Source organism: Petaurus breviceps, unplaced genomic scaffold (assembly GCF_028583685.1).
Source record: "Petaurus breviceps papuanus isolate PSGF00001 unplaced genomic scaffold, PetGlider_PUasm1.0 37, whole genome shotgun sequence".
Lineage (NCBI taxonomy): Eukaryota > Metazoa > Chordata > Mammalia > Diprotodontia > Petauridae > Petaurus > Petaurus breviceps.
The window spans coordinates 93,029,685-93,094,086 of record NW_027186296.1 but is presented as its reverse complement, the minus strand read 5'-3'; the positions used below and the strand labels follow the sequence as shown (position 1 = coordinate 93,094,086).

General features: G+C 36.4%; 1 protein-coding gene across 2 annotated transcripts; it reads right to left on the bottom strand.

Moving 5' to 3' along the window:
• Nucleotides 1–17,474: 17,474 nt before the first annotated feature.
• Nucleotides 17,475–40,091, bottom strand: LOC138168662 (pancreatic triacylglycerol lipase-like). Of its 2 annotated transcripts, XM_069097568.1 has the most exons (13): nt 40,046–40,091; nt 37,100–37,258; nt 36,928–36,951; nt 36,310–36,410; nt 29,588–29,722; nt 28,258–28,369; nt 26,388–26,507; nt 26,170–26,289; nt 25,326–25,444; nt 23,173–23,302; nt 20,871–20,979; nt 20,145–20,309; nt 17,475–17,538 (listed from the first exon to the last, which is right to left on the bottom strand). In XM_069097568.1, the coding sequence occupies exons 1-13, from the start codon at nt 40,089–40,091 to the stop codon at nt 17,475–17,477; spliced, it is 1,404 nt and encodes a 467-aa protein (XP_068953669.1). The 2 variants fall into 2 exon arrangements, with proteins under 2 accessions (XP_068953669.1, XP_068953670.1); XM_069097569.1 differs by lacking the exon at nt 36,928–36,951 and having other exon boundaries at nt 36,310–36,435; nt 37,104–37,258.
• Between the last annotated feature and the right edge of the window lie 24,311 nt (nt 40,092–64,402).

The window sequence follows — 64,402 nt, the reverse complement described above, 5'->3', positions numbered from 1 at the left end:
ATATTTGTAATCTCTATAGGCATTGTGAATATGGCATTGCTGATACAGGTATTCAATATGGAAAACAATGCATCCTTATTTCAACCTTACAGTTTTTTAGGGGCCCCATTTATCCCTACAATTCTAGTGGGTCAAGATTCATATAAGAAATTTTTTTGCATAGCCATTGTTATAGTAACTTTATAACTACGTGATGACAATTTACCAGCTTACATGATTTTTTTTAAGCAATTGGAGTTAAGTAACTTGCTCAAGGTTACATGGCCAGATGTTTCTGGGTGGGTGCTAAGTGTCTGAGCTCGGAATCGATCTCCAGGTCATCCCTACACTGGAGCCGGTGCTCTTACTCGCTGTGCTACCTGGCCCCCCCTTAAATGATTTTTCTACAACTTGCTGAAAACACTCTCAAGAAATATTCAAACAATTAAAAGATTAAACTTCCTTCTCATTAACCTAGTATTAAAACTTAATAATTTTAAGAGTTGGAAATTACTTTGACTTGATACTAACTGACTTTCTAGAATACAAACAATAATATGAAAGAAACCATGCATGAGAGAAAGGAATTGGATAATAATAGAAAAGGTGTATATGTAATAGACCTCCACAATGAGATGTAAGGATGATGCTTAAATAGAATTCAACCAAATTTTAGAAAAGTAGAAGGGAGGTATCATCTGGAAGGCAAGTGTTAGAGGAGAATTTTGAAAATACTCAATTTGGAAATGACTTTATAAATATAAAATATTGCTATGTATATAATATCACTTTATTTATAGTTGTTTCCTACAACAAAACAACTACTTTAAATATCTCTGTATGGATCAATAATTTGTCCTCTTTATTCCTTGGTCACAGAAATCTAATAGTGATAATGCTGAGGCAACAGGTTTGCAGAGTTTTGTGACTTTAGAAATATAGTCCTAAACTGCTCCAAAGTGGCTAGACAGGTATCTAAAAGATGGAATTCAAATCCTAAACAAAACTTTCGGAAAAGTTTCCACTTATTGTATTAATTTATAAACCACATAAGTAGATCTTCATGGAGAAGTGGTCCATAGCTGCTGGGGCAGTGATATTTTCTGAAGTATCTCTAGAAAGTCAGTAATGTTACCTTAAAATTCTGATGTAAACTTTAAGGGACATTAGTAAAGAAAATGTATATTTTGTGTTTCTCAGTGTTTGTGTGTGTGTGTGTGTGTGTGTGTGTGTGTGTGTGTGGTATGACATTCTTTTTTTTATAATCGAGTAGGTATTATTTGGTAAAACACTATTTACAACTAATAACTATTAAATGGCTTGGAACAAAGTCACTCACACATGCATGCACAAACATACATACAAAACAAAAAATTTAAAAATACTTTCTTTGTTTACATATCCCACTAAAAATTCATATTCATTATGCTGATTTTGAATTTTTTTCTCTATTAGGGAGGCAATCAGAAGGGAGAAAAAAAATGAATTCCATCCGTTGAAAAGAAATTTTAATTAAAAAAACACCAAAATTGTGGTTTTTCATTGTTTTAATTGAAATTATAGAGGGATAGAATTTCAGAATTAGAAGAGATCCTGGAAGTCACATAGTTCATCCTATACCTGACCAAGAACCCCCTCTAGACAGTCAATCAATTTATTAATAAGAATTTTTTGAGCTCCTCTTTTATGCCAAATGCTAAAATAGGTGCTAGAGATATAAGATAAAGCAAAGTAGTTGGCACAGAAGATAGAACATTGGGGCTTAATCTGGGAAGACTGAAGTTCAAATCCTGGCCTAGACTCTATCTGTGTCCTTGGGCATGTCACATTACCTATATCTGCCTCCATTTCTAGAGAGTTGTAAAAACTCTGTTATAAAACAGTTGTAAAATGAACATAATAATATCTACCTCCTTGCTGTGAGGATCATGTGAGAAACCATTTGTAAATGGCTTAACACAGTATGTGGTATAAAGCAAATGCTTAATAATTGTCCATTTCATTCCTTCCTCCCACATTTTTTTCCATGAAATACAAACGTGGTCATATATGCATATATACAAAAACAGATACAGGAACTTTTTAATCATGAATGCACTGGCAACTGGAAGTATTAGGAAACATCTCATATTGGAGTTATTACTTGAATTGAATCTTCAATGAAACTAAAGGTTCTAAAAGGAAGATATGGGATAAAATATAAAGGCTGGACTTTCATTCCAGGTGTGGAGGACACAGAGTACAAGGTCATGGAGATGAAGGATTCAGTGCTGTCTATGAAAAACAATAAGAGGTCAGCATGGCTGACCCTTAAAGTTTGTGAAGGGGAGTTATGTACGTCATATGTTCGATGTGTAAATTTGTTTATATAATAATGATCACATGTCAAATGCTGGAAAATTAATTAGTGACCACAGGATGAAGAGTTTTGAATGAGAAACTGAAGGGTTTACACATGAATACCATTCAGAAGAATTTCGGTTTTTTATTAGAGGTAATAGGGAGCCATTAGAGTTTATGAAATGGGAGAATGATCTGGTCAGATCTGTGCTTTAAGTAACTCATTTAGCTGCTATGTGACTGATTAGAGATCAGAGAAATGAAGTAGATAGCCCAATTAAAAACTTATTGCAATATCCAGGAAAGAGTTGATAAGGGATCATACTAATGTGCTAGCTATAAAAGTGATGATTAGAGACACCTAGGAAAGATGTTGAAGAGGTTAAAAGAGCAAGAGGTGGCAACTGATTGGATATATAGGGTAAAAGAAGTTGAGGGATCTAAGATGACTCTGAGGTTGTGAACCTGGGAAGGATTATGGTTCCATTTTCAATAAGAGAAATGTTAATAAGAGGTGTGGGTTTATAAGAAATAAAGAAATGATGTTTTAAAATTAATTATTTATTTTTAGTTTTCATCATTCACTTTCAAAAGATTTTGAGTTCTAAATTATCTCCCCTTCCCTCTTTTCCCTCCTCCCCAAAATGGTGTAAATCTGTAAAAGGCTCTATGTAGGCATTTACATTCAACATACTTTCATATTAGTCAAGTTGCAAAGAAGAATTATAATAAAATGGGAGAAACCACCAAAAAGCTGATACCAAAAAAAGTGAGAGAGAGAATGCAAATATTATGTCTTGATCTGCATCCAGACTCCAAAGTTCTGTTTCTGGTCATGGATAGCATTTTTTATAATGAGCCTTTTGATGTGTCTTAGATATTTGCATTACTGAGACCTAAGTCGACCAAAGATAGTCATAACACAATGTTGTTGTTACTGTGTACAGTGTTCTCCTGGTTTTGCTTACTTCATTCAGCATCAGTTCATGTAAGTCTTTCCAGGTTTTTCCAGAGTCTGCCTGCACATCATTTCTTATGGAGCATTAATATTCCATTAAAATCATATATCACAACTTGTTCAAACATTGCTCAATTGAGGGACATCCCCTCAATTCCAATTCTTGGCCAACACAAAAAGAACTGCTATAAATATTTTTGTACACATGGGTCCTTTTCCTACTTTTATAATCTTTTTGGGATATAGACCTATAAGTGGTATTGCTTAATGAAATTATTGTTCTTAATTATTGAGGATTATGTGCCAGTCATTATGATAAATTCTGGGGATGGAAAAAATATAAAACAAGATGGTCCTTGTCTTCAAGGAGCTAACATTCTAATGGAGGAAGAAGATACATGTAAGGTAGTGTTGGTGGATAGGGAAACATTTTTCTTCTCTTTTTAAAAACTTTTATTTATTTATTTATTTATTTTTCCACTCTTTTATATTTTTAGTTTACATCATTCATTTCCACAAGATTTTGAGTTTCAAATTTTATCCCCATTTTCCCCACCCACCACCCAAAGCAGTGATCCCACTGAATATCCCTTCCCCCAATCTGCTCTCTCCCATATCTTCCCCTATGCCCACTCCAACTTTCCAGTAGGGCACAGTGGATCTCTATGCCCCAGTGCCTGTATATCTCATTTCCAAGTTACATGTAAAATAATATATATATATATATATGTATATATATATATATATTTAAACATTTGATTTTAAAACTTTTGATTCCAGATTCTTTCCCTTCCTCCCTCGTCATCCAACCTCACTGGGAAGATTAGCAATTCAATATAGGTTGTACATGTGTAGCTATGCAAAACATTTCCATAGTGAAAATTTCATATTGTGAATGACTAACTACATTACACTTCATCCTATCCCACCCCCACTTGTTCTATTCTCTACTTTGATCCTGTCCCTTTTCAAAAGTAGGTGCTTCCAACTTCCCTCCCCCACAGCCTACCCTCCCTTACATTATCCCCCCTTTTTTCCCCTTCCCCTCTACTCTCCTGTAGGGTGAGATACCATATTTAGTGTGTATGTTATTCCCTCCCTAAGCCAAATTCAATGAGAATAAGCTGACTCATTCCCTTTTGCCTTCCTGTTCTTCCCCTCCATTGTAACAATTTTTCTTTGCCTCTCTACATGAGATAACTTACCCTAGTCTCTCTCTCCCCATCTCCTCTCATTATATTCCTCTCTCACTTATTAATTTCACCTTTTAAGTATCATCCCTTCCTATTCAATTGGTCCTGTGCCCTATATCTATGTATACTTGTAGACATATATAAACACACTCACATATGTATTCATATGTCCATGTACCCTCCTATGTAGACATATATGTATGTATACGTATATGCATAGATGTGTATATATTTAATATATATGTATATATATACATTTCTATTCCCTTCAACTATTCTCATACTGAGAAAAGTTTCATAGGTAGGAATAGAGCATGTCTAAAGTCCCTTTTTACTTTAAATTGTAGAAGAAACCCAGTGTCTTTCAACTGGTTTACCCTTTCAGTCATTCTAGTAGTAGGGCACAATTAGTTGAGGCTGTGCTCTGCATAGAAATTCAGCCAATTTAGAAAGATAGGAAAGGTCTTTAAAATTAACCTTATCTTCACATAACCCTCAGCTTTGCTCTAATTCTAAAGATGTAGGCAAAGGCATATTTTTAAATAAGCCAAGCATTTTGGAGTTGTATTTGCAGACAAGTCAATATTGACACAAGTGTAAACTTTCAGAGAGATCTGGCAGACTTGCATCACCAAAGGAAAGTTAAGGGCACTTGCCATCTGTGGCTCTGGATAATCAAAACGTCAACATAGCATGCCAAGTGCAGTCTAAACGTGTTATAACCTTCAGATAGCCTCACCTGTCCTCATTCAGATTGAGTTCATTTCTCCACAATTTGTGCACAAATTAGCCAGGATTGACATTGACTGTCATAGGAGTATGAAGGGGACAGAAACTATCATGGATGGAGAAAACACACTCATTATCAAGTGCCACAGTCTGAGATTGCTTCAAACATAGCAAGGTCAAAATCCAGTCAATTGCAAGGAAGGAAATTGTGTCCTAAGCAGGAGAACTGAGGACAGCCCATGAACAGACACAGAAATGTACATGGATATGGGAGGGTGAGGTGTAAGAAGAGACCAAAACTTATGTCTATAAAAGTGGCCACCAACAATTTCCTTTAATGAATTCTGTAAAAAGGGGGAGCGAAAATGCAATGAAGAATAAAGTCAGTCAGTCATCGAGCATTTCTTAAGGACCTACTATGTGCATTGGGGATACAAAAAAGGCACAAGATGATTTGTACTCTCAAGTGGATCATAGTCTAATGAGAGAGAGGGCATGCATACAGCTACGTAAAGACAAAATATATCCTGGACAAGCTGGAGAGAAAGAAAAGGAGAGAGGTATTAGCTTTAAAGGGAGTTGTCAAAGCCTTCACAATCAGAACTGTACTTGTACCGTAAGGTTATATCTCATCTTCCCTTTTCTCCCCTTTCTCTCTTTTTCCCTCTTCTCCTCTATCCCTGTCCACAGAGAGGTTATTATACCCATACCTGTGGTGCTCTGCCTAAGGGAATATAAATTTTGTTCACTGAAATCTTGTATATCTTGGGTTTTACAGACTAGATGTATTTCTTAAGAGCCGTGCCTTCAGTTCAAATGACTCTGGCTCTCATTGTTCATACAACTATGACTTCCAGCCCAAGCCTCACCTGTTCATTCTTTGGGCCCTCATGGCTCAGAGTGAATGGGAATAGCAAAGTTTTCTATTTTGGCCAGAAGACCTAAGGTCCTTCCCCTCCCAGATTGATTATTTTTGATTAGGTAAAAGAGGCCATTCTTTACCCCCTTTGTTACCTAGACTTAATCACTGAATGGGTATTTCCTCAGTCAAACTGAGACCTGGGAAAGACCTTGGCATTAAAAGGCCAAGGTCTCCCACTGCATCCAGGGGTCATCTCCAGTCATCCTGATCGATATCATTTTTTTTGAATTTTTTTTCAAATTCTTTATTAACTTCTGGTTTACATCATTCATTTCCACCAGATTTTGAGTTACAAATTTTCTCCCCTTTTTACCCCTACACACCACCCAAAATAGCAGACCCACTGGATATCCCCTCCTCCAATCTGCTCTCTCCCATATCTTCTCCCATACCCTCCCCGACTTTTACAGTAGGGCATGGTGGATCTCAATGCCCCAGTGCCTGTATATATTATTTTCTGATTACATGTAAAATAGGATTAATAATAGTATATATATATATATATATGTATGTATATATTTAAACATTTGATTTTAAAACTTTGAATTCCAGATTCATTCCCTTCCTTCCTTGTCACCAACCCTTACTAGGAAGATAAGCAATGCAGTATAGGTTGTACATGTGTAGCTATGCAAAACATTACCATAGTAGATATATTGTAAAAGATTGACTATATTTCCCCCCTCCTATCCCACCTCCCACTTGTTCTATTCTCTACTTTAATCCCGTCCCTTTTCAAAAGTGGGTGCTTCCAACTTCCCTCCCCCCAAGCCTGCCCTTAATTCCATCATTCCCCCTCTCCTCCCCTTCCTCCCTACTCTCCTGTAGGGTGAGATGGCCTATTTAGTGTGTATGCTATTCCCTCTCTGAGTCAAATTCAGTGAGAATAAGGTTGACCCATTCCCTTTTGCCTTCCTGTTCTTCCCCTCCATTGTTACAATTTTCCCTTGCCTCTTCTATATGAGATAGTTTACCCTATTCTGTCTCTCCCCATCTCTTCTCATTATATTCCTCTCTCACCTCTTAATTTCACCTTTTACATATCATCCTTTCCTATTAAATTTGTAATGTGCTCTCTATCTATGTATACCTGCAAATATATATATATATATATAAACACATTCATATATGTATTCATCCGCCCATACACACTCCTATATAGACATATATATATACATATATATATATTTCTATTCCCTTCAACTATTTTCATTTGAGAAAAGTTTAATCAGATAAAATTATCATTTTTCCATGTAGAAATGTAAATAGTTGAAATTTGTTAAGTTCCTTATGATTTCTTTTCCCTTCTCATGCTTCTCTTGCTTCTTGTATGTGAATGTCAAATTTTCTATTCAACTCCAGTTTTTTCATCAAGAATACTTGAAAGTCATCTATTCCACTGAATATTTTCCCCTGAAACATGATACTCAGTTTTGCTGGATAGGTGATTCTTGGTTTTAATCCCAGCTCCTTTGACATGTGGAATATCATATTCCAAGCCCTTTGATCCCTCAGTTTAGGAGCTGCCAGATCCTGTGTTATCCTGATTGTGTTTCCCCAATATTAAAATTGTTTCTTCCTGGCTGCTTGTAATATTCTCTCCTTGATCTGGGAATTTTGGAACCTGGCTATAATATTCCTAGTAGTTTTCTTTAACCTGTCCTCCCTTTCAACTCCCTTTCTCTAATATTTTTCCCTTCCTTGTTGTGTGTATATCCATATTCTTACCTCTTTCAACCATCTTCAAACAGAGAGAGGTTCAGGCATTGCCTGCCATTTTTGCTTCCACTGTAAAAGCTCTTCTTTGTGTGCCTCCTTTATGTGAGATAATATCCCCCATTCTACTATTCCTTTCCAACATCTCCTATTACATGCCTCTTTTCACTTCTTTATTTGGGGGGGGGGGTGGAGATTATCTCAATGTATTCAACTTACATCCTTGCCCTCTGTCTATGTTAGACTGATTCTAACTGTTCTGAAGATGATAAACCTCTTAGGAATTACATGTATCCCCTTCCCATATAGGAATATAAACAGTTTTGTCTTTAGTCTCTTTTATGTTTTCTCTTTCGTGTTCACCTTTGTATGCTTTTCTTGGGTCTTGTGTTTGACTATCAAATTTTCTATTCAGGGGTGGCTAAGTGGTGCAGTGAATAGAGCACTGGTCTTGGAGTCAGGAGTACCTGGGTTCATATCCAGCCTCAGATACTTAATACTTACTAGCCATGTGACCTTGGGCAAGTCAATTCATTCCAATTGCCCTGCCTTACCCCCTCCAAAAAGAAAAAAAAAATTATTCAGCTCTGGTCTTTTCATCAAAAATGCTTGAAAATCCTCTATTTCATTAAATATTTATTTTCCCTGAAGTATTAGACTCAGTTTTGCTGTATCAGTTATTCTTGGTTGTAATCCTAGTGCATTTGTCTTCTAGAATATTTTATTCTAAACCCTCTAATCCTCTCATGTGGAAGCAGCTACATCCTGTGTGAGCCTTACTGTGGCTTCACAATATTAGAGTTGTTTCTTTTGGGTGGTTTATAACATTTTCTCCTTAACCTATGAGCTCTGGAATTTGGCTATAACATTCCTAGAAGTTTTCAATTTGGGAATCTCTTTCAGGAGGTTACGAGTGGGTTCTTTCAATCTCTCTTTTATCTTCTGGATCTAGGATATTGGTGCCCTTTTCCTTGGAATTACTTGAACTTTGGTGTCTCACTTCTTTCTCTAATTATGGCTTTCAGGGTGACTAATAATTCTTAAATTATCTCTCTTTTATTTCTTTTCAGGTCATTTTTTTTCTGATGCAATAAGTCACATTTCAAATGTTTCCATTCTTTACTTTTGTTTCATTGTTACTTGATGTTTCCTGATACTTCCCATGGACAAATTCTAATTTTAAGGCAATATTTTCTTCATTTTATGGACACAGGGGGTATGATACCCTTATCTGTGGTGCATCTTTTATGCATCTATTCTTGTCCAGCATTGTTTTTTCCCCCAGAAACATTTTCCTGCATGATTTTTTGTGCCACTTTTACAATTAGGCTAATTCTGTTTTTCATGGTGGTTTTATTTTTAGATTTTTTTTTGCTGTGCTTCTTTTACTAAGCTGTTACTTTTCTTTTCATAATTTTTTTGCATAATTCTTATTTCTTTTTCCAATTTTTCCTCCACCATTCTTATTGCTTTATCTCTTCCATGAATTCTTGCTGGTCTCCTTTCCAGGTAGCATTTTTCTTTATTAATTTGACTGTAGGAATTTTCAAATTGTTATCTTCTGACTTTGTGTCTTGGTCTTTCTTGCTACTGTAATATTTACATATTACAGTAATAAAATATAAAAATTCCCTTTTTGTTGTTATTGTTTGCTCATTTTTCTAATATATTTCTTCTTCTTGCACTTTATTTTAAACTTGGGCTCTGCTTATCTGGGCATGGGAAGGTACTATGTCAAGCTTCAGGTTTTCAGGTTTTTGTTGCTACTATTTTCAGAGCTATTTTGGGGAATCTGCAAGTTTTCAGTGCTTCCAAGGTGGTGTGATGCAGGGAAAGGTGTGGTCATGTCTCTCCTGGTCTGCACTCTGTTCTTTACCTAGGATGGACCCTGATCACATTCAGACTCAAGTGATTTGTCCAAATCCCTTGCCGCCTTTGCTTTGAGATGTCCCAAAACTGCTACTACCATTTCTCACAGCCTGCTACTGGTGCTACTGTCACATTCCTAAACAGCTCCCACCCCATTGTCACAGACCTCTCATGCTCACCACCTAAATTGTCTCAGACTGGAAAATTGTCTCATCCTGACCTTTTTGTTGGCTCTGCTGCTTCAAAATGTTATTTGGGGCATAATCTTACAGTTGTTTGGAGGGGAATGTTGAGAGACTTTGGCTAGGTGGTTACCTTTAATCTGTCATTTTAATTCTACCTAAAGCTGTGGTTTTGTTTCTGCTTTGGCTACACTCATTCATTCAACTTCTTTTTCTTTGTTTAGCTTTTCTAGAGCTATGTCCATTAATAACAGTGAAGATGGACTACCTTACAATATCTCTGAACTTACTCTGAATTTAGGAAGATAAAAAGACAGGGGAAATATGATGAGTTAAGTTTGGATACACTGAGTTTAAGTTTTCTGTGGGACATTCAGTTCAATAGGTACTTGGTGATATGAGAGTGGAGGTAAGGAGAGAAGTTAGGTGTGTATAAGTAGATCTGAGAATCACATGCGTGGAAAAAATCCTGGATTCATGGGAGCTAATGAAATCACCAAGCAAAATAATATAGATATAAAAAGAAGAAAGCCTAGGACAAGGCCTTGGGGGTAGAAATATTTAACTGGCATGGCCTCCAAGAAGCTATATAGCAAATGAGACAAAAAAGGAGAAGAAGCAAGAGAGAGCAGTTTCACAAAAAAAAAAAAAAACCCTTAGATAGAAGAGAGCACCAGGAAGAAGAGATTGAGTGACAGTATCAAACTTCCAGAGATTTAAAGAAGGACAATGACTGAGAACAGGTTGGGGATTCTTGGTTGCTTCTTTGTCCTCCAGAATATCACATTCCAAGCCTGTGATCCTTTAATGTAAAAGTTGCTAAATCTTATATTATCCTGACAGAGGAAGCAATATTTTCTCCATGAACTTGGAGCTCTGGAATTTGGGCATAATATTGCTGGGAGTTTTCATTTTGGGATCTCTTTCAGGAGGTTATCAGTGAATTCTTGCAAATTTTGTCATTGGGTACTAGAATATCAGGTCAGTTTTCCTTCATAAATTTTTGAAAGATGATGCCTATGCTGTTTTTTTTTTTCATAGCTTTCAGGTAGTCCAATATTTTTTAAATGATCTCTCCTGAATCTATTTTTAAGGTCAGTTATTTTTCAATGAGATATTTCATATTGTCTTTTATTTTTTCATTCTTTTGTTTTTTTTCTTGATTTCTCATGAAGTCACTAACTTCCATTTACTCAATTCTAATTTTCAAGGAATTATTTTCTTCAGTGAGCTTCTGTACCTCCTTTCCCATTTGACCAATGCTTATTTTTAACGAGTTATTTTTTTCTTCTGGGAATTTTTGTGGCTCTTTTTCCATTTTCCATTTCTGCTTTTTAAGGCATTCATCTTCTCCTTGAATTATTGTATCTTTTTTTTTTACCATCTGGCCTAGTCTATTTTTTGAGATGTTATTTTCTTCAGTATTTTATTTTGTCACCTTTACCAATTGGTTGACACTTTTTTTCCCCTTATTTTCTTGCATCACTCTTAATTATCTTCCCAATTTTTTCTCTATTTCTCTTAACTGATTTTCAAAATCCTTATTGAGCTCTTTCATGGACTGAGACCAATTCATTTAGTTCTTGCAGTCTTTGGGTATAGGAGCTTTGAATTTGTTAACTTCTTCTGAATATGTTTTGATGTTCTTTGTCACTATAGTAACTTATCATGGTCAGATTTTCTTTCTGTTTTTTCTTCATTCACCCTGCCTATTATTTGACTTTCAATTACTTGTTAAAGTAAAGCCCTGTTTCCAGGGTGGAGGGTGCACTGTCCCAATCTTCAGAGCTTTGTGCAGTTATTTTCAGAGATACTTCTAGGGACTTCCAAGATGGTATGATGTAAGTAGAGGTGTGTTTCTCACTCTCCTGGCCTTTACTCTAGTCTTTACTCTAGTCAAGCACTCTTTTCTGCTCCAGAAATGTGAGGAGGGTTCCCACTCCACTGTGGCCACGAAGGCTAGTGTGGCCATGAAGGCATCCCCTCAATTTCTAATCCTCCTCTCCCTGTGACTGCTACCCAGGATCAGAGTATGGGAAAAGCTGCAGAGTCCTGCCTCCAGTTCCAGCAAAGAGACCCCTGTAATTCCCTTCTGATTAGTTGTTCCACTCCTTTATCATCTGTGAGCTGAGAGCTCTGGAGGTAACTGCTGAAGCTACTGGTTTATTGGCTGCCAAGGTCTGTTCCTAGTTTGCTATGGCCAGGACTTTGTTGGCACAGCCTACACTGTACTACACTCCTCTCTCACCCTGGTGCAAAAAACACTTCCCACAAACCTTCCAAGTTTTCATGGTCTAGAAAATTGTTTTACTCCATCCTTTCATCTGCAGCTCCAGATTTCTTCACATTCATTATTTAATGGTATTTAGTGGGGTTTGAGGGAGAACTCAGTTAAGTCCATAACTTTACTCTGCCATTTTGGATCTGCATCCAAGAATCAATGTTATAAAAAGCTAAACCTTCTGACTGATGACTGTTTATATTCCAAAAGTGGAGTATTCTGTTTTTACTTGTTCATCATTTGTTCATTTAGATGAATTTTCACATTATTATTTTTACTGAGTATCCTTGGACAATATGTTTAGCATTCAGTATTTCAAAACTCAGTGGTTGACCTACTTTGAAGTCTTTAGAAAGTTCAAGGCATTGGGTGTTTTATAATTGCATATGTAAAGGAAGTAGTCAAAGCCAAATTAATCTTTTACTGATTAAACTATTAGAAGTTTGACAAAGTGAAAAATGTATTCTGGAATTTGGGGCAAAGCTCTTAACTATGTCTCAAATAGCAGTAATTTGGTAAAATTAGGTTATTATCAAGAGCTTCCCAATAGGATTGATAAGGAATGCTGGCAACCAACACTTAAAACATCACAATAGTGATAGATGAAGTCCACAGACTTGACTGATTAGCTAAAGGGAAAACAGGCATTGTCATAACAATCTCCAAGAATGCAATGAATGCCAATCACTGTGCTAAATGCTAGGGATACAACTAATTAAAAAGAAAGACAGTCCTTGCTCGCAAGGAGCTTACATTCTAATAGGGGAGGGAGACAATAAACAGAAGAGAGGCAAGAAAGTGGTTGTGGGGATTCTAGAGCTTACTGGCTACCATGGCATCTTGTTCTCTCAAGTGGAAACAAGACAGATACAAAGTTGGATGATGCCAAAGTTAAGTTTCTGCCTTCTATAAAGGAAGGCATTGGGAGAAGTTTGGTACTCTTCCATCCAGTCTTCCAACCAGAGGGGAGAAAGAATTTGAACTACATTGTCTCCTGTTCTTTTTTGGTTCCATTCTTAAGATCATCTTGTGTCTATTCTGCTTGCAAAGTTTGGCAACATTCTTTCTTATAAGACACTTCTTAATGAAACAATTTAAACCGGTGGTCCTAACATAGCCCCAAATTAGTGACCATACCTTTTAAAAAAAGTCCCATTTAAGTCATGTAAAAGAAGAAAATGAACTAAAGGAAAAAAATAAAGTGAAAACAGAATGTTTCTCTCAGCATTCAGACTCCATCAGTTCTATCTCTGGATGTGGATACAATTTCCTGTCATGAATCTTTTGGTTTTATCTTATATCATTGCATTGCTGAGAAAACCTCAGTTAATCATAGTTGATCATTGCACAATGTTCTATTGCTGAATAAAATATTCTCCTTGTTCTGCTTATTTCACTTTGCTTCAGTGTATATGTCTTTCCAGATTTTTTTTCTGAAATTTGTGTCATTTCTTACTGCATACTTGTATTTCATTACATGCATATACCACAACATGTTCAACCATTCCTCAGTTGATTGGCATCCCCTCAATTTCTAATTCTTTGCCACTACAAAAGGAGCTGCTATAAATATTTTTGTATGTATGAGTCCTTTTTGCCTTTTTTATGATCTCTTTGGAATATAGACCTAGCAGAGGTATTGCTGGATCAACAATGACTGATCAGTGCATAATTCCACCAATAGTGTATTTGTGTCCAATTTTCCCACATGCCTGCCAACATTTATCATTTTACTTTTCTGTCATATTAGCCAATCTGATAGGTGTGAAGTGGCACCTCAGAGTTGTTTTAATTTGCATGTCTCTAATCGATAGTGATTTAGAATAATTATTCTTATGAATATAAAGAACATTAATTTCTTTGAAAACTACCTGTTTATATCCTCTGACCATTTATCAGTTGGGAAATGACTTGTATTCCTATGACCTTGTCTCAGTTTTCTATGTGTTTTAGAAATGATGCCATTGTCAGAGACAGTTGCTATAAAAATTATTCCCCAATGTTTTGCTTTCCTTCTAATCTTGGTTGCATTGGTGATGCAATAAAATTATCATTTTTACATCTTGTAATGTTTTTATCTCTTGTTTGGTAAGAAATTCCTCCCTTCTCCATGTTATGGCAGGTAAACTATACCTTATTCTCCTAATTTGCTTATGAATTTAGATCCTTCATGTCTAAATCCCTTAGCCATTTTGCCCTTGTTTTGGTATACAGAGTAAGGTGTTGATCTATAACTATTTTCTGCCATAATGTTGTCCAGTTTGTCCAGCAGTTTTTGTCAAATAGTGAGTTCTTCTCCCAGAAGCTTCGGTCTTTAGGCTTATTAAACACTAAGTTATTATGGTATTTTGCTACTGTGTTTTATGCACCTAATCTTCATCACTGATCCACCACTATTTCTTAGCCATTACCAGATCGTTTTGAAAATTGCTGCTTGATAATATATTTTAAGATCTGTTATGGCTGTCATTTTCATATTTTTTACATTAATTCTCTTGACAGTTTTGGCCTTTTATTCTTCCAGATGACATTGTTATTATTTTTCCTACCTCTATAAAACAAGTTTCTGGTAGTTTGATTGGTTTGACACTGAATAAGTAAATTAATTTAGGTTGAATTATCATTTTTATTGTATTGGCTCAGTCTACACATTAGCAAATGATATTTTTCAAATTGTTTATATATAACTGTATTTGTGTGAAAAGTCTTTTGTAATTTTGTTTATATTGTTCCTGGGTTTGTCTTGGTAGGTAGACTCCCAAATATTTTATGTAGTCTAGAGTTATTTTACGTGAAATTTCTTTTGTTATTTCCTGCTGCTGGATTTTGTTGCTAATATACAGAAATGCTAATGATATTGTAACTTTGCAAAAGTCAATAGGGGCTCATCTTAATAAGAAGGGTTGGCCCTTTTTCTACATGTTAGTAAATGGAATCTGCCCTAATTCCAGGGAAATTTTTTAACTGAAGCTTTTAAAGCAATGAATCAATATTTTTTTAACAAGAATATTTTATAAAGATCAAAAATAGAGTTCAAAACTGTTGAGGGCCAACTCCAGTTAGGCAGGTAGAAGCAGCCAGCTTCTTGCAGCTCCTCCCAGGCCAACTAGATGCTGGCTCACCACTCTCCATGACATGCAGGGAACAGAGCACCCTGAATTCTTACTTACCCTGATAGTAGTAACACAGAGGGAACTAAGTACAAAGGAGTGCACAGCCTGTTCAGTGTGAAATAGGAACACCAGATAAACTATAGACATGATAGCCTTCAAGGTTTGCCTGACATCATGGAACTAAACAAAGCAGTAATGGAAAACACAGTGACCAATAATTACCTTCTTTGTCTCGTTGTTCAATAAAACCTTCCTTATTGTATTAATAAATGGAGTTCTATCCTGAATGCTTGCCTGGCCTGGTTTATCTCATGTCTTAGATCACACTTGATGATCATATCAAGTGGCCCCATGGCACAAAACAAGTTAGGCCAAATTTTTTAAATATGGTTAACAAAAATTAAAATAATTAAATTGCATTAATACTTCTTTGTGTTCAAAGTACTTAACTTATCTTAACAAAATGATTTCTTTATTAAAAGTTGTGTTTTAACTTGTCTGGAGTTTGTCTTAATCCTCTTTATTTAGGCAGGTTTTCTTTGTGCCTATGAATATGTCTTAAAGTTCCACTTGCAGGTGAACTGACCCAATTCAAGTGTGCTGAATTTTACATGTGATATATTAACATATGCATGTAAGTCTGCATGCATGCATATATATGTATATGCATATGTATATGTGAAGGAGTTGTGCCATGTGATGGGGATACAAAGAAATGTGAAAATACGATCTCTGACTTCAAAAGGGCTCACAATAAAATGGGGGAAACCACATTCAAATAACTTTGTATGTATAAGATATATAGAGTATAAATGGAATATTATCATAAAAGGAAAGAACTAGGAGTGTGTGGGGATGAGGTGAACTGGAAAAAGTTTTTCATGGGAAATGGGTTTTGATATAAGTCTTAAAAGAAACTAGGAGGCGATGGCTGGGTTGCACAGTGGCTAGAGCACCAGCCCTGGAGTCAGGAGGACCTGAGTTCAGATGTGACCTCACACACTTAACACACGCTATCCATGTGACCATGGGCAAGTTACTTAACCCCAATTGCCCTGCCCTCCCCCCTCCAAAAAAAGAAAAAGAAAGAAATTAGGAAAGCTAGGAGTCAGAGATGAAGAGGACAAACAATCCAGGTATGAAGGATAGCTATAATTTAGACAAAGTGCAATAAAGCCATGTATAAACATTTTCCTTTGGGTATTAAACATAGCACTTTGGGACCCATCAATTAAAAATTATTGTTTAATTAGCTCATTTGTTAATTAATGAAAGTATGAAAATTAAAACATTCTATCAAATTCTATGCAATAGCATTATTTGGACTTTTCTTAACACTTGATATCTGGAAATTAAGTCTTTATGTGAAAATGAGAAGTAGAAGCAGGTAGGTGCATATTAATGTGTGTGTGTGTGTGTGTGTGTGTCTGTGTGGGTGTATGTATAGAATTTAACCCATCATCAATATATTTGAAAATGCCATCCCTGACACTCAACCACTGGGATAACCATCTAATATGTCCTTATTAAGTTCTTATTTCCTCCAACTGCTCATGAATCCCCAGGTAATCCTTCCTCATCAGTATCACTCCTATAAATAATCTGCCTATTCTTTTTCTGCTTCTTTCTACTGAACTCAAACTAAACTTTCTTGACCCTTTTTTTCATCTTATACTAAATATCTTCCATTCCTGTCTATCATATACCCCAACCCATCATGTAGTTTCATATCAATCATAATTTTATCTCCTTAATTGTCATATATTTCAAGAAATCACATGGACTGGAGAAAAGATGAAATTAGCAAAAAGAATGGAAAAAATGCTCATCTTCCCTTCCAGCAAACAATGTAAACTTAGAAAGTATAGAAATTACTCCCGTTTTGCATACTTCACAAATCTGGACAAGGTAGTAAAAAATAAAAATACGACCATTACTTAGATGAATAATGATCACCAATTCATGATGATAAATGGTGATTCGCAGAATCATCTTAGCAAAATGCCAGGAGATATTTTGGGAAATCCAATAAAAGTTCAGGTATAGTTCTAGAATGAATCCCTCATTAAAAATGTTTCCCCACTAAAAATTGCAATGAAAATAACATAGTATTAATGATTAATGAATACAATGAATAGCTTTACATTGGCCTTTTATTACTACAGGAAATAATTATTTCACTTCAACATGCTTTAGCAAGCATCAAGAGTTAACAGAACATCTTCTCTTACAGTTTCTTTGCTACAGAAATTGTACCTACAGAAAAAAATGTAAAATTAACCAAAATTATCTTATTATCTTCATCTCTTAAGCATTTATATTTTTCTCTAGTAATTTGAGTAAGTTATATCTCCTTTGTTAGACTGTAAATCCTCATATCATAGGAGTTAAAGCTAAAAGGAACAGTATGGTACAAGCTACATTGAGGTCAGGGACTATGCTTTTTACATTGTAGGTATTTAATAAATGTTTGCTTGATTGGATTGAATCAATTCTAACCCTCTCCTTTTACTGCTACTACTACTACTAAGTACTTCTATTACAACTAACTTATATATATTGCACTTACTATGTTCCAAGCACTGTGCTAAGCACTTAATAAATCACCTGATTTGATCCTCACAACAACCTTGGGAGGTAGGTGACTGTTAGTATCCTTATTGTACAGATGAGGAATCTTACACATAGGTTAAGTGACTTGCCTAGGGTCACATAGCTAGTAAAAGGGGGTTAAATTTGACTTCATGTCTTCTTGACTACAGGACCATTGCTCTATCCACTGTGTTACTTAGCTGTCCCCTATGAGCACCATAAAGTCCTATGATTAAGTAACTACTTTAAGGTCACACATGTAGCAAAGCATTTGCATCTTTCAAAACATTTAATTGAGAGCTTTGATTGTAGTAGGTCCTCAATAAATGTGTTTTTATAGTGTCTTAAAGTATAAATATAGATGATTGAGTTTGCTAAGGCTGCAAACTTTCCTTGTACTTTATGAAGACATTAAAATGGAGAGAGACGAGGGCTTCCAGGATCCAAGCCACTGTTGTGAGAAGGGGAGAGGGTACTGGATATTCCACAAGATCTGACTTGTAAATTTTGCCTCAGATATGTCCAGTTAAGGACCTTCCAAGTAACTTCAAGAAGTGCAAGGCCCAGAGGACTGGGAATGGAGTTAATCCTTGTATTTTAAAACATTGTCAACTATTTAATATGATATTTCAGAAAAGAATCAGGGCATACCCTGAAAGATTTTAAAAATACTGAAATGGGATGGCTAGGTGGCACAGTGAATAGAGCCCCAGCCCTGGAGTCAGGAGGACCTGAGTTCAAAATCTGACCTCAGACATGACACAATTAATAGCCATGTGACTTTGGGCAAGTTACTTAACCCCATTTGCTTTCCAAAAAGCAAAAAAAAATATTGACAGAACCCATAATCAATCAATCAAAAATCAGGCATGTATTTGCCATGTATTACATGCCATGCACTGTGGTAGGTACTAGTCAAGGAAATCTAGGAGTACAGAATACCTCCAGCATAAAGGAATGCCAAGGAAATGTTAAAGAAACATGGAAATAAGTCTGCTGTTTCATGGGAAAATGCCTCAGTTAATAAGTGATTTTCATAAATAAACTTGTACTTAATATTCTAGAGAGGAAAGTATTACTAGCTTCAAAATACTGCCATAGAACCCTTATGCACCTTGAGTGCTAAACACTGATTCTATGGAACATCATTTGTGGAGCTGAATTTGAGCACAATACTGCATATTCCTTGAAGTTGCTGCTCTGTGAGGACAGTTAGCATGCTCAAATTAAATCAGCTATTTATTAAACACCTGCTATATGCTATATGCAAGAGCCTTGCCAAATACTACAGATAAAAAGATAAGAAAAATCTTTAAGAAGATTTTATTCATCCTTGTATTCCTTTCTAGCAATTTGTCCAGCATTTAATGGCACTCAGGAAATGTTTGTTAAATGTTAAATAAATATATGAAGCAACTCAAGAAGCCAGCTCAGAGTAAAGCATATCGTTACTCCTGTTGTTTTTAAGTTTATTTTTCTCATATTTTAGCTCATTAGCAGGACTGGAATTTTTAGACCTTTCCAAAAAGGCACGGCTTGGGATTATTTTGACCATAAAGGATGGAGGAAGAAATTGTTATGTGACCATTAAATAATTTCCCATTGTAGTAACCAGGAATTTACCACACAACATTAATTCAACCATGATCATTTTGCAACAACAACAATAATGAATTACAACCAAACTCTAAGATAACATGGCACAACTGTAGTATAATATTATTCAGTCCAAAGTGTCCTTAATGGTATTGACCACATTATTCTATGGAACTAACTGCCATCTATGATGACATTTCCCTTAACTTTGTTTTCCCAGAGTCAATTAAATGTTTGCTAATTTTATGATGTTGTAAGTTCACTCATCTCTCTGAGTTTCAGTTTTCTTATCTATACAATGAAAGACTTAGATTGATGATTTCTAAGCTTCCTCCTCCCTCTAAATTCTGTGATTCTATACTCCTTTGAAGTATGTTAGGTAGAGACATACTTAAATGATTTGGAATTTCATGATGGTAGAATCTCAGGGTCAAACTCTGACCTTTTCATGGACTTTCATTGAATGACACGATCTCAACTGAAACATATTTAAAAGCTCAATTTTCCTAAAGTAAACTATTGTCTCATGAAATATTTCACATGTAAGCTAAAGGTAATACGAGAAGGGTGCTGACACAAATCAATCTCAAAGTAAATTTTTCTGTGTAAGCATTTTACAAATATGTCTCTTCAATATTTCATATGTCTCTTGGTTCACAATAAAAAATACTTACGTTTGTCCACCTGAAGTTTCTACAGTGATCGTTGATGCTCCTACTCTGGGCAGGGTTGGATTGATCACATTGTTGTTCCAAAGAAATTTAACTCTCTGAATTGTACCAACATCTAAATCTGAATCAAACTCGTTAGAATGTGTATAACCTGGTTGTAGGCTCCCCCTTGGAAAAGAAGAAAATATCAAATTCAAGTACAAAAATCTCCATATATATATTTACTTATAAAAGCTATACATGATGAATATTTTGCTAATTCAATTGTGTTTCCAACGTATTAAACAGAGGCAAAAAATAACACAGACATAGTTGTAATTTATGCCCCCAAATGCCTCATAATATTTTAATATATTTTGGTCACAACTTTCTCCTACAATTTAATAAGTGATGACCTCATTAAATCTTTTTCCTCCATCTTTTGTGTTAACCTCATAATTGTTTACTAATTATAAACACGTGGTAATAAAAATAAGAAAAAATCATTTTATGAAATAAAAATAAATTATTGGCCCAATAAGTAGCAATGCACCAAAGTTAGAAACCCAATTCTGAGGACAATTTCTGCATGCAAAATTCAATAGGAAGTCCTGTGATTGGCTTTATAAAATGTATATAATACTAAGTCACTTTTCACAGTAATGAAACTATAAACAATAATTTGGGTAAAACATATTTACATAACATAATAATTCCAACATGTAAGATATTTGATGATATTGAACTCACTTGTAAATCTCATATTGCCTGCTGTTTCCATTACTTCCAAACAAAGAAACTACTACTGTTCCAGTAACCTTTGCTCCAGACAGTGTGACAGCTGCCTTATACCTCCAACCTAGGGAGAAAGATAGAAATATGGAGAAATAAATATATTGAATGTATAAACATGAATATATAAGTAGAAAATAGATATTTCTGTAAAACATAATTTATGCAGCAATAACAAAATATAATAATTTAATTGTATAATGAATGATTCTTATTAAATAAAAAGATTTAAGTAATTCCTTTATTTGCAAATTTTAACTTCTTACTAATAAAATGAATTCAAACTAATGTCAATGGAGTTTTCTAAGTAACTTAGACATTGACTTAAATTATATTATGCAAACATTATAATGTTTGCAACTTCTGTTTGGTAAAGAATTTTTGCGTCTATGATACAATTATTTTAATATTAACTGATTTTAAGCAACTGTACAATATTAAATGTGGAAGAAGCCTAAGAGAATTTCTAGTCTGGTGCCCACATTTTTGTTGATGAGCACCTTGAAATCTTATGCAAACGAGAGCTATTATAAGAAAACCAGAGCACAGACTATAATGATAATAGCTAATATTTTATAGCCCTTAAAATTTCCAAAGTGCTTTACATATATTATCTCATTTGATACCCAAAATGACCTTGTAAGGAAAGTGCTATTCTTAGCCCCATTTCACAGAAGAAGAAATCAAGTCTTAGAAAGGTGGGGTGACTTTCCAGGGGTGAACTCAGGTTTTCTGATTCCAACTTCAGTGCTCATTCTACTCTAATCTTGCCCAGAGTCACACAGTTAATTAGTGACAAACCCAGCCCAAGACTACAACTCTGATGTCTCTTCATAACATTTTTTTTCCACGATCCTGTTGCTTGTATTTTATTGCTACATATTTCAGACTTGGCTTGTGATTTGTGCTTTCTTAAAATAACATTACTTTTTAGATAGTCAATTGATATTTTTCATTAAATTAATCTGTCCTCTGACTCAACCTGCAATTTTCCCAAATTTATAAATTTTATATAAAAATTATATCGATTGTGGTTACTTCCCCAACTTGCAGATCACTATCACAATGTTTGGCAGTTTATGAAAGGTTTTTCCCACAAAAAAATTGTGAAGAGTATAATGATCGCCATATTATAGATAAGAAAGCCAAGGCTTTGGAGGTATAAGGTATTTGACAAAGGTCACATGTTAATATAAGCAGCTAGCAGAGACTGGAATCGAACCTTTCTTCATATTGTGACTTTAGAGTCCATCTTATTAAAACTTTCATTTTCCAGGTGAGGAAACAGCAAGTCATAGAGATTAAGGAATTTATCCAGAGTACCACAGCTAGGAAGGATCAGAAGTGGGATTTGAACCTTAGGTCTCCCTGACTCCAAGTTCCTCACTCTGTTTAGTCTGCCACATTATCTCATATGGCTCATCTACACAATTCGCTCTTGGGGCAAAATTGTGAAGTAAAGGTGTCTTCTACATCATTAGCCTCTTGGTTCTTTGTCCTCTTCTCTTTTCTTTCTTTTACTGGCCAGAGCACATGGAAATGATGCCACATTCCACTATACATAGCTATTCTCAGATCCTTTATATACTCTAAGCTATGAATAAGCTATTATTACGCCTCATAGTATTTATCTTTCAGCAGTTCTTGGGTAAAGATCATTAAAAATGGACTGACCAAAGGAGTAGGGAACTTGTGACCTCCAGGCCACATGTGATCCTCTAAGTCCTAAAGTGTAAATATTTGACCGAATCCAAACTTCAAAGAACACATCTGTGAATCTCTGAAGTTTGGATTCAGTTAAAGGGCCTTACTTGAGGACCTAGAGGACCACATGTGGGTTCAGGGCTACAGGTTCCAAAGACGTGTTTCTTAATAAATGTTTCATAATATTCACAAAAGAAAATATGGGTGTATGTTTAAGGACCCTGAGAAAATTGCCAAAATCTCAGTTATAGAAACTAGGAAATTTATTTTATGAAAACTCTGGGTATTTGTCAATCTGTTTCAAGAAGCATCTGAAAGCAGAGATGTTCATTTCTACATCCAACACATTTAACAGTGGAGCCATGGTGTGGTGTCATCCAGATTTTTCAGGCCAGGGAATTGGCCTGAAAAACTGAATTGGCCATCAGGTTCCAAAGACATCTCCTCAATATGGTCAGTTCCATCCTTTTTCTATATGAAGCGGAAGGAGACTTTCCAACAGGCAATAACAGTGTCACAGAGTTTTGAAAATAAGGAAAGTCAAATGGAAACTTACGAGCAAAATTACTGGCATCCCCAGTGTTGAGATAAAAGACCTGTCCCACTGCTGCCGTTTTACCAGCAAATCTGTCAGCATAGTGGCCCATCTGTGGGCATCCTCCAGATGGACAAGGGAAGCACTTGTTCTAATGAAAATACATAAATGGTAAATGAGAACAAGTTATCTTTCCAGGTTTTACCGCCATACACTCACCCCATCCACTTAATTATAAAAAAAAAAGCAAATATAATTCTGGTACCTTCATGAGAGTTGAGAAAAAAAAATCTTATGTCTAAAAATACATAAATGAGTTATCTTGTCCTCCAGACTATGTCTGCATAATGTAATAAGTGTTGAACTGGTAGCTTAAATTGAATGATGAAGGCAGCTTTCAACAAACTTCTACTAATGAGTGTTAGCATAACCTAACAATGGAATATGGACCTATGACCTTCCCTTGACCCACCCAGTAACCATAGATAGCATTTATACAGCACACAGCATTTGCAAAGTGCTTTTCTATTGTTATTTCCTTTGGTCCTTACAACACAACCTGTAAGGTAAAAGCCACTGTTATTCCCATTTTACAGATAAAGAAACTGAGGCTGAGAGAGATTGAATTAGTTGCCCAGGGTCCCATCAATAGGAGTTTCTGAGGAAGAATGAGAATTCAGGTATTTATAAAACCAATTCCAATGCAGTATCTATTGACATAAATAAAACTAGAACTTGAGATATTTTTACTTGAGAAATGACATTCAACATTGATCATTTTAGAAAGAATATTTGTATGAACATAAGAAAGGTTAGTTTTTAAAAGTAATTGAGTGAACTTAATCAACATTTGGGATCCAAGATCACAACACAGTGATGCTGCACTGCATATCTAAGCAAATCTCTTTTTTCCTTCATAAGGAATCTAAAACTCTGTTTATAGTAGGCCACACCACTGGACAAAACTGAAAAATCCAGTCAGGTATGAGGATGTTTAGATGACCTATGCTTTTGACAAACTTTCTGATTTTAATTCCATTTTTAATTTGGCAGCAGATAGACTTTAGATCAGATTTCTATACGCTGTATTCTTCTGAAAAACGTCTCCCAAATAAAGTTTCCAAAATTTTACTAAATGAAACAAATATTTAATCAGTACTTATAAGGGAAAGTTAAGATGAGACAATCATTAGAGTAATTGGAACCAGAATGAAAATGTCATATTTACTCTAAAAATACTAATATCATTATGTGATTAAAATCAGGTTTATGAGACTTGGAGTCATTATGTAGCAGCCTTGATTGAAAATAGTTTGTGTGGAAAATGATACTAGAAATCAATAAATTCTTAGAGCAAGAAGGGTCTTAGAGAAATCTAACCCTATTTTCTCATCTTCAAGGCAAAGAATTTGGAGCCCAGATATAATGCTTTATGTCACATCGTGTAAGAATAGGACTGGAACCCAGGTCATCTAATTTCTAGTTCAGTGTTCTTTCCACAATATCACAATGTTCAGAACTATTCTATATAGATCAGGTGGGATGGGAGACTTAGGTATATTCTATTTAGTTGTTCTCAAGGACTGAAGGAAATGTATGTGTGTATGCTGGAGAAAAGGAGAAACAGGTGCCATTTGATAGATATCTTGAGAACTGTTAAACGAAAGGGAAAAAAATGTTCTTTTGGGTCACAATAGACAGAACCAGGAATTATGGATAGAAGATGAAAGAAGCTACATGATAGTAAAAAATATTGACAATTATAATTTCTAATAATGTAATGGACTGGTTATGAGTCCACCTTAATAGAGGACTTTCATAGCCCCTGGATGGTCACTTTTCAGGCATGTTGTAATAAGGATAACTTTCAAGTATACTTTGCATTAAATGGCCTCTAATTGTTCTTGTTCCTTCCAGGTCTATTACTCTGTGTAGAGAAAGGCCTTTTCTCTGTTTCTTGACATGTGGTTTCATTTATAAGGAAGCTCATAGTAAGGAAACTCCCACCATCAGTGCAGATGAGCACCTTTCCAGAGCACTAAGAAGTTAAGCTACAAGCCAAAGGTCAAGCAAATGTGTGTCAGAGGTAGGAAGAGAACCCAACTTTTATAGACTTGGAACCCAATTCTCTATGCAGCATGCTATGCTAACTCTCATGGTGAACAATTACTTACTGCCTCAAAAACTTTGTAGGAAGCACATGCGTATCCAGAAAAGCCACCTGGGTTGAGGATGCTATCCGAATAATACTTGTAACTCCGCAGGTGATTACACGCTACAAAATCACGAGTTCCTGTGAAATTAGATGGGATCACACAGAATGGACATTGCATTATTTTATTTGGATTCAAAATTATTATTAGAAATTAATGACATTTGCATAAGTTATAGGCTTCGTAGATCATGGTCAAACTTTAAGGACATATCACACTTTTTAGAAACTATAGTTTGCTTTGTGATACCAGGCCTGTCATTTCATCAATACAGGGAGCTCCTGGGAAAAGGGTTCCTCTACCAATGGAGGGTGACACATTCTCTTCAACTTAGAGAGAAAACTCAGCTAACAAGACATTTAGCGACTTGCCTGGCATCTTGCAACCATTATTTGTCTGAGGTAGGATTCACCTGAGATCTCTCTCATTATATGTGCACTCTCACCACTAGACCACTCTGACTCTCAAAAGTAGAGAATGATTACAAAAATTGCATCAAATATATATATGTGTGGGGGGAATTTATCTTGAGGCATAATGGATTTACTGGGGTTCTATAGTTAAATTAAAGGACAAGCTGGACTGACCCAATGGAAATCTTTTACAAATCTATTTCCTTTCATAACTACATATCCCCACTCAAGGACAGAGGTCTCATATAATAATAGAGAACTTTGGAACAGACTTTGAAATCCATAGCTCTATAGAAGACTAAGGCAAGGTTTTGGCAAGACATCTTGGTAAATTAGCAATATGGTAATAAGCATTTTACTGGTAACTTTTGTTATATGATGAATTGACTTACCTTCCCAGATTCCATTTATATCAATAATTGAAGAAATGACATTCTTCTGACATCCAGGCATTTCCTCTCCTCCATTTGGGAAGAAATCAAGGTGTCCCACTATTTGACTTGTCCCCAAACCTAAGACATTTGAAACAAGTGTTAAGTGCATTTGAATGCATTGTGAACAAATTAATTATGGTTCATCATAGTTGCAAGAGTCAAGAGGAAAAGCTCACCTAAATTAGGAAGGAAAGGAGCAGCATCTGTGTGAATGACATCAACAAATAAAGCATCACTGGGATCCAGTCGAACTTCTTCTGGGGTCCCTTCAAAGCAAGGCTCAGCAGGATCCAATCCTGGGTGAAATATTGTTTTATTTTAGTTATATTTTTATCTCATATAATATAAACCATTATTTAATTTGGAACTCAAAATCTTGTGGAAATGAATGTTGAAAACTAAAATTAAATAAATAAAATTTTAAAAATTTGATTTAAAAATAACAAATATTTTTTGATCATGGGATGGCAGGACCAGTACAATAAAATGACAATTTTACCCAAACAAAATTATCATTCAACAAAATCTTTATTCAATTATCAAAAATTATATAAATGAGAAAAATAACAATAAAATTCTTTTGCAAAAATGAAAAAGTCAAGAATATTAAAGGAAATAACGAACAAATGTAAAAAAGACTATGAGCCATATTTAGTGGCAGCCATATATGACATTGTGTATAGAGAGCTAACTACCAAGTAGGAAGACCTGGGCTCTATTCATCTCTTTGATGTGCAATATGTCACACTGGATGTGTGACCCTGGGCAAGTAACTCAATCTCTCAATGTTTTAGGCAACTCTATGATTTACAGAGAATTGGTGACCTGAATTGGTCACTCCACATCAAAGAATTCACTATCAATGAAATCAGAATTCTAGGCCTTATCCCTAAGAATTTTTATAGAAAATCTCTGTAGATATAATCACTTTCATTTGGTGATTTATGTAATAATGATGATAATAATATAACAGGTCACATTTAGGTAGTGCTTGAGTTGCATAGTACATTTCACTCAAAAATTCATTGAAGATATGTTATTTGAGTATTTATTTTCTCTGTGCTGCAGATGAGGAAATTGAGGCTAAGAAGGTTAAGTAACATGGCCCAAGATCTTACATGTGTGTGTGTATTTTGATAATTGTGGGGAAAGATAGTTTGAATTTCTTATTATTTTTAGAATATCATTGGATCTTTTGTTGCCCTCTCTTTTATAAAATGAATTTTCTGAGCATCACAGTATTTATCACTGGGTTTCAATTCATAGAAGGCAGGGAAAACCAGTTTTAGAATTGTCAATCAAAGGGCGGCCAAGTAGCACAGCGAGTAAGAGCACTGGCTCCAGTGTTGGGATGACCTGGATCAAATCCGGGCTCAGATACTCAGCACCACACCCTGAAATAACTGGCTGTGTAACCTTGAGCAAGTTACTTAACCCCGATTGCTTTAAAAAAAAAAAAGAATTGTCAATCACTTGAATGACATCACGGTGGTATTAAGCTTGAGGGAATTAGAAGGATGGGGGGACATTTAGCCTACCAAGAGAATTTCAAACTTTACTGAGAATTTCTCTCCTATGAAGCCTGTGAAAATAGCAACTTTTTTCTAAATGCTCCTATAAGGTGGTTAAAATATAAATACAGAATGCAGATTCTCCAGAGAATCCCTGAGTTTTCCTGATTTTTTTTTGACAATCATGATGTTAAAGACAAAAAGAAGTGAATAGATAAAAGTTTAAAAGAGCTTTTTAAATTTATGTTCCCAAAACTTTCATCGCTTGTCAAGGATAAGATTATCTTTGTGAGGTAAAATAATCTAATTATCCCAGTCCAGGAAATGTAGTGAGATCAAGTGTCTCTTCCAACAAATGGAATAATTTTATATACCTTACCTATATGATGCTCATAGCAGGCAAAATGAAAGAGATTTTTAATATTTTACATAACATTTAAAAGATCACCAAGTTTCCATCATGTTCATCCTCATGTCTTAATTATACCACGGCAATGTAAGCACAACATTGCAGGTTTCACCATCTTAATCCTACCTGTGATTCGTCCAATGAGACCATTTGATCTTCTCCCAGCCTCTCCAGCAACATGGGATCCGAGACTGTGGCCAATGATGTGAACATTGGAAGGAGAGTATTCAAGCTCGTTCTGATGAGAGAACAGGTCTTCAGAAATGGCTAGGTTGGTATTTGTGATGTAATCATGACATAAAGACTCCTTAAATGTCTTTATTGAAGGTTGTTTCCAACTTCTCAACAGTCTAACTTTAAAGTAAGGGAGAATATTAAAGTATTCATGATTTATGGTTTTTATCCTGTACTTTCTTCTTTTCTTAAGAAACATTGTCTTTAGGATGATTTTATTGTGGTTCAGGGAAGTTGAAGATTTGATACTAATTTCACTATTTAGGATTGTTAGAAGCTTCCCAAATCAAAGATTTAGAATAAGAAGTGCTAGGAAGAAATTGCCCAGCTATTTTCAGTTTGAGTCTAATATTTCTCATGTCTTCAAGTGACAAGGATTATAGGTCATAGTGGTGAAAGTGCCCTCAGAAGTCATCTAATCCAACCATTTCAATATTAAGGAATGAAGACAGAAAATTGACTAGCCCAAGCTTATACAAGGAAGTTTAGTAGTAGAGGTGGAATTTGAACTAGGATCCTCAGACCCTAAATCAAGCATTCTTTCCACTGTGTCCCACTGCTTTCCAACATTTCTTAGAGGCTGATATTGATATATGCACAAATAATTTACCCCTTGATAACTATCTTGGCACTGTAGTTTTCAAAACTAGCAAAATTCAGTCAATCAAGTTGTGCAAATGAGTTGTAGGAAGTTGGGGGTGAGGTGCGTCGATTAAACTAATTGCTTAATCATTTTTTTAAAGCAGAGGAGCAGGCAATTTAGGCAAAATGAAAAAAAAAATAGGTCTGTGTTCATAATTATAGTAAACACTCATATAGTTCCTTAAAGGTCGCAAAGCACCTAACAAATATTGTCTCATTTTATCCTCACAGCAACCCAAGGAATTAGATGCTATTATTATATCCACTTTGCAAATGGGGAAACTGAGGCAAAAAGAGGTTAAGTGACTTGCCCAGGGTGATTGTCAGTAAGTGTCTGAGGTCAGATTTGAACTTGGTCTTCTTAACTCAAGATCTAGCATTTTATACACTGAGCTGCCTTCATCATTGTTTGCAGACAAAAACCCAAATGCAGACACACTTCTGTTCCCTCCTGGACAAGTAAAAAAAAGTTAAAACCTTTGTATAAAAAGGCTCATGATGACCTTTAGAAATTGTATGAGCACATCATTCAAAGAACAATGGATAGAGTGTATGAGATAGCATGAAGAAACCTGGTTACCTTCAGATAATCCACAAAATAGGCTATTTCAGCCCCTACTACTCGAACATTTTGTGTGGCTTGGGTGTATAAAGTCCGTGAGCCCTTTTTCCAGTCCACACAAATGCAGTTTACCTCTTCCACTTTAAACAAGGTCTAGAACAAATACAAGAAAAATAGTTAAATCATTAAGGGAGTGTTAGAACATCCATTTTAAAAGATTTTTTTCTTTTACTTATCACTAAGAAATATTATGAATTATATCTTCTTATTTTTAATTAACTTTTATGTTTATTTTTAGTTTACATAATTCATTACCACAAGATTTTGTTTTACAAATTTTCTCCCTGTCTTTACCCTACCCACCACCCCAAAACAGTGATCCCACTATATACCCCCTCCCCTAGTCTGCTCTCTCCTATATCCTCCCTCATTCCTCCTCCAACAATCAAGCAAGATTGATCTCTATACTCCAGTGCCTGTAAATCTTGATTCCCTGTAGCATGTAAAAAAATTATATATTTAGTAAACATTTCATTTTAAACTTTGTATTCCATATTCTTTTCCTTCCTCCCTCATCACCCACCCCTACTGGGAAGATAAGCAATTCAATGTAGGCTGTACATGTGTAGCTATGCAAAACATGTCCATAGTGCATATGTTGTAAAAGATTGACTATATTTCCCTCCATCCTATCCCACCTCCCACTTGTTCTGTTCTCTACTTTGATACTGTCCCTTTCAGAAGTGTGTACTTACAACTTCCCTCCCCCCCAGCCTGCCCTCCCTTCCATCATCCCCTCTGTCATCCCCTTCCCCCCTACTCTCCTGTAGGGTGAGATACCCTATTAATTCTGTATGTCATTCCCTCCTTAAGCTAAATCCAATGAGAGTAATGTTGACTCATTCCCTTTTGCCTTCCTGTTCTTCCCCTCCATTTTAACAGTTTTCCCTTACCTCTTCTATATGGGATAATTTACCCCATTCTCTCTCTCCCCATCACCTCTCATTATATTCCTCTGTAATAGTAATGGAATATAAAGATCCCCCTGTATTGGCTTGGTTTTTGGTTTGATTGTGTTGAAACCAAAGCTTGTCAATCCCACTTGTGGGATGGACTTTTTGACGGGAAAAGAGAGTGCTGAACTGGGAGGACTGGTGACGTAAATTTAGAGAGACGCAAGAAAAGAGAGAGGCAGAAGAACTTTTTGGAAGCAGCATCTTGGAGCCAGAGAGAGACTGAGAGGATTGTTGAGGGCCGCTTTGAATTGCCCAGGACTTTTGAGAGCTGACACCCAGAGCTGCCAAGGGCTGAGGAGACATGGCTGTTATGCTGGTACTTTGTCTCTCTGTTTTGATGTTGTTTTGCCAGATTTGTCCACTGGTGAAAGACAGTCCTGTTTTTGCAGAGGTTTTGGAACCTTGCTGTTGGTTCAGAGCTCCAAAGACTGTTCTGCAGACAGAGAATGAATTAATGAAGACACTGGCAATGTATCTTATGGCCTCTCAATTTCACCTTTTAAGTATAATCCCTTCCTATTCAACTGGTCCTGTGCCCTCTGTCTATGTATACCTGTACACATATATACACACACATATTTATTCATGCACCCATATACCCTCCTATATAGACATATATGTATGTATATATACATATACATTCCTATTCCCTTCAACTATTCTCATACTGAGAAAAGTTTCATAAGTTACAATTACCATTTTTTTCTATGTAGAAATGTAAATAGTTGAACTTCAATAAGTTCCTTATGATTTCTTTTCCCTGTTTGCCTTCTCATGTTTCTCTCGCTTCTTGTATCTGAAAGTTAAATTTTCTATTCAACTCTGGTTTTTTCATCAAGAATGCTTCAAAAGTCCTCTATTCCATTGAATGACCATCTTTTCCCCTGAAACATGATGCTCAGTTTTGCTGGGTAGGTTATTCTTGGTTTTAATCCCAGCTCCTTTGACCTCTAGAATACCATATTCCAAGCCCTTTGATCCCTCAGTGTAGAAGCTGCCAGATCCTGAGTTATCCTGATTGTGTTTCCCCAATATTGAAATTGTTTCTTCCTGGCTGCTTGTAATGTTTTCTCCTTGATCTGGGAACTCCGCAAACTGGCTATAATATTCCTACAAGTTTTCTTTTTCAGATCTTTTTCAGGAGTTGATTGGTGGATTCTTTCAACCTCTATTTTGCCCTCTGGTTCTAAAACATCAGGGCAATTTCCTTGAGAATTTCTTGAAGGATGAATTATAGGCTCTTTTTTTGATTATGGCTTTCAGGAAGTTCTATAATATTGAAATTATCTCTCCTGGATCTATTTTCCAGGTCAGTGGTTTTCCCAATGAGACATTTCACATTGCCTTCTATATTTTCATTCTTTTGAATCTGTTCAATTGTACCTTAATTTCTCATAAAGTCACTAGCTTCCATTTGCTACAATCTAATTCTGAAGGAATGATTCACTTCAATGAGCTTGTGAGATTCTTTTTCCGTCTGGCAAATTCAGCTTTTTAAGTCATTTTTCTCATTGGCTTTTTAAGCCTCTTTTGCCATTTGAGTTAGTCTTTTTTTTAAGGTGTTATATTCTTCAGTCGGGTTATTGACTCTCTTTTCATGATTTTCTTGCATTATTCTCATTTCTCTTCCCAATTTTTCCTCCACTTCTCTTATTTGGTTTTCCAAATCCTTCTTAAGCTCCTGTATGGCCTGTAACCAATTCATATTTTTCTTGGAAGCTTTTGGTGCAGGAGTTCTAACTTCATTGCCTTCCTCCTGTTCCATGCTTTGATCCTTTTTGACGCCTACAAAAAAAGTCCAAAGTCGGATTGCTCTGCTTGCTTTGCTTCTTTTGCTTGCTCAAGTTGCCACTCAGTTTCTTGACTTTTGAGCTTTTTGCCACAGTAGAACTCTGCTAACAGAGAGGAAAGCTTTGTCCCAAATTTATGGGGTTTTCTCATCTGTTGGAACTATTAGTTGGGTGCCTTCTCTGAAACCTCCACATGCTCTGGCTCACTGGTCATGCACCCCAGGACCTCCACTCAAGACAGCGATCCAGATCCAAGCAGGTTGAAGCAAGAGTGATTATCACTCAAAATGGTTGCTTGTTCCCCCTACAATCTGCAGGCCAGGAGCTCTGAAGCAGCTATAGCACACCACCTCAGCTGCTTCTCAACCCAGGGCAGAGGCAGGACCACACTCCTGGACTTCCTGTTCCCAAAGTCCACTGACCTCTCACTTTGTCTTTGGCATTTATGGATTGATAATTCTGAAAACCACCACAACTGCTGGTGATCTACTCTCCAGAATTCCCTCTAGCTGCAGCTGTTTGGGCCAACCTGGGGTAAAACCATGGACTCACAAGGCTGTCCTCAGCTCCCAGCATGCTGTGATCAACCCTTCCTGCCTGTCTGCTGGGCTGTCTTCAGCGGGAGGTTTGTTTCTGTCACTTCGTGGATTCTGTAGCCCTAAAGTTTGTTTAGAGTCATTTTTATAGGTATTGAGGTGGTTAAGGGGGAGCACAGGGAGTTTTCCTGTTTCTATGCCGCCATCTTGGCTCCTACCCCTGAACTATATTTTCTATATATGGTTTGTTCAAGATCTTAAAAGCTGTGAAGAAATATATCCATTACCAATAATAGGAAAATTTCAAGGATGGTATAATATGAAGCTGCTACTCTTTGATATTTAACATTCCCAAGTATTAATTTGACTTTGGTGAAAACTGGTATTTGAAGTTCAGTAAGGACTCTACTGAGGGATTCCATTGCAGCAAGTGGAGAAAGTGTATCACTGGAAACAACAGGAAGTATAATATGCAATGCGTTGTTGTTATTAAGTAATAAAAGGGACAGGTCTGTGTACAGAGATTTCCCCTAGCATGCCTTTAGAGATGAATGTAATTGGTAAGTGAAAAAGTTTGTTAGTTTATTTAATATGCCCTATTTTCAATGAAACTAAAAAGATTTTGGGACAAACTAATATAATTCTCTTTATACCTACAACCCTGGAAAGGTATTTCACATGAAAAAATATCCTGCTGTTAGATAATTCAAACCTTTTGTACCTTCCTTTAGAACCAAAAGTAGCATGGGGGCAAATGGGGCTTTGCTCCAGGGAGCTGATATTCCACATAGGAGGTGAAGGGGAATATGGGATGCAAACACTTCTCTGGCTACAGTACTGTAGCTATAGTCTACTTTACTGGATACCAGCTTCCTCTCTCTCCCCAGTCCCAAACCTAGTATGTAGAAGTGCTAGGACTGTTTGGGGAGAGGGGATGGGTTTCCCCCAAGGGGAATAATTATTTTTCTCTGTCACCATGACCCTCACACACCCAAATAGATTTCCCACAGCAGTATTAGTTTAGTTAGGCTCTGCTGATGAATCCTAACCTCCCATCTTAGCTTCTTCACAGAAAGTCAGGCATTCTGACAACACAGGCATTTAATGTAAAAGTTTGTTTAATAGAATTAAAATTTGCTGAATGCTTAAAGAGGGAGGTATTGAGGAAGAGAAAAAGAAACCTTTTGGCTCCTGAGGGCCATATCCCACCAGAATGGGACATGAGGACCTGCTCTGTTAACCAATAATCCAGAGCATACCAGGAGAAGAAGCCTTGAGGAGACCCAGGTGTAGTGGTCCTGTAGCCTGGAAGGTCACATGTGATCTTCTACATCCTTGGGTGTGTCCTTTTGACTGAGTCCAAGTTTTACAGAACAAATCCTTTTATTAAGTGAATTTATTCTGTGAAGTTTGGATTCAGTTAAAGGGCTCCACTTGAACACCTAGAGGGCAATACATGACCTCAAGGATGCAGGTGCTCCCCTCTACTAGACATTCATTGGGCTGCCTTTCAATCCTCATCTGCCTGCCTTCAGAAGTCTAGAACACAAGCACTTAAGGTCTGTCTCCTTAGTAACCTTGCTACCTAAATAAGAGTCATAACTCTTTGAGAATGTAAAGGGAAGTGAGAATTATATCAATTAGAGTGCTGCACTAAGAATATCAGGACTGAAAGGAAACATAAGAATAATACTAACCAGCATTTATATGGCACTGTAACTTTTGCAAAGCACTTTACATGTATTAATATCATTATATCTTCACTTACAGATGAAGAAACCAGGGCTAAGAAAGGTTAATTGACTTGTCTAGGGTCACTCAGCTAGTGTCTAAGGTAAAATTTGCACTCATATAATCCTTAATCTAAAGTCAAAACACAATACATTGTACTATCCAGCTCTGCCCCCCCCCCCCAACCCAAACTTATAACATCTAGTTAAACAGCTTGGAACAGAATCAGGAATATCTATGGTCACCTTTTCTAATTCCTTGATTTCAGCACTGAGCAAATAAAAGTCCAGAGAAGCAAAAGTGCTCCAAGACCACACTCTTAGTAAAAAGCAGATCTGGAATTTGAAGCCCAAAACTCTGACTAAAAATCTAGTGCTTATTTTCTATGCTCCCTCTCTTTTCAGTGAGGAAACTGAGACTAGAACTGACAGATGATTTGGAAAAGGGCCATCAGCTAATAAATGCTGAAGCCAGGATTAGACTCCCAAATCAATGTTCTTTCCCTCTACAATTCCTACCATGTTATAGGAAATTTTGTGTCTATGATATTAAACCAAAATGAGGATATTAACAAAGGTTCCTTTGTATCTTGCATCCTCATTTATAAGAAAAACAATTTTATAATGTTTCTCCTTCATTGTTATCTTGATTCTCTCTCTCCACTTTTCATTTACTGTAGAAAGGTAGTGTAGTTCATAATGTGTAAAAGCATGAAATGAGTAGATTGCAATAAGGCAATTGACATCATCTCCATGATCACTGTGAATTGACTTTCAATGAGCTAAATTATAGCAAATGTTCAGGGGCCATCATGTTGCCCCTATACATATTGGGTAATTAATAAATGCCTAATGAATAATCCATGGAAATGAATTAAATGAGGGGATTATCCAGTAGGCTAAAGCTCTGGAAATGGTCATAACCTGTAACTGATTTGGTTTGGGCTAATTGGAGAAGTCATTGATCTTCTCAGCCCATGATAGGTCATCAGTGTATATTTTCTGAATGAATGAATACATGTGGCCAAAATACTATTTTGGCTACTGAAAACTATGTATTGTTAAAAGGTGAAATCTCCTGGTTTTCTTTTTACAACTTTTGTGATCAGAGGGATCATAGTTTTCAACTATTGAAATCAGAAGTAAAGATCAAAAAGATGGAGGAGGTGTATATATTTTGCTTTCAGTGAGAAGAAACTATGAGCAGAACTCAATGCTGATGGAATATTTTTGTCTTGTGCCAAGTCAAATGCTTCATTTGGACATCCAAGGTTAAAGGGAAAGCCTTCAAAAAAGACTAAGAGAGTATCGTCAGTGGTAACAGAGTATAACCAGGGCAAAAAGGTATGGTAGAAAGAACGTTGGTCAGGGAGTCAAAAGATCTTGCTTGCTAACTTGCCTTACAAACTGAATATATGATCACAAGTGGGAGGCATCAGAGGCAGAATTTGAACCCAAGTACCTTTTATTCTTTTTCTCCCTTTACTTCATTGACTTTTTTGGCAGCATGCACATAAGTTATACCAGTTGACTACTTAGTTCTCACTTAACCAGAATGAAAATAAAAAACTTGTACTGTTTTTCTCATGGTGTTTTTGAGAGGATGGGTTATCTGAAGATTAGTTTAAGTGAATGAGAGGGTTGGGTTTACTATTGCTGTTCCCCTACCATGCACATGTTTGTCAGCCAGCCTTCTTCACCTTTGTCTATGAAGCCATGAACAATAAATCGAGTTTTTCTATTCTTGTTGAAATTAGAACTTTTTACAGCTGCCAAATTGTCGGGAAGAATTTCCTGTGTTAAGAAAAAAAATGCATGTCAACCCCTCTATTTTCTGAAATATGATTCTTTCAACATGAGACGAAAAGCTTCTGAGAAAAAGGTCTTTTTCATAGCTACACTAACACTATTGCAAATCACAGCCTAATTGGTAAATACCCTGGAACTCTGCCAGTATTTAGGAAATAAAGTGTGAAACATATGCTCCAATAATGATAGTGAGGGCAGTTTGAATGTGCAAAAATATGACCTAGGAGGAGGAGCTGATCCTTATTTATTATATTTAAGACAAGTATTGATATTTTAAATGTGAACTATAAGTCTCCAACTTGTTTGCACAGTAGTTTCCATGTCATCTTCCCCATTAGACTCTGAAATCTTTGAGAGTTCAGACTCTTATTTTTCCTTCTCTTTGTATCCTTGGCACTTAGCACAGAGCCTGACACATAGTAGATGCCTAATACATGTTTGCTGACATGACTTGACATAAGACAAATAGTGACTCACTGGATAATTCACATGAAAGTAAAACTTGAACTTATGGTTTTTAAAAAGGACCCCAACTCCAACTGCCTTGCTTCTCTGGAGTGTATTTAGTGAGGAATAAGGAAATCTAGGCAGTCTACTATTTCCTCTAAATAATATGCACAAATTATAAATCTTAAAATAATAGCATGACTTACTTGATAGTTGTTTGAATTTTCATTGGTATATAGAAGAAAACGGGTGTCGATACTTTCTGGAGATGAGGGGAGCACATGCAAGGGTCTTTGTACAATGCCAGCCCAGGGTATATCATCTGTAAAGCACCCCAGTCTTGAATAGCAGACTTCATCTCCTGTAATCACCCAGAAAGGAACATCTCAGTAATAAATTAAACCAGAAGGCAGTTTTTTTGAGTTTTCTGCTACACAGAATAAGGACTTGTTAAAATAATGTTTTAGATTTTACTTCTCTCTCCCAAAAATCACCAAATGGTTAAAGTTCCCCATTCCTCTTATTGTCCTTGTAAGACCTCCACAAAAACTGTTTTTGTTTTGTTTTAAATCCCACCATCTCTGGGCTGGACTCACAAGCAATAGAATCTGGGAAAAGCACACCATAGCTAATCAATCCACAAACATATTAAGCACTACTATGTGCTACACACTGTGCTAAGCACTGCTGAGGCACCTCAGTGCTGGATGTAGTGGTCCACACCATAGTCCCTGCTACTAGGGAGGCTGAACTTGAAGGATCTCTTGAGCTTAGAAGTTCTAAGCTGCCCTGGCCTAGATGATGTTGAGTCCTTGGGAGCAGGGGACTTCCAGGCTGCTTAGGAAGGGAGTGAAATGACCCAGGTCAGGAACAGTTTAGATCAAAATTTCCATGTTACTAGAGGTGATTAGATGAGACCAGGGCACAGCCCTTGTACTTCTAACCTGGAAGACATAGAGAGACCCAGCCTCAAAAAAAAATATCCTTAATTAAAGAATGAATGGTGCAGTAGGAAAAACTTTGTTCTTGTAATTTAAAGTATGTTTGAATTCCAATCCTGACAACTTGCTTTAAAAAACATAAAATTGGGGCAGCTAAGTAGTGAATAGAGCACCAGCCCTGGAGTCAGGAGTATCTGAAGTCAAATCCAGCCTCAGACACTTGACACCTACTAGTAGTGTGACCTTGGGCAAGTAACAACCCCAATTGCCTCACCTCACCTCTCCAAAGAAATAAAAACCATAAAGTAACACATAGATGTGATTTGTATTTTTTTTACTAGGTTTATGAGTCTAGATGAGTCACAGGAACTCTGAACTTCAGCTTTCTTATTGCAAAACAGGGAAGATAATAATATATACTAAGGTTGTCTGAAGGATCCAGTAAGAGAATTTGTATTTCCAGTTACCTACAGTACCTGTCAGATCAGTCCCTTAAATTCAGCATGATTCCAACTGAACTCCTTCCCACATAAAACCTGCCCCTCTTTAAACTTTTCAATTTCTATTAATAACAGCACCATCTTCCAAGTCTCTGAAGCTGGAAAACTCAAGTTCATTTTGCATTTTACTCTCTCTCCTTCATCTTCTAAATCAAATCAAATGCCATGTCCTATTTATTTAATCTCCATAGCATCTCTCACATTCTGCCTTTCATTTCTACTACTACTACAATCTCCATATTTTAAATGTTTCATTGCTTTTTATTTGGACTTTGCAACTTTGCAATACCTTTTAATGGGTCTTTCTGCCTCCAATCTCCATTATCTCTCTTATAATCTTGATAATGTAACCTTTAAAATACAACTCTTATCAAACACCATCAATGATTTCCCACTGTCTAATGGATAAAGTCTAAGGTACTTTAGTTTTAAACATTTCTACAATATGATTCCATACTTCCTTTGTAAACTTATCTAATTCTAATAAATATCAATTCCCTCATATGCTCTTAGTCAAATTAGACTATTAATTATTCCTAAGTGTCATCCTGTCTGCTTTATGTACAGTCAGGAGTACGGTGAGAAGAAGACTGAGCTTTGAGTCACATAGACTCAGATCCTTTATTTCAGCTGTGTGAACTTACAAGGTAATTTAAGTTCCCTGGGCCTCATTTAGAAAACTGTAAATTGAAGGGACTGGATTAGATGATGTATGAAGTCCTTTCTAACTCTAGATGTAATTATTCTTTGCTCATCCTTCCCCTCCCATCCTCCTTTCCTTTAAGGCCCAATTCAGGTGCTACATCCCAACAAAGTCTTCCCTATTCTGCCAACTAGAAGTCATTTTCATTTCTCATATCACCTTGCTTGGATCTCTTCTTTGCTCTTAGCATATTCTACCTTGCATTACAGCTATTTGTGTACATGACTTATCTCCCTCACTCCATTGAGTCCTCATGGGAATGAACTATATGTTTTCTCCCTTTTCTGTACATGCAGTACTTAGTACAGTTGATAATCACTATATTTCTTTTGAATTGTGCTGAACAGGAAAGCACCGCCCACATGTAAACCAATATGTTCTTGCATTCTTATATGAGGGGGACAGATGGTCCCAGCTGTAATTACTGTTGAGCATTCCCTTGACGACTTAAATTTTATCCAAGACCCAAAAGACTTTCATCTTTTAGTCTTAACTGAACCTTTGGCCCAGCTGGCAGTCAAGATGGAGGACATGCAGGCTCGGCCCATAAGCAAAAGCAATAATGAGGTTAGCATAATTCTGGGCTTGAAAATTACAATGTCAGCACTCCCTCAAAGAAAACATATTCAATGTTCACAATGCTACTAGAATTTTAAGTTAGAACACTGTTTCATGGGATATTTATTTTTGACCACCCTGTGATTACATAGGTGTAGGGACATCATTGTGAGGAACTCCCTCAGCAATGCAGATCAACCACTGCTCTGCAACTTAGTCTTAGGTAGTTACCTAGAGCACAGGGAGGTTAAGTTACTTGTACAGGATCCAAGCAGTCAGTATATACCAGGGGTGAGACATGAACCCATGTTCTCCTGATGTAGAAGCTGGATTTCTGTATATTACATCAGACTGTCTGTATAGAACAAATATTTCTGAACCATTTCACAGACTGAAGCAAAAAAGAGACTTAAATGTCCAACACTGACATAAATATGGTTTCTTACCTGCCACTATGCCCAATAGCAGAGATATTGTCCAAATTGGCAGCATCTAAATAAAGCCAAATACATAGTTGAGTCTTGGTAGAGTAACATAACAAAGATCATAATGATTCATGTTCACTTCATTTTTTTTCAATTGTTCTGTTGTGTTTTGAATAATGTACATAATAAAACAGCCTGGAAAAGATTTCCTTCACTCACCATGGAAGTTCTGGCAAGCCCCATGCACTGTTCCCAACAGCCTATAAATGTCCTTTTATAACAAAATCTTATCTTCTGCTGGCTTTGCCATGGGAAATGGGCACAAAAAGAGAGAAGCTGCCAAGTGTGTATTTCTCATTTTAATCATGGAAAAAACCAGATAGTGGGAAAATTTTCCATAGTAGTTTTAGTCAGGGAAAGAATGTTTGTAGGTAGAAAACAATCTTTATTAATCTAATTAGTAGTTGCTCAGATTCAACATTCAAAACATTCAACAACCATAGACTAGATGGAGGGGAGTAATATAAAATCAGACTAGAGAAGTAGATAGGAAGCAGATGGTGGGGGCTTTGAATCCTTCAGATAAATTACTGAGGAGTCAGTATTTTCTCCTCAGCAAATGTTGAGTGTAGGGGGAAGCTCTTGTGTTCTATTTTTGTAAATAATGAATTTGAGATTCTTATGGGACATTTAGGAGGGAATGTCTCACAAATAATTGATATGGGGGATGTATTTGAGAAAAGGTAATTACAGGCTGATTCATAGTTTTGGGAGTAACCGACATAGAGATGGTGCTTGAATCTATGATAGCTGATGAAATGTCTAAGAAAGTAGAGATAATAAAGAACCCAGGACAGAGAACTTTGTGATACTCTGACTCTAAAGGGAGAAGAGATGGATGATGATCCATTCTGCAAAGGAGACAGAGGAGTGGTAAGGGAACTTGAAGAAGAACCAGGAGGAAGTAGCTTTATGGAAGGAAAAGGAAAGAAGGCACTATGGGGTTGATTATCCAAGTGTCAAAAGAAACAGAAAAGTCAAAGACAATGAGGTCTAAGATGAGGTCTCATAATTTAACAATGAAGAGATTATTGGTAGCACTGGATCAAAAAGTTCAGTCAAGTTATAGGGTTGTAAGTGATATTGTAATGGGACTTGGAAGTGAGTGGCTGCTGAAGAAATGGATTCAGCTACTCTTGTGGTATTAAAAATGATAAGCAGGATGATTTCAGAAAAGCTGGGAAGGACTTGCATGATCTGATGCAAAATGATGTGATCAGAATCAGGAGAATATTGTATATTGTAATAACAACATTGTACAATGAACTGTGAATTATTTAGCTATTCTCAGCAATACAATGATCCAAGAAAATCCCAGAATACTCCTAATTATGCATACTCTGCCTCCAGAGAAAGAACTGATACTGTCTGAATACAGACTGAAGCACATTATTTTTTTTTTACTTTCTTCATTTCTTTCTCTATTTTTTTCATTCTAGACTTCCTTTATAAAATGTCTACTATGGAAATATCTTACATGATTTCACATTTACAAACTATGATTGCTTACCACGTGAGAAAGGGGAAAGGGGAGGGAGGTAGAGAGGATTAGGATCTGAAACTCAAAACTTTTTTAAAATGCTAAAAAAAATTTGTTTAACATGTAATTTTGAGAAAAAATAACATTTTTTTTTTTAAAAAAGGACTTAATTCAGCAAGTATAAACAATTTTTTTTCTGGAACTTTGATGAATGATGAATGGGCAGAAAGATAACAGCAGTTGGTTAGGATATAGAAAGATTAAATAATTCTTTCTTTTTTTAAAGGAAGTGACAGACCTAAGCATATGTAGAGGAAGAGAGGGAAGAGTCAGTAAATAGGCAGAAATTGAAGATGAGAGAGAAAGGAAGGGGATGATCAACAGAAGAATCTCTTAGAAGAGATGAGAGAATTAGCTCAAGGGACAAAGTGGGAAGTTGGCCATGGTAAGAAAGGTCAGTTCTTCCTCATGAACAATGATGGCAAGATATTCAAGATGGAGGACAATGCATCCTCATTTCAGTCTTATACCTTTTTTAGGGGCCCCATTTCTCCCTACTATTCTAATGGGTCATGATTTATATTAGAAATTTTTTGCATATCCCTTATTATAGTAACTTTATAACCAAGTGATGACAATTTACCAGCCTACATGATTTTTCTACAACTCGCTGAAAACACTCAGAAAATATCCAAACAATTAAAAGATTAAATTTCCTTCTTATTAACCTAGTATTAAAGTTTAATAATTTTAGGAGTTGGAAATTACTTTGACTTGATACTATCTGAATACATTTTTCTTAACAATAATATGGAAGAAACCATACATGAGAGAAAAGAATTGGATAATAATAAAAATGGTATATAAGTAATAGACCTCCACAATGAGATGTAAGGATGATGCTGAAATAGAATTCAACCAAATTTTAGAAAAGTCCATGGGGGATATTATCTGAAAGGCAAGTGTTGGAGGAGAATTTTGAAAATATTCAATTTGGAAATCACTTTACATAAATATAAAATATTTCTATGTATATAATATCACTTTATTTCCAGTTGTTTTCTACAACAAAAACAGCTATATATCTCTGTAGAGATGAATAATTTGTTCTTTTTTTTATTCCTTGGTCATAGAAATCTAATAGTGATAGTGCTGAGGCAACAGGTTTATAGTATTTCGTGCCTTTTGAAATATAGTCCTGAACTGCTCCAAAATGGCTAGACAGTTATCTAAAAGATGGAATTCAAATCCCAAACAAAACTTTCAGAAAGGGTTCCACTTATTGTATTTATTTATAAACCACATAAGTAGATCTTCATGGAGAAGGGGTCCATAGCTGCTGGGGAAGTGATATTTTCTGAAGTATCTCTAGAAAGCCAGTAATGTTACCCTAAAATTCTGGTGTAAACTTTAAGGGACATTAGTTTTAAAAAATGTATCTTTTATGTTTCTCAGTGTGTGTGTGTGTGTGTGTGTGTGTGTGTGTGTTTGTGTGTAGTGCAACATACATTTTTTTTAATGGTTCAGTAGGTATTATTTGGTAAAACTCTATTTACAACTAATAACTATTCTATATAGTTTGGAACAAAGTCAAACACACATGCATGCACAAATAAAATTAAAAATACTTTTTTTGTTTACATATCCCACTAAAAATTAATGTTATTATGCTGATTTTGGATTTCTTTTTCTCTCATGGGGAGACAATCAGAAGGGAGAGAAAATTAATTCTGTCCATAGAGAATAAATTTTAATTGAAAAAAGTGAAATAATGGTTTTTTATTATTTTAGATGTGTAGTAAAAAAGAAATTATACAGGGATAGAATCTCAGAATTAGAAGAGATCCTGGAAGTCATCCCATACCTGACCAAGAACCCCCTCTAGAATGTCAATCAATTTATTAATAAGAATTTTTGAGCTCCTCTTATATGTCAACTACTAAAATAGGTGTGAGATATACAAGATAAAGCAAAGTAGTTAGCACTGAGGATGGAACACTGGGTCTTAAGTTGGGAAGACTTAAATTCATATCCTGGCCTAGAATCTAGCTGTGTGACCTTGGGCATGTCACATTACCTCTATCTGCCCCCTTTTCTTTAGAGTTGTAAAAACTCTGTTATAAAACAATTGTAAAATGGACATAATAATAATATCTACCTCCTAAAGTTGCCGTGAGTATAAACTGAGAAACCATTTGTAAATTGTTTAACACAGTATGTAGTATATAGCAAATGCTTAATAATTGCCCATTCCATTCCTTCCTTCTACATTTTTTCCATGAAAGACAAACATGATCGTATATGCGTATATACAAAAATAGATACAGGAACTTTTTAATCATCAATGCACTGGCACCTGGAGGTATTAGGAAAGGTCTCATGTTGGAGTTATTACATGAATTGAGTCTTCAATGAAACTAAACGTTCTAAAAGGAAGATGTGAAATAAAAGATAAAAGCTGGAATTTCATTCCAGGTGTGAGGAACACAGAGTACAAGGTCATGGAGATGAAAGATTCAGTGCTATCTATGAAAAATAAAAAGAGGTCAGCATGGCTGAACCTTAAAGTTTGTGAAGGGGAGTTATTTGCGTCATATGTGTAATGTGTGTAATATTGTGCAAATTTGTTGATGTAATAATGTTTACATGTCAAATGCTGGAAAATTAATTAGTGACCACACTCTGAAGAGTTTTGAATGCCAAACTGAAGAGTTTACACATGAATGCCATTCAGAAGAATTTCTTTTTTTATTAGAGGTAATAGGGAGCCATTAGAGTTTATGGAATAGGAGAGTGATCTGGTCAGATCTATGCTTTAAGTAAATTATTTGGCTGCTATGTTACTGATTAGAGATCAGAGAAATGAAGTAGATAGCCCAATTAAAATCTTATTGCACTATCCAGGCAATAGCTGATAAGGGATCATACTAATGTGGTGGCTGTAAAAGTGGTGATTAGAGACATATGGGAGACATGTTGTAGAGGTTAAAAGAGAAAGATGTGGCAACTGATTGGATATACGGGGTAAGAGAAGTTGAGGGATCTAAGATGACTCTGAGGTTATGAACCTGGGTTACTGGAAGGATTATAATTCCATTTTCAATAAGAGAAGGGTGAGATACCATATTTAGTGTTTATTTCATTCCCTCCCTAAGCCAAATTCAATGAGCATATAGTTGACTCATTCCCTTTTGTCTTCCTGTTCTTCTCTTCCATTGTAACCATTTTCCCTTACCTCTTCTACATGAGATAGTTTACTCCATTCTGTCTCTCCCCATCTCCTCTCATTATATTCCTCTCTCACCTGTTAATTTCACCTTTTAAGCATAATTCCTTCCCATTGAACTGGTTCTGTGCCTTCTATCTATGTATACCTGTACACATATATACAGATATTCACATATGTATTCATACACCCATACACCCTCCTATATAGACATATATATGCATGTGAATATACACACATGTATTTCTATTCCCTTCAATTATTCTCATACTTAGAAAAGTTTCATAAGTTCACAATTATCCTTCTTCCATATAGGAATGTAAATAGTTCAACTTTGACAAGTTTCTTATGATTTCTTTTCCCTGTTTACCTTCTCATGCTTCTCTTGCTTCTTGTATCTCAATGTAAAATTTTCTATTCAATTCTGGTTTTTTCATCAACAATGCTCGAAAGTCCTCTATTCCACACTGAATGACAACATTTTCCTCTGAAATATGATACTCAGTTTTTCTGGGTAGGTGATTCTTGGTTTTAATCCCAGCTCCTTTGACCTCCACAATATCATATTCCAAGCCCCTTGATCCCTCAGTGTAGATCCTGCCAGATCCTGAGTTATCCTGATTGTGTTTCTACAATATTCAAATTATTTCTTCCTGACTGCTTGTAATATTTTCTTCTTGACTTGAGAATTCCAGAACCTGGCTATAATATCCCTAGGAGTTTTCTTTTGGGGATGTTTTTCAGGAGGTGGCTGGTGGATTCTTTCAACTTCTGTTTTGCCCTCTGGTTCTTAAACATCAGGGCAATTTTCCTTGAGAATTTCTTGAAGGATGATTTCTAGGTTGTTTTTATGATCATGGCTTTCAGGTATTCAAATAATTTTAAATTATCTCTCCTGTATCTATTTTCCAGGTCAGTGGTTTTCCTAATGAGATATTTCACATTGCTTCCTATTTTTTCATTTGTTTGGATCTGTTAAATAGGTTTTTTATTTCTGATAGAGTCACTAGCTTCCATTTGCTCCAATCTAATTCTGAAGGAATGATTATCTTCAGTAAGCTTGTGATATTCTTTTACCATCTGGCAAATTTGGCTTCTTAAGGAATTCTTGTCCTCACTGGCTTTTTGACCCTCTTTTGCCATTTGAGTTAGTCTACTTTTTAAGGTATAATGTTCTTCAGTCAGATTGTTGATTGTCATTTCATAATTTTCTTGCATCATTCTCATTTCTCTTCCCAATTTTTCCTCCACTTCTCTTATTAGATTTTCAAAATCCTTTTTAAGCTCCTCTATGGCCTGTAACCCCCTCATATTTTTCTTGGAAGCCTTTGGTGCAGGAGTTATTACTTCACTGTCTTTCTCTTGTTCCATACTTTGATCCTTTTTATCCACAAAATAGGAGTCTAATGTTGGATTTCTCTGTTTGCTTTGCTTCCCTCATTTCCTCATGTTGCCACTCAGTTACTTGACTTTGGGGCTTTTTGCCACAGTAGGACTCTACTACACTGGGGTTTTCTTAGCTGCCGAAGGTATTAGTTAGGTGCCCTCTCTGAAGCCTCCACACACTCTGGCAAGCTGGTCACATACCCCAGGACCCCTACCATAGACCACAATCCATATCCAAATAAGTTAAAGCAAGAGCAATTACCCCTCAGACTGGTTGCTTGGTACCCCTACAGTCTTCAGGCCAGGAGCTGAATCAGCCACATGTGACTGTGGCTGCAGGGCCACAGTGCCTCAGCTGCTTCTCACCCTGGGGACAAAAACCAATGCACTCCCAATGACTGGATCCCAAAGTCCACACTGCACTTACCTTTCACTTTGTCTTACAATCTATTGGTTGAAAATTCTGGAAACCGCCACAGCTGCTGGTGATCTGAAGTCCTTCCAGGCAGCAGCTGGTCAGGACTGTGCTGGGGCTAAAACTTTTGGCTCCCGTGGGGCTGGAATCAGCCCCCAGAGCACTGCCCTGGCTGCTCCCTGCCAGCCTGCCATACTGTCCTCAGTTGGAGGACCTTTTGTGGGTTCTGTAGCTCCAAAGTTTGTTCAGAGTCATCTTTTACATGAATTGGAGGTGGTGGGAGCCAGAGCCCAGAGGAAACCCTGTTTTTACTCTGCAGTTTTGACTCTGCTCCACCCCCACACCCATCATTCATTTCAAAAGATTTTAAGTTCTAAATTATCTCCCCTTTCCTCTTTTCCCTCCTCCCCAAAATAGTGTGCAATCTGAAAAAGGCTCCACATAGACATTAATATTCAAGATACTTTCATGTTAGTCATGTTCAAAAAAGAATTATAACCAGTGGGAGAAATCACTAAAAAGAAGACACCAAAAAAAAGTGAGAGAGAGTGCAAATAGTGCACCTTGCTCTGCATCCAGACTTCATAGTTCTTTTTCTGGTCATGGATAGGATTTTTTATAATGAGTCTTTTGAACTTGTCTTAGATTTTTGCATTGCTGATAAGAGCTAAGTCTACCAAAGATAGTCATCACATGATGTTGCTGTTAGTATATAATGTTCTCCTGGTTTTGCTTACTTCACCCAGCATCAGTTCATCATAAGTCTTGCCAGGTTTTTCTGGATTCTGCTTGCTCATCATTTCTTATGGAACATTAATATTCCATTACAATCATATATCACAACTTTTTCAAACATTCCTCAATTGAGGGCCATTCCCTCAATTCCAATTCTTGGCCCCCACAAAAAAGAGCTATTATAAATATTTTTGTAGAAGTGGGTCCTTTCCCTACTTTTAGGATCTTTTGGGGATACAGACATAAAAGTAGTACTGCTTAATGAAATCATTGTTCTTAATTATTGATGATTATGTGCCAGGCACTATGATAATTTCTGGGGATGAAAAAAATATAAACCAAGATGGTCTTTGTCTTCAAGGACCTAACATTTTTATGGAGGAAGAAGATATGTGTAAAGTAGTATTGGTGGATATGGAAAGATGTTTTGATGAAAGAAATGTTATGATATAGATGAATTGGTCAGCAAGTCCTTTCTGAGAGTATTAGTGTTGATTTGATTATTTTCCCAGAAATAAGTGTGGAATGGGAGCAGAGTCAGACAAATGCAGTGTTCTCAGTCATGCAGGAAAGAGAAAGAACTGATAAATAGACGTACATATAGAACAGTTTTACATTTTTTTAGTCTTTTTAAATAGTATTTCATTTTTTCCAATTACTTATAAAGATAGTTTTCAACATTCACTTTTATAAGGTTTTGAGTTCCAAATATTTCTTTCCTCCCTCCCCAAGACAGCAAGCCATGTGATACAGGTTATTCATGTGCAATAATATTAAACCATTATTCATCTTGTGAAAGAAGAATCAGAACAAAAGAGTAAACACACAAGAGGGAAAAAAAAGAAAATATAATATACCTCCATCTGCATTCAGACTCCATAGTTCTTTCTCTGGATGTGGGTAGCATTTTCTGTCATGACTCTTTAGGAATTCTTTTAGATTATTGTATTGTTGAGAAGAGCAATGTTTCTCAAAGTTGGTCATTGCACAACATTGCTATTACCTTGTAAAATGTTCTTCTGGATCTGCTCACTTCACTCAGCAACCATTCATGCAAGCATCTTCAGGTTTTCCTGAAATCTTCCTGCTCATCATTTCTTAATAATTCTACATGTGTATACCTTTTTGTATCTAACAGCAGCCATCTCTACCATGGGTGGGGGAAGGAAAGAAAAAAAAGAGGGAAAAAGAAATTTACATGATACTCTTATTATATATTTAAAAGGAATAGCAATTTGTACATCATAATAAATTTGTGTTTTCATGTGAAATCATCTTTGTTATTATACTATTTAATGGAAATGTTTGTTTTATTCCATAAATAAAAATTTTTAAAAAGAAAGAAAAGAAAGTCACCAATCAGAAGCTCAGGTACACAAGGCAGGTTGGTGGAAAGCTGGATGAAAGATACAAAGGTAAGAAGGTACATTTTGGACTTGGAGTTTGAGGTACCTATTTGGATATATAATTCAAAATGCTCAATAGGCATTTAGTGGTGCAGTACTGATGTTAAGGAAAGAGATTAGGGCAGGATATAGCTCTGAGAGTCATTTGCATTGAGATGATAATTAAATCATTGTAACTCATGTGGTCACTGAATGAGAAAGTAGAGAAAAAGAGTAGATGAGGACTAAGAATAGAACCCTGGAATATAATCCATATTTAGTGTGTTGTATATTTATGATGATCCAGACAAGGAGACTGAGAAGAGGTGGTGACCACCTAGGAGGAGAGTCGAAAAAGAATAATGTTCAAAACACCCAGAAAGGAGGCAACAGCCAGGAAGAGAGGTTAAATAAAAGTGCAATTGTTATGGAGAGATTACAAAGGATAAGGAATAATGAGAACCAACAAGATTTGGAGATCAAGAGATCAAAGACCTCAAACACTTAGTAGCTGTATGGCCTTGGGCAAATCATTTACTCCAAATTGCTTCAAAAAACAACAGAAGAAAAGAAAAGAAAAAGGAGGTCTTTGGAAACTTTAGAGAGAGCTACTTAAGTTTACTGATGACTTCAGAAGCCAGTCTACAAATGGTTGAGTAGTGACAGGGAGGGAGCAGAGTCAACAAGTGCTGACATCATTTTCTGGGAAGTTATATGAGGATATGAGAAGAGATATAAGAAAATATCCAATAAGTGATCATCCTGCCTTTGCTTAAAGACCTCCAGGAAGGGAGAGCCCAATGTCTCTCAAGGCAGCACATTCCATTTTCAGAGATTTCAAATCATTAGGAAGCCCCAATTGATGAATGGTCAGAGGATATGAACAGGCAGTTTTCCAACAAAGTCAAAACAATTTATATTTATATTTTTAAAAATTCTCTAGGTCATTATTGACTAGAGAAATGCAGATTAAAACAAGTTTAACATATGTAATGCCAAGCAAAAGCAGCTTCACAGGTTCTGATTGAAAGCATAGTAACTCTCCATATATTCAATAACAAATTAAGAGAAAACTTTCACAGAAAAGAAAATCAAAATAGAGAGTAGCTAAATCATTTAGTAAGTTTTCAGTTCAATCACAGAATACAAAAGTCAAAGTACTCCACCCCTGGGTAGTACATTCATTTAGTCAATCACAAAGTTTTAAGTCCTTGGTTCAATCACAAAGTACAAAAGCCTAAGTACTCCACCCCTGGATAGTATCAATTGGAGATTAGTTTCCAATCATAAACAAAGTATATTCATTTGATCAGTCAAAAAAACACAAAGGCCATCCACTCCTAGGTCACAACTAGGTTACAATATCTTCATAGGATTCAATTCAACAAAGGAGAGGTCTTTCCTTCATCTTGACCCAAGGTAAGTTCTCAGCAGTTTCTGTTCAACAAGAAAATCCTCTTTCAGGGCTTCTGAACCCAGGACTTCTGCAACAACAGCAACATTCTCCATCAGCAGAGAAATCTGACAAAGTAATATCAAGATAGACAGACCAAATACCAGCACCACAGTCATGCTTCCTCCCAGTTCAGTCCTCAGTTCTCATTTCTCTCTCTCCAGCAGTAGCAGCCTCCAGATGCTGGCTCTCAGAAGTTCTTCTGACCTCTCTCTGCTTGGGCCTCTCTCTTTAGCCACAGCACCAGCTCCTCCCAGTTCAGCTGCTTCTTGTCACATCAACAAATCCATCCCATTGTGGGATTCAAATTCCATTACCATTACAATCATTTACACCTACCAGATTGACTAAAATAATAGAAGATTAAGTGATAAATATTGGAGAGGATGTGGAAAAATTGGGACATTAATTCATTGTTGACTGAACTATGATCCAGTTGTTTTGGAAAGCAGTCTGGATGTATGCCCAAAGAGTTATTGAACTACCTATACCCTTTGACTCCATAATAGCATTACGCAGTCTATTTCCAAAAATGATTAGGGAAGAAGGAAAAGAATGTATGTGTTCTATAATGTTTATATTAGCTCTCTCTTGTGGTGAAGAATGGGAAATTGCAGGGATGCCCATCAATTGGGGAATGGTGGAACAAGTTGTGATATGTGATTATGATGCAATTCTACTTTTCTATAAGAAATGATAAGCTCAATGATTTTAAGAAAACTTGGAAACCCTTGCACAAATAATGGAGTGAAATGAACAGAACTGAGGAAACACTGTATAAAGTAATAGTAATATTGTTTTAAGAACATCTTTGAGCAAATAAGTTCTTTTATCTATTATAAATACCCAAATTAACTATAAAGTCATATGAATAATAATACTATCTGCATTCAGAGAAAGAACTGATAGATGTATATATAGAATAATTTTACATATATATGTGTCCATATACATGTTTGTATGTAAATATATGTGTATATGTATACATACACATATAAACACAGACCAATACACACACCTATTTGTATGTAATGGTAGCCATGTCTACAGCAGGGTAAAGGAAAAAAAAAGAAATTTACGTGGTAATTTTATTGTATATTTGAAATTAATAGCACATTGTGCATAGTATATTTGGAGTTTCATGTATAATGATCTTTTTATTGTACTATGTTATGGAAATGTTTGTTTTACTCTGTATGTTACATTAAAAAAAAACATTGGGAAGATTTGCTTCAACAAAGCTGTAAAGGCAAGTATGAACAACTTTCCAGAAGACTGCTGCTGTAAACAGCTTTCAAGGTTCTGATTACATGGCATAGCAAACTCTTTAATTATTTAATGACAAAACAGAGCAAAAAATTCACAGAAAATTAAGGTACTGCCTTCACCATGTAACAACTCAACAACTTATCACTAAAATGGCCACATAGTCTTCACCAAATTGGGAAATAGTTTTCAACAAAGTACAGTCATTTATTAAGTCAATTATGAAGTAAGTAATTCAATAACAAAGTACAAAAGTTAAAGTTCTCCACCTCTAGGTCACAATAAATCGTAATCTTCTCAGTCAGTACACAGTATCCAAGTAAAATCTTCTTTCAACTTGACTCAAGGCTGGCTCTCAGCTTCCATGGTTCCCCTTTCATGGTCCCAGCTCCAACTGTCACCTGGGCTCAAAGACAGACAGCTCCCAGTTCCTTGTCCAGCTCTTTGTCCAGTTCTTCATCCAGTTCCCATTCCATATTGAAGGTCACAGTGTCCAGTCCACGTCAAGTCCTTCACAATTCCTGTTTCTGGGAAGACAAAGCCTGACAGAGCCATAATAAAATTCATGCACATAGCCAGCACAATCATCAATTCACTTTCTGCCTGTGAAATTAACTCAGACCCACCAACAAGGTCTGAGAACTCAACGCAAATCATCAACATAGAAATCAACACAGACCCACAAACAAGGTCCAAGAGGTCAGCACAAATCATCAGTAAAGTCCTAGACCTCCAAAACACTCCTCCAGGATTTGTGTAAACATACAACCAGAAAATCCTTTTTCAGGCCTTCAAGTAAGATCCCAGGGCTTCTGTACAAAGTATTATAAACAGACATCAACACAGACAGAGCAGACAAACAGAGTGCCAGGGTACCACAAGTTTTTCCTTCTTGACTCTGACACCACAAGTGTCTTCTTCTCAGTTCTCCTGTATAAAGCCCTGGGGCTCTCCTTATATATGACCATTTGCTCCTCCCAAAGATTTCACAAGTTCTAGGGTTCACAAATTATGGGGTTCACACATTATGTTTCTTAACAGATTTGATACAAGGCTCAAAAGAAACTTGAACTGAAACAAGGTGATAATTCAATAGCTGAAACAAGGTGTGAACTACTTCTGTGCTTGCCATTACAAAAGCCTACACATATCATTTTGCAAATTCCACTCATTGTTTTCCTAGTTCTGTGTTCTGGGGCCATGCAAAACACTCTCATGACAACCTTTCAAATACTTGATAATAACTATCATATTGTCTCTAAGTTTTCTGACATTCCCAGTTCTTTGAATATATTTCCATATGGCATGCTCTTCTGGCCCTTCAAGATCCTGTTGTGCTCCAATTGATACTCTCTCACTTATTAGTACCCTTCCTAAAATGTGACGCTACAATGCCCACAACAAACTATATTAAATAAACAATGCAATGAGGCTGAATGTTGAACACTTATTACAATGACCCATCCTGGCTCTTGTCAGAAGATTAGGAAATGCATCTCCCTGATTTTTTTTTCTGTAGGGCAAGGTGCAAAATGTTGCATGTACTGTTGAATGTGATTCCTATGCTATTCATTAACCCCATCATTTTATTTTTACAATGGAAGGATCACTGAAGGGAGAGAGAAGATATCAGAATGTCTGTGATATAAAAACTTTTAAAAGAGAAAAATAAGATGAACTGTGGTGCCACAAACTAAGCCCAGTATAACAGATGTCATCTTCTCAGAGTACTTTGGTACAATCACTCCCCTAGAAGTGCAAACTTAATTCTAAACCTAGGAAGAATAACTAACTTCTTTTTTTTTAAAGATATTTTTTATTTGTACATTAGATAAGCATATTGTTTTTTACTTTATCAAATGCTTTATTAACTTCTAGTTTACATCATTAATTTCTGCAAGACTTTGAGTTGCAAATTTTCTCTCTGCTTTTCCCCTACCCACCACCCCAAAATAGAGATTCTACTTGATATCCCCTCCTCCAATCTGCTCTCTCCCATATCTTCTCCTATACATCTTCCAACTTTCCAGTAGGACACGGTGGATCTCTGTGCCCCAGTGTCTATATATCTTATTTCCCAGTTAAATGTAAAATAATATAAATAATAATAACAATTATATATACATTTTTAAACATTTCATTTTTACAACATTGAATTGCAGATTTTTCCTCCTTTTTCTCTTGTTTGATTTTCAAAATCCTTTTTAAGCTCCTCTATGGCCTTTAACCAGCTCATATCTTTCTTGGAAGGTGCAGGAGTTCTGACTTTACAGTCTTCTTCCTGTTCCATGCTTTGATCCTTTTTGTCCCCAAAATAGGAGTGTAAAGTTGGATGGCTCTGCTTGCTTTGCTTCCTTTGGTTGCTCATGTTGCTACTCAATTACTTGACTTTTGAGCTTTTTGCCACAGTAGGACTCTGCTGCCAGACAGTAGAGCTTTGTCCCAATTGCTGGGTCTTTCTCAGCTGCTGGAGCTGTCAGTTGGGTGCCCTCTCTGAGCCTCCACACACTCTGGCAAGCTAGTCATGCACTCACTCCCACCCTAGACAGCAATCCAGATCCAAGCAGGTTAAAGCAAGAGTGATTACCCTTCAGACTGGTCCCTTGGTCCCTCTACAATCTGTGGACCAGGAGCTGAAGCTGCCATGTGGCAACAGCATGGTCACATCCCCTCAGCTGCTTCTCACCCTGGGGGGCATGAGCAGATCACACTCTTTCCCAGGTCCCAAAGTCCACACTGCACTGTTCTCTCACTTTGTCCTTGGCATCTATGGGTTGATAATTCTGGAAAATACAACAACTGCTGGTGATCTGAAGTCCCTCTAGCCAGCGGCTGGTCAGACTGCCCTGGGGCTAAGACCTCCGGCTGGAGCGGGGCTGGGGTCAGCTCCCAGAGCACTGCACTGACCGCTTGCTGCCAGCTTGCCGGGCTGTCCTCAGTGGTAGGTTATCTTTTCTGTGTCATTTTGTGGGTTCTGTAGTTCAAAAGTTTGTCTAGAGTCATTTTTTCCACATGAATTGGGGGAGGTGGGAGGTGGAGCTGCTAGGAAGTCCTTTTTCTACTCTTCCATCTTCTGCTTTCATAGTGGATATATTGTAAAAGACTGACTATATTTCACTCCCTCCTATCCCACCTTCCATTTGATCTACTCTCTACTTTGATCCTGTCCCTTTTCAAAAGTGGGTGCTTCCAACTTCCCTTCCCCCTAGCCTGCCCTCTCTTCCATCATCCCCCCTCTCATCCTCTTCCCCCCTACTCTCCTATAGGGTGAGATACCCTATTTAGTGTGTATGTCATTCCCTCCCTAAGCCAAATTCAATGAGAATAAGGTTGATCCACTCTCTTTTGCCTTCCTTTTCTTCCCCTCCATTGTAACCATTTTCCCTTGCCTCTTCTATATGAGATAGTTTACCCCATTCTGTCTTTCCCCATCTCCTTTCATTATATTCCTCTCTCACCTCTTAATTTCACCTTTAAGTATCATCCCTTCCTATTAAATTGGTCGTGTTTACTCCATATATGTGTACCTGTACACATACACACACACTCATCTATGTATTCATACACCCATTGACCCTCCTATGTAGGCCTATATATGTATGTTTATATGTATGTGTGTGTGTGTATATACATATATATGTATACATATATTTCTATTCCATTCAAGCATTATCATACTGAGAAAAGTTTCATAAGCTACAATTATCATTTTTCCATGTGGGAATGTCAATAGTTCAACTTTGATAAGTTCCTTATGATTTCTTTTCCCTGTACTCACTGAAGTCACTTGGTATAGGCACTGAAGCTAATGAAAAGTGAATTACCTGGTGTGGTGTGGCTTTGAGTTCCAACCTTCAGGTCATCTGCCATCAAAAGAAAAAGAATCAGAAACTGAATGATAGGGGAATAAAAGAAAAAAAATTACTGAATGTCCCAGAAGAAAATTCTGTTTAAAAAGTTGAGTGTGCATGGAAATATCAAGAGTTTAGCTGCTGATAACAGAAGGGAAGATGGCATCTGAACCAACCCAGAAATCTCAGAGCAAATATGACAAGACAAGGAAAAATGAACCAATGTGTGATGAGGCAGCAAAATCTTTGTATTCCCAAGAAAGTATGGAATCACAACAGGATATTCTGGAACAGTACAAGAGAGAAATAAGAATCTTCAAAGCAGAATGTATTGCCTATAAAGGAGAAACAATTGACAGAACTGAAAAACTTGAATTTGCTTTAGCAAATATCTCCAAAGGAACAAAAGAGAAAAAGCTTTAATTCAATGAGGATCACAGAATAAAGAAGAAATGAAGAGGTATAAAGACCATGAATGAAAGAATAAAAGTTTGGAATATACAGAAGAAACCATTCATGAAGATAACAAAGAAAAAAAATCCTTTTTAGAAAAAGACACAGAATATTTTTAAAATAACAAAATTAGTTAAAGAAGAGAAAGGTTTGGGGTGACCAGGTAGCACAGTGAGTAAGAGCACTGGCTCCAGTATCGGGACGACCTGGGGATCGAATCTGGGTTCCGACACTTAGCACCCACCTAGAAACACCTGGCCGCGTAACCTTGAGCAAGTTACTTAATCCCAATTGCTTTGGGGCGGCCAGGTAGCACAGCGAGTAAGAGCACCGGTTCCAGTGTTGGGATGACCTGGGGATCAAATCTGGGTGCAGATACTTAGCACCACACCCAGAAATAACTGGCCGTGTAACCTTGAGCAAGTTACTTAACCTTGATTGCTTAAAAAAAAAAAAAAGAAGAGAAGGGTAGATTTTAAGCAACTAATGGAGAAAGAAAACAGAATTGAAATGTCTAAAAGGAAAAATGAAAAAGGAATGAATAAACTTTAAAAACTAGGGAAAAGGATGACAAACAGAGGGGACAGGGAAAATGGAAGAATATTTATTTATCTATTTATTTGCTTATAGCATTCCTTTTATTTATATTTTGAGTTTCAGATTCTCCCTCTCCCACCCATTGAGAAAGCAAGTGATATGATAATCCATTATACCTGTGAAGTCACTAAAAACTCTTCTTTTGGCAGGGGGAAGCAGCCAAAAAGTAGTGAAAATGAAAAACTGTATTCTTACATCTGTACTCACTTCATCAGTTCTGTCTCTGGAGGTAAATAGCATTTTTCATCTTGAGTCCTTTTGGAATTAACTTGGATCATTCTATTGATCACAGCTGTTGTCTTTCTAGTTAAGCCTTTCATAGTTGAACATCATTACAGTTTCTGTGTATAATATTCTGCTAGTTATGCTCACTTCACTTTTTATCAGTTGGTTTTTGCCTTCCCAGGTATATCTGAAACTGTTCTGGTCATTTCTTATACCATAGTAGTATTCCATCACAATCATATACCACAACTTTTTCAGACCGCACAATTAATGGGCATTCCCTAAATTTCCAATTCTTTGCCACCACAAAAAGAGCTGCTATAAATATTTTTGTACATATGGATCCTTTCCCTTTTTCTTTGATTTCTTTGGGATACAGACCTAGTTAGTGGTATTGCTGGGTCACAGAGTATGCCCTTTGAGCATAGTTCTAAATTGTTTTCCAGAATGGCTGGACCAATTCAAAGCTCCATCAACAATGCTTTAGTACCCTTATATTTCCACATTCTCTCCTGCATTTGTCATTTTGCTTTTCTCTCACATTAGCCAGTCTGGTAAGTATGAGACAGTACCTCAAAATTGTCTTAATTTGCATTTCTCGACTCAGTTGTGATTTAGAGTATGTTTTTATCTGATTGTTGATGGCTTTGATTTCTTCTGAAAATTGCCTATTTATATCCTTTGACCATTTATCAATTGGGAATAGAGGGAGGAATTTAAGAGTGAAGAGAAGAGAACCTACAGAAATAACATTGCTTTAAAATAACTTAAGCAAAAATAAGTTAAGAAACAATAATATCTTTAAAGAGGATGCATTTTTCAAGAATTCCAATTCATAAAAAGAAAGCCATATTAGAGACAAGGATACAAATAGAAACCTAACTCATAATTACCAAGGGTTGCTCAGTGTACAGCACTTAAGCATCACCAAAGATATGAATAAGAAATGACCAGGCCATGTGGGTAGTTCAAGGAAGAACCATGAACTCCATTTATTGATTCTTATGACAAGGTTTTTATAGAGCAATGAGACAAAAGAGACTCAAGGATTCTTATCATTATCTTAGTCTGTTATATCTTGGAAGTAGCACAGAATAGGTAATTTGACAAGGCTTTGTTTTCTGGGTGCCAGAGAGTCTTAGGAAGAGTCAGTTAACTCCTTTCATATGCAGTCACATTACAAAGGATGCTCTGGAGAGCTGGCCTAAGCCAAAGTCAAGATCATTGAGGGCATTTGCATAGGAGATGGATAACTAAAGTCTTGGGGAAGAGCCTATTTGTCTCAGAACTCAAACAACATCCTTATAAGTGTAAACCATAACAAAGAAAGATCATTGAGGGCATTTGCATAGGAGCTGGATAACTAAAGTCCTGGGGAAGAGCCTATTTGTCTCAGAATTCAAACAACATCCTTATAAGTGTAAACCGTAACAAAGAACTCTGGAGCTAACATAACAAAAAGTCACATCTCAAAGAGCTCTTTTTTTAAAAGTCCAGTATTATTAGTGTTATTATCTGAGTCCTGGAACAAGCCTCTTTGGCTCCCCACACATAACTTTATATGTGAATGGATTAAATAATTCAATAAAACAAAAGTTCAGATTAAATAAGAAAACAACCCCCAAAACTGTTGCTTATCAGTTTTGTTGAGTTTTTTTCACTTCCTTTTTTTCCCCTTTAAAACATAGTCTTGGTTATATGGAGTGAAAGGAAAGGGATACAAGAAGAAATTAGTCAATGTAACAAAAAATTATATCAATAAGTATTTTAAAGTGGTGTGGGGAAAAATAAATATAATAAATTATACTATTCTTAAGTCATCATCCTAAAATTACATCAAATTTTTTGCCTGCCTTAACACAATATGGACATATCAACCTTGCTACTCATTAAATCTCCTAGATATTTTTATATGAACTGCTATCTTGCCACATCTCATACTTGTAAGGTTGATTACTTCAACCCATGTTCAAGGATTCACATTTATACTCATTAAATTTCATCTTATTATATTTGACCCAGTGTTCTGATCTTCTCAAATCTTTTTAGATTTTATCATCAAAGAAGTTAGCTACTCTTCCTCAGTTTGAATCATCCAAATTTTTTATAAGTATACTATCAAAAATACTGATCAAAGGAGAGGAAAAATGAGACTAGCAACCTCCATTGCACATAAAATATCTTCATATATCAGACCCAGTACATGGACATTCAAGAAGGCACCAGCATGACCATCTATACAGTGAGATGTAGTCAAAAGAACACTAGTCTCAGAACCAAAACACTTAAATTTGAATCCTGACTCTATTGCTTGTGTAAACTTGAGAAAGTCACCTTCCCTCTCTGGGATTCAGTCATTTTATATGTAAAATAAGAAGGTAGGAATAGAGCATATCTAAAGTCCCTTCTTGCTTTAAATCATATAAGAAACCCAGTGTCTTTCAACTGGTTTACCCTTTCAGTCATTCTAATAGTAGGGCACAATTAGCTGAGACTGTGCTCTGCATAGAAATTCAGCTAATTTAGAAAGATATGAAAAGGTCTTTAAAATTCACCTGATCTTCACATAACCCTCAACTTTGCTCTAATTCTAAAGATGTAGGCAAAGGCATATTTTTAAATAAACCAAGCATTTTGGAGTTGTATTTGCAGACAAATCAATATTGACACAAGTGCAAACTTTCAGAGAGATCTGGCAGACTTGCATCACCAAAGAAAATTAAGGGCACTTACCATCTGTGGCTCTGGATAATCAAAAGGTCAACATAGCATGCCAAGTGCAGTCTAAACGTGTTATAACCTTCAGATAGCCTCACCTGTCCTCATTCAGATTGAGTTCATTTCTCCACAATTTATGCACAAATTAGCCAGGATTGACATTGACTGTCATAGGAGTATGAAGGGGACAGAAACTATCCTGGACGGAGAAGGCATACTCATTGTCAAGTGCCACAGTCTGAGATTGCTTCAAACATACCGTGTTTCCTCGACAATAAGACACTGTCTTATTATTTTTTTGGACAGACAAACACCAGAGGGCTTATTTTCAGGGGAGGGCTTATTTTAATGAACATTGACAGCAATTTTAATAAACAGGTAAATGTGAACAAAAAAATGTACCTTTATTCAATAAGCAAATCACTGGGGAAGAACAGGATGACGCGCTCACTGCTGCAGCTCTGATTGGATGCAGCTCAGAGCGCGGCGTGCGTTTCACCCGGGGGGCGGGGGACGGTGCATACAGAGGGCACCGTAATGTAGCGTGTAGCGCAGGGAATCACCTTCACTACAGTAGCAATCTCAATAGGGCTTATTTTCAGGGGAGGGCTTATTTTAGAGGAATCTTACACAGTAAGGGGAGGGCTTATTTTCGGGATAGGTCTTATTATCGGGGAAACACGGTAGCACAGTCAAAATCCAGTCAATTGTAAGGAAGGAAATTGTGTCCTAAGCAAGAGAACTGAGCGCAGCCCATGAACAGGCACAGAATTATACATGGATATGGGTGGGTGGGGTGTAAGAAGAGACCAAAACTTATGTCTATAAAAAGTAGCTACCAACAATTTCCTTTAACGAATTATGTAAAAAGGGCGAGAGGAAATGAAATGAAGAGTAAAGTCAGTCAGTCAATGAGAATTTATTAAGGACCTACTATGTGCATTGGAGATACAAAAAAAGGCACAAGATGATGTGTACTCTAAGAGGATCATAGTCTAATGAGAGAGAGGGCATGCATACAGCTATGTAAAGGCAAAATATATCCTGGAGAAGCTAGAGAGAATCAAAAGAAGAAAGGTACTAGCATTGAGAGTTGGTGAAGGCTTCAGAATCAGTTAGAACTGCACTTGTACCATAAAGTTATATCTCATCTTCCTTTCTCTCCCCATTTCTCCCCTTTTTTCTCCTCTTCTCCTTTATCCCTGTCCACAGAGGGGGTATGATACCCATTCCTGCAGTGCTCTGCCTAAGGGAAGGTAAATTTTGATCACTGAAACCTTGCAAAATATATTGGGGTTCACAGACTACATGTATTTCTTAAGGACCATGGCTTCAACCCAAATCACTCTGGCTCTTCCAACCCAAGCCCCACCTGTTCATTTTTTGGGCATTCCTGGCTCAGAGTGAATGGGAATAGCAATCATTTCTATTTTGGCCAGAAGACCTGAGGGTCTTCCTCTCTCAAATTGATTATTTATGACTAGGTAAGAGAGGCCATTCTTCACCTTCTTCCTTACCTGGCCTTAATCACTGAATGGGTGTTTCCTCAGTCAAACTGAGACCTGGGAAAGACCTTGTAAGGGATATAGGATTTAAAGATCTTCCATGCCCCCTTGAATTTGCTGACATAGCAGGAACAGGTGGGGAATGAGGAAGTGGAATCCTTGCATGTGGTGGCTGGAAGTGTGGCAACAGCAGCAGCAATGTGGCAGAGGTACGAAATCCTTTTTTTTTTTTAAACCAGCCAGATTTTCTGCTAATGACTCCTGCTGAGGACTGTCAGGGATGGAAACTGCGGGGGGCCACAGCTGCTGGGAGCACAATTTGTGGATGCTGAGCTGTTGTCGTGAGTGAGGGGAGGAGGACCTTTGCCGGAGGTAGCCCGTTCGGTTTTGAAGACTTGAGAATGTGGGTGTTTACTACATTAACTACATGTGCCAATTTCATAACTAGTGTGATGGCTTTGATTTTCTGGTTTGGGGACTCAGTTTTCTGGTATTTTGTAAATGTTCTAGCTTTATCCCCATTGTAGAAAGCCTGGTATATTTTGTGATTAATAACCATATAAGCATATTTATAGTCACTGTAGGCATTGTGAATATTGCATTGTTGATACAGACCTTACCTTCAAAAGGCCAAAGTCTCCCACTGCATCCAGGGATCATCTCCAGTCATCCTGATCTCCATTGTGCTACTGGGTTCAGATAGCTCTGGAGAAGAAAGTGAGACTGATGACTTTGCACAACCTTCCCTCACTTAATTCCAATGCAGTTGCTAGTCATGGCATCACATTCTTTATGTCAGGATCCTTTTTAATAATGAAGGACAAACAGCTCTAGAGAAAGAATGTATAGCTCTAAGAAAAAATTTTAAAAATAGAGTGGATAAGCATAAGAAAAGAAACAGCAAAATTTCCTAGATAATATGATATTGTTTACTTAGGAAGTCTAGAGTCAACTAAATATTTCTTAAAACACTTTATTTTACCAAAGTTGCAAGATATAAAATAATCCCACTGAAGTCATCAGCATTTTTATATACTTGATTAAGAAGTAAAAATATTGATAGGAGGAACAGATTAAGTACACTATACACAGAGCCAAATTAATAAAGTGTATTTGACAAAAACAAAGATACCTGCTACTGGGTCAAGAAATCACTATTGAACTTTTTAAATAATATTTTATTTTTCCTGATCAAATGTGAAGAATATTTTAATTTATTTTTAAAAATAAATTTCAATGTGTGTATATATGTCTACAGGTATACATAGATAGAGGGCACAAGATCAATTTAATAGGAAGGGATGATACTTAAAAGGTGAAATTAAGAGGTGAGAGAGGAATATAATGAGAGGAGATGGGGAGAGACAGAATGGGGTAAACTGTCTCATATAGAAGAGGCAAGGGAAAATGGTTACAATGGAGGGGAAGAACAGGAAGGCAAAAGGGAATGGGTCAACATTATTCTCATTGAATTTGGCTTAGGGAGGGAATGACATACACACTTAAATAGGGTATCTCACCCTATAGGAGAGTGGGGGAAAGGGGATGAGAGGGAGGTTAATGGAAGGTAAGGAAGGCTGGGGGGAGGGAAGTTGGAAGCACCCACTTTTGAAAAGGGACAGGATCAAAGTAGAGAATAAAACAAATGGGAGGTGGGATAGGAGGGAGTGAAATATAGTCAGTCTTTTACAATATATTCACTATGGAAATGTTTTGCATAGCAATACATGTACAACCTATACTGAATTGCTTATCTTCCCAGTAAGGGTGAGTGACAAGGGAGGAAGGGAATGAATCTGGAATTCAAAGTTTAAAATCAAATGTTATATACTATTATTAATATTATTTTACATGTAACTGGTAAATAAGATATACAGGCACTGGAGCATAGAGATCCACCATGCCCTACTGGAAAGTTGAAGGGAGTATGGGAAAAGATACGGGAGAGAGCAGATTGGAGGAAGGGATATCCAGTGGGATTGCTCTTTTGGGGTGGTGGGTAGTGGAAAAATGGGGAGAAAATTAGTAATTCAAAATCTGGCAGAAATGAATGATGTAAACTAGAAGTTAATAAAGCATTTGATTTGAAAAAAATTTCAAATTCTCCCCCTCCTTACCTGTGATAGCAAACAGTTTGATGTAGGTTATCCATGTGCAATCCTGCAAAATATATTTCAGTATAGTGAAGTTGTGAAAAAACATACAAAAAACCCCAAAAAGGACAACAATAGCATGCTCCAATCTTTATTCAGACTCCATCAGTACTTTTTTTGAATGTGGATAGCAGTTTTCAGCATAAATCCTTTGGAATTGTCTTGGATCATTGTATTGCTGAGAATAGCCAATTCATTAACAGTTGCTCATCATACAATATTGCTGATACTATTTACTGTTTTCTCCTAGTTCTATTCACTTAACTCTGCATCAGTTCATGTAAGCCTTTCCAGATTTTTCTTAAATCCATCCTGTTCATTTCTTATAGCACAATAGTATTCCATTACAATCATGTTCCCCAAATTGTTTAGCCATTACTCAATTGATGGCATTTACTTAGTGCCCAATTCCTTCTTATCATGAAAAGATCTGCTATAAATATTTTTATACAAATAAATCCTTTTCCCTTTTTTTTATCTTTCTGGAATATAGACCCAATAGTAGCATTGCTGAATCAAATGGTATACACAGTTCTACAGCCCTTAGGGCATCATTGCAAATTGCTCCCTAGAATGGTTGGATCAGTTCAACTCCACCAACAATGCATTTATGTCTCAATTTTGACATATCTACTCCAACATTTATCATGGCTCTTTTCTGTCCTATTAGTTAATCTGATGATGTGGTGCCTCTGAGTTGTTTTAATTTGTATTTATCTAATCAATAATGATTTAAAACATTTTAAATATGATTATATATAATTTTGATTTATTCTTATGAAAACTGCCAGTTTATATCCTTGGACCTTTATCAAATGGAGAATGGATCTTTTTTTTTTTATTAATTTCACTCATTTTTCTATATATTTGAAAAATGAGACCTAAATCAGAGAAACTTGCTGTAATTTTTTTAACATTCCTTCAGTGTCTGCGAAATGTTTTAGCACAATGTAGTTTCCCTGATTACCTTTTTCAGTTAGATCTGTTTTTTCTTTTGCTTTGTCTAAGATCATGATTAATACCCCAGCCTTTTTCATGTCAGTTGAAACATAATAGATTATGCCCCATCTTCTTATTTCAACTTTGTGTGTGTGTGTGTGTGTGTGTGTGTGTGTGTGTATTTCACTTCCAAGTGTGTCTCTGGTAAACATCTTATTGTTGGGATCTGTTTTCTAATTTATTCTGCTATCCACTTCCACTTTATGAATGAACTCATCCCATTCACATTCACAATTATGATTACTAACTATACATTTCTCTCTATCCTATTTTCTTCTATAAATCTTTACTGTTTTATCCTCTCCACCTTCAAAAATCGGTCTTCTGCTCAATGCCTCCTTTAAGCTGTCCTCCCTTTCAACTCCTTTTCTCTAATATTTTTCCCTTCTCTGTTGTGTGTACATGTATATTCTTACCTCTTTGAACCTTTGCCAATGAGAGTGAGGTATTGCCTGCCATTTGTGTCACCAC

What these genes read in the sequence shown, in the direction of transcription:
- LOC138168662 (XM_069097568.1), bottom strand. Translation starts at nt 40,091, where the DNA reads ATGCTGCCAATTTGGACAATATCTCTGCTATTGGGCATAGTGGCAG. An exon ending in ACTTTCATGTGAATTATCCA is followed by an intron (nt 36,411 to 36,927) that starts GTGAGTCACTAT and finishes ACAATTTGGCAG; the next exon opens with CTGTAAAAAGTTCTAATTTC. An exon ending in GGATGCCAGTAATTTTGCTC is followed by an intron (nt 20,980 to 23,172) that starts GTAAGTTTCCAT and finishes CTTTCTCCCTAG; the next exon opens with GTTGGAGGTATAAGGCAGCT.